Source organism: Juglans regia, chromosome 16 (genome assembly GCF_001411555.2).
Source record: "Juglans regia cultivar Chandler chromosome 16, Walnut 2.0, whole genome shotgun sequence".
Taxonomy (NCBI): domain Eukaryota; kingdom Viridiplantae; phylum Streptophyta; class Magnoliopsida; order Fagales; family Juglandaceae; genus Juglans; species Juglans regia.
The window spans coordinates 14919773-14984250 of NC_049916.1; the positions used below are offsets into that span (position 1 = coordinate 14919773).

A 64478-nucleotide genomic window follows, 5' to 3' on the forward strand; every position below is an offset into this window, starting at 1 on the left:
TTTGGACATGCATTCAATATTACAGGCTCATGAGCGTGCGTTCTATATATTCATGAATACTGTAAAATGATCTCCAACTCTAGTTCTTCTACTTTTTCTCGAAGCATGGAGTTTTCGGCCTCGTATGAAGCCATAATATTAAAATTACTTGGTTTTCTACGTATAATAATAATAATAATAATAATAATTATGCTGGTTTCCTCCAAAAGGAATATGAAACTCAAAAGTTATTTGTTAATTTACTCTCATAATTAATGTTATTCAGACCTATATCATGAATTAATTATCGTAACGAATGCTTGCAAATTAAGAGGGATAATAATTCTCTAACATCCATTTAATTCATTTAAAATATGAATTATTCTGAAAATGCATCTTGTATGTCTTTTTTTTTCCTAATTACAAAATTTATTTTGGAGATCATGTAACATTGCACGCTGAGCGTTCTATTATGATTAATTCACAAATCTCCAACTACATATAGTTCTACTTTTTCTCAAAGCATGAAGTTTTCCTCTTATATATATAATATATATATATATATATATAGAGCCATGTCATCAAACTATTCCGGCCTATTATAGTCCCATCATCCTCTTCTCATGATTTGTGAATTATTAAATGAAAATTAAAAATAAATTTAATTAACTTAAAACATAAAAATAATATATTCAATGAAATTACTACTTTTATTTAGAATATTGATAGTTTTATTAGAAATTATGCTAACAATATTTACATTCTTTTCAAATTTTACTTATAGTATGATATTTCAAGATACTCTAATTAGTTAATTACATAAGATTTCGTTTATTTAATAAATTTAGTAATTAATATAATGTTAATATTATTATATTATTTATATCATAATAAAGTAATACTAGCTACTCATCTTCTCAATTCTCATCATCTTCCCATGTATCATTTTATGATGTGGCATTAGATAATTAGAGACTATTTATTATATATCACTTGTAAACCTATCATGATCTAATGTCACATCATGTGATGTGAAGATGATACTGAGAAAAATGATGTTGAATAGATTTTTTCATCATAATATCATAACGAGTAAAAAGAGAAATAATTATTTGAATGTCAAAATTAAGGGCATGTTTGGACACTATGAGAACTCTTAAAATTTTCAAATTTCTTTATAATTTCATTAACAAACATTTTTCAAATACAAAATAATTTTTAATTTCAAAATTTTATGTTTTCCATTAAATCATTAGTTAATCATTATTCAAATACAAAAATCAATATAATTTTTACAAATTTTAAAACAAAACACAAAGTCAATACGAGTTTTACAAACTTTAAAACAAAAATAAGATTAAAAAAATATATTCAATCAATATTTTTACTTTATAATATTTTTATCTAATTATTTATCTCTCCTTCACAAAATTCAATGAAACATCATCATGCAAACTATTACACTACTATTTATAAAATTATGAGATACTCCAACTGCACAACATACCCGATTGCATCAATAAGCTACAATATTAAAATGAAAAATTCTACTTATCATCTCTTATACCATATAATAATTTATAATTTATTATTTGTGTCATTCTATTTAAATATACATATATTGATATGTAAATATGTATATTTAAAAAAAATAATAATAATATATTATATATTGATATGTAGTATAAAGATGATAAATAGTATTTCTTAAATTTATTAGATGCCTTTTATTATTCAATTATTCGTTCGCAAAGACTCTCAAATCGATGCTCGATCTTCTGCCTCTTTCTTTCTTTGGGTAGGCCAGATTCAACCATTCGATTAATTTCTCCTAACTTTTACCCTTTTATCTTTATCTCTCCCACACTCTCTCAGCTGTTAAGACGCTTTGTATGTTTTTTTTTTCTTTTCTTTCCAATTCTGGATGATATTTTTATATACTTTTTTTCTTGTATTTTGGAAGAGACGGGACAGAGAGAGAGAGAGTCCCGAACCGAAAGGTGGCAGAGGCTAACGTGCGCCATTTATATATTTAAAACTCTGTAAAAACGCTGATCCTTTGTCGTCTCGGCTTTGTCTTCCAGAGAATCCTCGCCCCCCTCCCTCCACTCGCCCACCGCCACCTCAAATTCCCCACTCCACTTCATTCTGAATTTCCAGCTTCTTCTACATGGAGAACGGCTTCTCTTCCCCTCGGAGCGAGTCTTTCCCGGCAGGTCTCCGGGTGCTCGTCGTTGATGACGACCCCACGTGGCTCAAAATTCTCGAGAAGATGCTCAAGAAGTGCGCCTATGAAGGTGCGTCCCCACTTGACTTTGCTACAGTTCACCGTCTGTGTTGCTAAAATATTCTCTGCGTTGCTTTTTATTATGGCACTTCGTAGTTCCTAATAATACTTGTTAGTTACGAGTTGGGTTTGTCCGATCATGTCTTGATTCTAAGCGTAATGGCTTCTGGGTATGTTTCATTGTTTTCACGAGGTATATATATTCTATGTTTCCTTAGGTATTAGAGGAGCATGAGAAAGTTATAGCTTCTGTCTTATGCACAGTCGTTAAGTCTGCGTATCCTTGAACATGACTTAAGGATGCTAGCTTGTATTTTGTTCGTCTATATGTTTGTTTATTTTTTCAAGTGAAGGTTTATTATTGAAATTGTTAGTTCGGTTAATGATAATTAACACTCAAATTGATCAGGGTTGATCTGAAAGATAGTATTGCTTAAGAACATGACCTAATGGCGTAGGTGTTTCAAGATTACTGAGTTGAGGTGAGCTGCATAAACAAGTTTCCGATTTTAACTGCCCTGCCAATCTGGCATTTTTTTACAGGGTAGGTAATTTTTTCTTTTTTAATAGGAAAAATGAAAGATATTTCTTTTAGAGATAAAAAGATGTTAATTCTCCATTAGTTTTGTATACTTATAACACAGGAAAATGTAACTGTTGTCTGTAGTGTTTTTTCTTTTTTTGTTTTTTTTGGGCTGAACCAACTTTCTGAAAGGTGGTGAATAAGGATAACGCTTCTTTGGAGACTGTGATAGGGTACATATATAATTCTTATCTATGTTAGTTGCTGTGCAAAAAACCTTTTCTGGAATCTCTATCATGCCTTTTTTTGGTGGTTTTCAATAAAGAGCTCAATTTGAATATTATAGACCTTCCAGCTTGATCTTGAAACTCACAATTGAGTAAAAGTACCTGATTCGTGAAGCAGGATTGTGAACATTTGCAGTCAGTAAAGTACCACCGTATAACATTACCCACTAAAACACAAAAAGAAAAAAAAACCACCAAGAAAAGATAATCTTCTATATGATATTATTGTGGCGAGGTGTGATGAAGAATCTAATGACATTTTACCTTGTTGGATGGCTAATTGGCACTCAAGTGGCAAAAAGAGTGTTGTTCTGGCAAGTATGCATGTAATGCCCAGCCAAATGAACAATATCTTCTCTTTGACCTCAACCATTAGCATCCGAAACCTTTATCAGACATGATCAGAACTTCCTCACCTGCAAAATCTATAGCTTTATTATATGTTTCACACAACCAATATTGTTACTTATTGTCCTGCCACCAGATCAATTTACCAAATTCTGTCCAGTATCATATTTTCAGTTGCATCCTTTTACCTTATTGGCCAACAATTTATTACTCCATTCCTAAGCATCTCTTCAGTCATTCCCTTCGTTCAAATGGCATTACTTCTTATCTTATCTGCTTTCTTTTATGTATGATAAGAGAAACAAATAGCAAAGGCCTTTATTTGCATGTAACTGGTTGATCTAAAAGAAAGGAGCAGAATTTATTGATCTAAGAAAAGTGCATTTGCTTTATATCTCTTTGTTACATTGTGACTTTTGGTTTGAATGAGTTTAATTGCACAGGATAACACCAGCTTCTATGACTATACTCAGCCAATTGATCAGCTCCAGGATGGCTGCACCAAAAATTTGAAACCATTCTTATGACTTCTGTTTTTTCTCTTCTTTCATTTTTTTTGCAGTGACTACATGTGGTCTGGCAAGAGAAGCTTTGAACTTGCTTCGGGAAAGGAAAGATGGGTATGACATCGTAATCAGCGATGTTAACATGCCTGACATGGATGGTTTCAAACTTCTTGAGCATGTTGGACTAGAGATGGATCTTCCTGTCATCAGTTAGTTATCCTACACTAATACATGAAACATTTTCTAACATGCTAAAATTTATTTTACATTTATTCACATTCATTGGCATCCCTCCTTCTGACGAGTTGCATTTTATGAATCTATACAGTGATGTCTGTTGATGGAGAAACAAGCAGGGTAATGAAAGGAGTTCAGCATGGAGCCTGTGATTATCTCCTCAAGCCGATAAGGATGAAAGAACTCCGGAATATATGGCAGCATGTCTTCAGAAAGAAGATACATGAGATAAGGGACATTGATCATCATGAAAGTTTTGAGGGTATTAGACTATCAATAAATGGATCAGAATTTTCGGATGATTGTATCATGTTTAGTGGAGAAGATCTGACATCTTTTAAGAAAAGAAAAGATTTTCAGAACAAATATGATGAGAGAGACTATGGCGATCATTCTTCTACGAAGAAACATAGAGTGGTGTGGTCTGTTGATCTTCATCAGAAGTTTGTCAAAGCTGTAAATCAGATTGGTTTTGATAGTAAGTATGATATAAACTTCCATTTCTAGAGTTACTTTTTTGCAACATGTGAATTAAAAAAACTAAAGAAATATTAAGTTGTTATTGTTTAGTTTTCTTTATGTGATCCTCAATCATGCAGCTGGTATCTTTATCTTCTTTTCCATGAAGCCATGACATATGTTGTCTGTTTGGCAGAAGTAGGTCCCAAAAAGATACTCGATTTGATGAATGTGCCATGGCTGACTAGAGAAAATGTTGCTAGTCACTTGCAGGTAGATGCCTCACTCTTTAGGTCTTCATCCTATGAATGGCTAAATCTAGTAGGGCTTTTACAAAACTTCTCCTTATGGAATAGTTGCCAAGGAATTGCTACACACGCGTGCACACACACACACACGTGGATCCATAATGTTGTATATAACTGTAAGCTTTTTAGCACTTCTATTCAATATATCTTCTTTTGTTGGTATTTACACGAAAGAAATAAAGGTCACCTCTCTCTTTGAGATTAACATTCAAAATATTCTGGTCCTTCTAAGTTTGCATATGCTTTAATTTTGAGTGAATTTCTATTCAGTTTCACCACAACTGCATTTTTAAGGCCCTCTGTTAATGATTTCACTTGAACCTTAGAAATCTTCCCACCTTTTTAGCATATCAAAATGTACAGAAACCACAGCCAAGTTATTGAATCAAACAAAAATTTAGAAAGAAAGTGTTGTGTACTGATCAAGTCATTATGAATCAGTTTGAACATCAAGGGAAGTCTCATATGGTAATATATATATATATATATATTCTTTTGCAGAAGTACCGCCTCTACTTGATTAGACTGCAGAAGGAAAATGATCTGAAAGCTTCTTTTGGTGGTATAAAGCATTCAGATGTTCCTTCAAAGGATACTTCTGGAGGTTTTGGCCTGCAGAGTTCAATCCACACGAACCAAAATGATGTTGCCAATGACAGGGACCAGTTTTCAGGCAGTAACTTCTATGGTCAGGACCTGGATGCCAAAAACAATGAAGGTGATCAAGAGGAAATTGTTTCAGAGCCCAGGCCAGATTCCAAGAAACCGTTGACTGCAGATGTTCCTGATCCTCAGGACACAAGGAGCTCACAGATGAGCTTTGATCATTCTTCTGCATCACTGGGATCTGATGTAAACTATACAGAGTTTGATTGTAGCATCCCAAAACAGTACCCTTGGAGTGAATGTCCGGAAGTTCAATCCAAACAGGAACATAAACTTCTTCTTCAGTTAGAGGGTGGCTTTAGCCAGCAGCCACCAGGTGTTCCACAGCATTACATTGAAATTGATCAACTACAATCAGGCAGAGATACAAGTAGCCCTATAAAAAATGAACCTGTGCTTGTCGAGTACAAGAGCCATCATGAGAGCCATATCAGTCCAAAGGAAACTGCAATTGACAATTTTTCTGTTCAATCCAAGAGCCTTATCGCATATCATCAATCTTTTGAGCCCAGTTCAACTGCAATAAAGAGCATGAAACCACAGGCTGTCGATCTGAGCTGCATTACAGACTTAGAATCTTGCCAACGAAACCTGATATCACCAAGTGACTTGACTTTTCCACCATTCAATGAGGACCTGACGGTTTGCTGGCTACAAGGTGATTTCCTAAATAAGAATTTTGGACTCCCAAATATGGAGTTTGCTGACTACAGCGACCCCGGCTTTATCGCCGACATTCCTGTCCACTTGTATGACACACTAACTTCTGACTACGAGTGTCCCTATGACCCAACAGAATATCCTATAGTTGATCAAGGTCTATTTATATTATAACCTTGCCATCTTGCTTGAAGAGAGGATCCTTTCTTCTTAGGCAACCAAAATTAAGTGGATTATTTCCAAGTACTTTATGGATCAGGAAATAGTTCTCCTGATCAGTTTCGACCTGGATGTTATAATTTTGTATTATAGGACTGTTGCCGAACTTTTACCATATTAAGTTTGCTTGTTGAAGTTTGGTCCTTAACTTGGGACGTGCATTAGGACTGTATTTATGGATGTTAATTTAAGATAAAACATGCAAGCCAATGAGTACGTAGATGGGGCACTATATATGAGCAAAACGTCCTTTATCTTTGCAACTTCTGTGATCAGAACAAAATAATTTCATCTGTAGAATAAAAGATAATCATCCGGCCCTCGCAGACCGCTGATTTTTTTTTCCTCGGCAATTGCATGCTATTATATTGACATAAAATAAAAAGTAACCCTTGGTAAGAAGTACAACTTGTTTGATATATTGACATAGCTAGATTAATCTGGTTGGTTTACTTACATGTCACTTTTGAAAGGATTTTCCTTGGTTATTTTTGGGTAAAAAATGTAGCATGTCATCTATGTTAAATTTCACATTGTATTAGATCAGCAGAGCTCTTGAGCTTAAACTCTAACGTTACTGTTAACATCGTGTTTCGAACACCTTTGGGCCAAGTTCCGACAAATCAGGTCTTAAAAAACAGGTCCTGCAAAAGGTAGAAAAGACTGTGATTTTGAGAGGACAACCTAGGGGCCGGGTAACCTCCGATGTCAAAGTTAGTAAATTTTATTGGAGGGTAGCAAATAAGTAAAAGAGTCTAGGGATCAGAGAGATATTCTCGTATCTGGGATATGCTATTTATACTATAAGTTTGAGAAGCAGATAGCGCATGCTCCCATGAAGTCTGCATCCCTCGTACTGTTCCTTGTATCAAAGTCTTTAAATGTGGCGTGGCTTTGCGACAGCTTCATTAATGTGGCATGTTTCCTGGGTGGTGGAGCCATTAATGCGGCATGGTTATCCGACCTCCTTCTCTCAGTCTGTCTCCCCTCTAGGTCGTTCATGCCTTCTTTGTCAGTAGATCAATGGCTCCTTGTATATTACCCCTGTTGTGCGGGCGAGCACTTGAGGACTGGACACTACTTGAGGGGTCCTCAAATTGACAAGTCTCATCCCCTATAACACCATCCCTCCTGCAGGTCGTGTTCAAAGGAGCTTTCTCGTGGGCTGGATTAGGGGCTCTCTACTCCGGGTCGGGCTTTTGATCTTACTTCCCTTCAATTCACAGGCCTCTTGGGCTTAGTGGGGGGAAATCCCCTTACAGTTACCATGATAATTCTCACTGGACGAGTATGGTGAGAATTCTTTCATATCCGATCTCGTCTTACTACTAAGGCCAGGATCCTTATTATGTTGTTCTGAAGTCTGGGAGGCCCCCACTGATTGGCGTTTCTGATGGGGTTCCTATCTTCCTTGATGGGCTCACATTTTCATAATGTCTTTTCAAGTTCATTAATGAAGAGGGGTCAGGTGGCTTTTCGTGTTTGTGTCGCTTTGTAAACTACATTCCTAGAATTCGAAACGGCGAGTACCCCTATTGCCATGGTGTGTGAGAGTCTAACCATCACCCTTTTCTTATATAACGTGAGAGAGGGACTTACTTCCCGCCTACTGCACTGTGATTGTCCCCACTACTTTGGTTCTCTCGATTTTTCTTCTCTTCAACCAATCTTCTTTGCTACTTCGTGCGCTGGCAGTTATGGCCTCCGAAAGATTTGTTCAACCCAATGTTTTTGGTAGGGGCTCTGCTGATACTGGGTCTTTGTTTTTGGGTAGCGGATGGCGCTCACTATCACCAAATCAACGCTAGCCTCCTTAGCTCTCACCTACCAAGTACCAGAGACTGCCTCCTTTAAAGTTCCTGGCCTTGATGAGGGCCGTCAATGCAGAGAGTCATTCTACTAGGGTGGCTCTATACGCTTCCATGTTTGCATGCAGCTTGAAAATACCATTCCCTTGCCCTGTTCATGACCTTCTAGACCGCCTTGGATTGGCTCTTTCCCAACTGCACCCGAATGATGCGGACCTTACTGATCGTGAGTTTCTTCTCACCCACAGGGTGCTACGGCAAAAGGGGAGGGAATGTATGCAGTTTGAAAGCAATACACGCTCTGGTCACCCTGGAGTCATGGTACTGTAAAGTGAAAGACCGGTCTCCCAAATTCTTCTTTGTATTTGGCCACGGTTGGGAATTTTCGGTAGGCCAGGTGAATAGCAGGGAGTTCCCAATACGGAAAGACTACGAAAAAAATCCTGGAAGACAAAGTTGTGCGTTCGTCAGCCATCCCTTACGAAGTGCGGCGTATTGCGAGTGTATGAGAATGGGTGCAAAACAAACCTGGCAGCGTTTTCTTTGAAACCCTCATTTCCTAGGAAGTCTAAGGAGCTCTCTGCCTCCTCTGAGACACCTTCCGATGACAGGTTGGTCGTCGCGCGGCCCCAAGTTGCTCCATCTCGAAAGAGTTCTTTGAACCTTCCTCCACCGGACAAGGAGAAGAAAATCCGCCGGGAGAGTGCCCGGGCCGAGGATAAGCCTCCCCTCGGGGCTCGAAACCCCTTATTGCGGGGGTTGGCTATCTTGGAGGCTAGCTATCCCATTGCTATTGCGATTCCAATGCAGGTGTCGACGAGTGAACTAGTGAGCAGTCTTCTCACAATGCCTTTACCAGTGGTCACTGTTGAGGCATCCGGGGGGAAGTTTTTTTGCGTCCACCACTCCTGACAAGGGACAACATTCTTGTTCATGGATCTCACCTCTTTCTTCGACTCGTTTGGCCATCAGCAGTCATTCTCTCAAGGCTGCTGATGAGGGGGTGGCAACTACTTCTAGCAACAGTGCAGAGGTAAAAGACCATATAGTAGGTAGGTCCCCTTCAAACGTTACAATCTGTGGGGGTTCAAAGAGTCCTGCTGCAAGTCTCTTAGCCGGTGAAGGTCTGAGGAGTCTAATCATTGACCCACTTGTCCTGGTTGAGTTTTCTGAGGAAGTTGGTTCTGCGGGTGTTATAGTCGGCGAGGATCGGCATGATGAACCATCCACCCAGGCTGAGTATCCAATAGAGGGTGATTCTCTTCCAGATATTGCATTCAACCTTAATCCAAGGGGTTTGAGCGGGGATCCGCTTGTTCCCCCTGAAGTCTCCCCTTCTTTGTCCCAACAGGCCATGGAGGGGAGCCGAAAGGAGGCCATTGATCAGGTCATCGAGTGTTTTTCTGGCTTTTTCCATGAGGTTTGACCGTTTCTTTCCCATCTTCTTCTTCTTCTTCTTTTCTTTTTAGCCTTTCCTTGTTGTTGCCAGGGTACTTCCCAGCTTGCAGCTTTCATCGTGGATGACCAGGAGGCAGCCGCTTAGAAGGACTTGGATCGTGCTCATGGTGAAATGGAGGAGAGGGAACTGTTGAAGCGTGAGTTGGAGAGGACGTGACTCAACTTGGTGGACGAGTGCGAAAGAGCAAAGACTGGAGTGTCGTAGGAGGAGTGTCGTAGGAGGAAACATAAGCAAAAGTTGTAGTTGGAGAAGGTCCAATTGAAGCAGCTTAACCAAAGCCTGCAGGACTACCTATTCCGAGCGCAGGGGGAGAAGGAGCAGTTGGACAAGTTGAACCAAAGTCTTCAGGACATCACCCTCTCCCTACAAAGGCAGCTGAAGTGGTTCTCATGATGAAGCATGGGGACGCGGGGTCGTCAAGGGCGGCAGGTCAATGCGAGCATTCTTTTTGGAGAGTCTAGAGCTGCGTTCGAGATCTTTCACCAAGTACCTTCAGTGGTTTGTGCTTGCCGATATTTCCACCAGTGATGTAGCCTTTCAAACCAGTCACGACCTAGGAAGGAAAGAGATGCCAGATGCTTTCCCCGGTCTAGTTATTCTTGTGCCAACCGTTGTCCCCAGCGTTGAGATTTAAAGACTTTCTTGTTCTGTTACCCCTTTTTTATTTTTGCCCATATGTATCCGCACTCTGTCACCCAGCGACTTGTATATACATATATATTGACCAGTATACATACCTTGTTTTTATGTCTATTTTTTGCCTGTTTTTGCTTTGGTGGCCGGCCTGAGAAATTATGGTGAAGGGGTTCGTAGGGCTTCTACCCACCCTGCTGGTTGGTCACGCTACGCTTGCTTATCCTTTTTGGTCAGTCATTCTCAGGGCACGACCATCGCTTTTAATCACGTTGTACTTTGTTGTTTTGGATGGCCATGCCCGACCTTGCTTTCTTCATTATATTATGCTATTTAGGCAGCCACGACCCGTGGTTGGGTTCAAAGACTCTCAACCCACCCTGCTGGCATCCAGTTTAACCCTTCTAACCTTGCTAGCCACTTAGCCTTTTGTTCGTATCTTTAATACTGGCTTCCTTCCTTTGCATTTCCCGCTACGCTCTGTGCAAGTCTCATTGTCCTAGAAGTGGCCGCAGATTGTTCGGCTGATCTGTCCTATCGACTATTCGACATCCCTTCCTGGAAGATGTTTCATCCCCTATGCAGACTTATAGGCCCTCGGGCTGCGTATTGGCTCAAGGCCTAGTGGGCTATAAGCAGTGGGGAAGATCCCTTACAATTACCCTGCCAATTCCTCTCGGATGTGTCTGAGGGGAATTCTCTCTACATTCCTTAACCCGTTGCTTTTATAGATCTCATGGCCTCTTCACTGTGTTCCAAGCGACCATCCATTTTACACACACGTGGCAACTGCGGCATTAGTTATGTTTTTGTGTTGAATGGTGCCCCTTCGATTTTTGCGTCATGATTTTGTGTTGTGCAACCATTGACTCCGCACATCGTACCAGCAAATATACTCTATAGCGGTTGCAATAATCGAGGGATTCTGGTTCTCTAGGGGGACACGTGGTAATATGTGGAGTTATGGTGCCTCGGGAGGTCAAACGTCAACCCCGCCTATATAAGGACTCTCTTCCACATTGGGAAACCCATTATACTCACTGTCTTTTCTCCTTCATTTTGTGACTCTTGCTCTGCTGCTTGAGTCCTCAGTTCCCTTGTCTTTCTTCGTTTTTCTTCCGAAGTTCCTTTGCATTTTCTTCTATCTTTCATAGCTTCGAAGAAATCTTCACACCCTAGTGGACGACAGGTCCTCTAGTGCTGCTTAGGCTACTACTGGCCGAGGCGGTTCCACCCTGGACGATTTTGTAGGGTGGAACTGCCAATCCTTTGTTGTTGGGGTCCCGGATCCCTTGTTCTCATTCTTGCACTTTTGCTTATTGTGCCTCACTCGTTCTGGCTCTTTTGCTTATCGTGCCTCACTCGTTCTCGTCCTTTTGCTTATAGAGCTTGACTTCGAAGCCATTCTTCACAAACGACGGGTGGTTTCAGGCATCTCCTTGGCGATGGTCATTGTCATGCGACTCAATTAGTTGTCTCATTACATCCCTGGAGATCTCTGCTTGCTACTTGCACAGAAGCATAATTTGATCTGGCTTGGTTGCAGTAGTGAATGGCCTTTGTCAGGTAAGCGGTTCTCAATGCAGAAATCAACTCTGAGATTTTCTGATTCTTGGCAATATCTTCGTCGTCATTGGGGATTTTCAGCTTATCCTATTTCAGATGGGTTCGAGAACAGTGCGATCTTCTAGTCCTTTTAGATTATCCCTGGCCGTTTTATGGTCTAGGTCTACGGTCTGACATTGGAACTTGTTGCGACTTGTTCTCTATAGCTTTGGAGCTTTATGATGTAATTTGTTCCTTATAGCTCTGCGGCTTTATGATGTAATTTATTCCTTGTAGCTCTCAATAATCAATAAAATCGTTTTTCGTTGATTCTACTTGGCTATATGATTTCTATACTTCTCTCTCTATATCTCTTTCTTCTAGGTTCTTCCATTTGCATCGTTCCGCTGTTATAGTCCTCGCGTGCTGTTGTTGCCCTTGCTTGTATCTTTTGTTTCAGTATTTGTGGAATTTACAACCTCGACCTACTTCTTGCTCCTTGGTGCTTGTGTAGCCTTCTGTGGGACCCCACTTCCTTTCTGGAGATCCTTCTTACTTCGGGCAGTCATGCGACTAAAACCCGCACTCCATTAGGGAGAGGTTAGGCTACCTCAAATTAGCCCTCCCCTTTTGGTTCCCTAAGGAGGCTACTTCTTCGAGCAGCCACTGGGGCAGTCCACTATTCCGCTATGATAGGAGTCGGGATAAATTCTTCGAGCCTCCTCAAAGGCAGGACCCGCTCTCCTCTGCAGAAGGGATAAGGCAGCCTTTAGGTCGGCCTTTCCCTATTGGTTCCAGCAAGAAGGTAAGTCGTTCAGGTAATCTATTACTAGACCCGTTCCCGCTTGTTGACATCATAGAGGAATGTAACATTTTGGGCTAGACTGGTGTTGGACCCACTCTTCGCTTGTACTCGAGGTCAGAGCAAGGGCCAAACCCCCTCCCCTCCGCAGAGGGGACAAGGTAACATTTTATGCCTACCTTTCCCCATTATATCCCGTGAGGAGGTAAGTTATTCGGGCGGTTTGTTACTGTACCTGCTCCCACCTGTTGACACTTACGAGGAAGGTATAGTTTCTAATTTCGGGTAGCTGAGGACTACCCGCTCTCCATCGCGGGATGGACAAGGCAACTTTAAGGCCTACATTTCCCTGCGGTATCCTGCGGGGAGGTAAGTTCTGACAGCGATATAGTTGACCGCTCTTTGCTGTGATAGGAGCCGGGGTATGCTGTTCGAGTTGTCGGGGGGCATAATCTACTCTCCATTGTGGGAAGGGGGTGGAACAGCCTTCGGCCTAATTCCTCCCTCTGTCACACGGGAGGTAAGTTATTCGGTCAATTTGAAAGTGGACCCACTCCCGCTCATTGATATCACATGAAATGTAAGTGTTGGGTCAGGCTGGTGTTGATCTCATTCTTAATTGTGGCGAAAGTTGGGGTAATTTATTCGAGGGGCCATGAGGCTGATCCCGTTATCCTCTACAGGAGGGATAAGGCCACCTTTAGGCCGAGCTTTCCCTATAATGTACCGCGGGGAGGTAATTTTGGGCAGTTTGTGACTGGGCTTGCACCTGCCTATTGACGTCCACAAGGAAGGTAAGCTTTCATCTTTGGGCCGCCGAGGTTGACCAGCACTCCGCCATGGGAGGGATAAGGCAACCTTTAGCCCTGCCTTTCCTTATGGTGCCCTGCCGGGAGGTAATCTGTCGATGACCTTGGTGCTGTAGATTTCGTTAGTCACGCACTTTTTTTGCTAGCACTCTATTGGTAATATGAAAGCTTGGAGTAGATGTTTTGTATTGTCTTGAAAAGTAGCATTTTCATTAAATAAAAAGAAAGTACATGCTGGATAAAGAGGTGTTACTTAATTAAGGAAAAAGGAATCTCAAGCCGGTGAGGTCGTCATCCTTCCTTCTTTCCAAAGCCATGCACTGCCCCTTCCCCCCTTAGGACTGGCAGGGTGAGCTGTAGACGGAGGTCTGCCTCAGCTTCTTCGGTGGCACTCTGCCTATTCTGTTCTGTTAATGTCGTTTGAGACGGGCCCTCCATCCTTCTATTTTAGCTCCTGAACGTAGCATTCTCTTGCTAAGACCTTATCTCCTCGGACTTCCCCCACTCCCTGGGGAGTTAGGAACTCCATTTTGAGGTGATAGGTCGATATCACGCCCCTTAAGCTATTGAGGGTGGGCCTCCCAATGATGGAGTTATACGACGATGGAGTTTTCACTACCAGGAAGTCAACTATAACAGGGGTTGTGCAGGGACTACTCCCCACAAGGACGGATAGCGTGATGGTTTCCATAAGCTAGATAACGCTTCCAGAGAAACCTTTCAAGGGCATGGGGGTGGGCTGCAGCCCGGTGGCATCAATACCCAATCTAGTGAAGTCTCCCCAGAACAGGATGTCCGCGAAGCTCTCGTTATCAATGAGGATTTTATGGGTGGTGAAGTTGGCGACATGCATAGTGACTACCAGCATGTCATCGTGGGGGTACATGACCCCTTCTTCATTGGCCTCAGTGAATGAGATTGCTAGGGTAGGGTCACCCCTCTGTTGTTTGGTGGGATGATACTCAGCCAAGTACACCTCATGGTATCGAGCCCGTCTGGCGTGTGCTTTCCTACTCGATGAGATAATACTACCCTCGCCCGCGAATCCTCTAACTATGGTTCAAATTTCTTCAAAAGGGGGCTCCGGCAAGGTCGACCTATTCCAATCGCCTCGGTCTCAAATCCTTTCTGTCGATCTTCCCCTTTTCTCTTGCTCCTACCTCTGGGCCAAGGAGTGGAGTCACTTATGCTGTTCTGCGTTTTCCCTCATCCCTTGTGGGGAGAATCAGTCTTTAATATTGTGTGAGGTGGACCGATGGTACTTGTAGTAGCGACACATTGTCCCCCGGTCGTCTTTCTTTTGAATAGAGAACGTGGGCCGGTCGTACTGTGGTCCAGATCCCTTTGCCAAGACTTCCTCCCGCTGCTTCTCTTGGGAGCCATTCTCCCTTTTTTCATAAGGCTTGGCCTTGGTTGGGACCTTTGCTGCCTTCTCTATGGGCTCCATTTTCTTCCTCGTGACTCCATCAGTGCCCGGAGAGCGTCTTCTGCATTGATGAAGTTGTCAGCCTGGCCCATGAACTCTTGTAATGTGGCAAGAGTCCTTCTGGCCAGCTCCACCATAAACTAGGATCGTGGCCAGACCCCTCCCAGGAGCGCCGCCAAGGTTATCTTCTTGTCTTGGTCGTCGATGGTCAAGACGAGGCTTTTGTCCTCTGTTGAACCGAGATAGGTAGGAGTTCAGGCTTTTGTCCTCTGTTTGTTTGATGGTGAGGAGGTACGCAGTCAGATGCCGCCTCCTTCAACTACACATGAACTAGGTTAGGAACAGCCAGGCTAGTTCACCGAAGTTGTCCACCTATCTAGGTGTTAGTGACTCGAACCATGCACGTGCTGACCTTTTCAGGGTTAGCGGAAATGCCCTACAAGCTACTTCCCTGAGGAAGCTATGCAGGGTTATGTGAGCCCTGAAAGTTTCTAGGTACTTAAGAGGGTCCCTTCCTCCATCATACATCTCCATAGTGGGGATTCTAAACTTTGGTGGCAAAGGCACCGCCATTACTTCTTCAGTATAGGGTAGGCCCATGCTCGTGAGCAACTGGTCCACCGTTGACGACGTGCCTACCTTCCTTTCTATCTCCTTGTATTTTCCTTTGAGGCTGTAGAGCTCGTCCTGCATGTTCTTCAGCTCCTCTTCCTTATTAAGTCCCACTTGCATGTTTCGAGATTCTACGCGCTTAGTGTTGCTGGATGCTGCTCCGCCATCTGCCTATTGGGGTTTTCTGAGCTCCTCGTTCTCCTTGCCGAGTGTCTGTATTTCGCTGGTCAGTTTTGTTACCCACTCCTCCATGGTTTGCAACCATATTACCATAGCATCTCCCATGTCTTTCCAGAGTTGTTCGAAATGGGTTGTCACAGGCATGAGAAAGACACGCAAGATCTATTACGATCCCACAGACGGTGACACTGTTAACATCGTGTTTCGCACACCTTTGGGCCAAGCTCCGGCAACTCAGGTCTTCGAAAATGGGCCCGGAAACGGTATAAAAGATTGCGGCTTTGAGAGGGCCGCCTAGGGGTTGGGTAAGCTCCGATGCCAAAGTTAGTAAATATTCTTAGAAGGTAGCAAATAAGTAAGGGAGTTTAGGGATAAAAGAGATATTCTCGTACGTGGGATCTATTATTTATACTACAAGTCTGAGGAGCAGATAGTGCCTGCTCCCATGAAGTCTGTGTCCCCCGTATTGTTCCTTGTATCAGAGTCGTCAAATGTAGCGTCGCTTTGTGACGGCTTCATTAATGTGGCGTGTTGCCCGGGTGGTGGAGTCATTAATGCGGCATGGTTATCCAACCTCATTCTCTCAGTCTGTCTCCCCTCTGGGCCGTTCATGCCTTCACTGTCAGTAGATCAATGGCTCCCCCCGTATATCACGTTTGTTGTGCGGGCGGGCACTTGAGGACTAGACACTACTCGAGAGGCCTCAAATTGACGAGTCCCATCCCTTGTAGCACCATCCCTCTTGCAAATAGTGTTCAGAGGAGCTTTCCTGTGGGCTGGATTAGGGCTCTCTACTCTGGGCCGGATTTTTTTTATCTTGCTTCCCTTCCATTCACAAGCCTCCTTGGGGTTAGTGGGGGAAAATCCCCTTACAGCTACATTTCACCCAATTTTATTAGATATTTCATGTATTCGGCCAATTTGTTAAGGGAAGTGATGCACACCCAAACTGATACGAGGAATGTAGATCTAGATTTTACGTTTATTGTACTGAACTACCTTAAGAAAAGCTTAATCTTCATTGGATTGCGACAATATCAATTATTTTTTTCCAAAGTCTTCTATTTATGTTCACTTTTGTCTTCTTAAGAAATATTTCATTTCAAGTTTTGGAAGTGGCTATGATTTTGATTTTGCTCAATGTTTTGGCAGGATTCATGTTTACTGACGCAGTTAATTTTCATGCAATAATATGGATTTTTCCTTTTTGAAAAAATCTTCATCATTTAAAATTTTGTATCTATTTAGCCCGGCATGGGAGCTTCACTTATTAATTTTGAATTTTTATCATTAGTGAATATATTTTAGAGTTTTTCTCTATTTCATTGTTTGCATCTTTTCTCAATTCACAATCTCTAGTTTTTGTTGATTAACTAGCCGTTAAGATAATCATCCTTATTTTGTCCGGTGTCAGTTGGCATCGGAGCTTAAGCTTTCATGGCAAGTGGCATAGGCCGTGGTCGGAGTGGGTAGGTTTCAACTGAGGAAACTCGTCACCGTGATCATAACTTATAGGATGTGATGATTGCAGATTTGTAAAAGCACATAGCGGAATTAACCCAACATCTAGAGGTGCAAAACTTGGAGGGTCAGATATATGATCATGATTCTGAGTCCCGATTTGAAATCGCATATCACAATCGTTCTCTATTTCAGGAGTACAATGTTTGGGAGGAACAACATGAAGACCTAGGTTCGTAGTTGATATGCTGGAATTTCTTGGTTCTTTGCAAGCTGAAGGTTTAATTGATTTTTTGCATAAGGTTGAGTGGATTTATTACTAAGGAAGATGAGTTTGTAGGGAACGTCCTTCCATACAGTGGAACTCTACACCTTTCTTGTAACGCCTGTCCTTGTGATGAGACTTTAGAAAATAATTTTAACAAATGAGACGGGAGCTACTAAACCTTTTAAAAATTTTTCCTTCCCTCCTAAGATATAAAAGATTCTACAATTAAAATATAAAACTTACATTTATAAATCTAAGAGAGTTTTGTAGTTGAATTCATTGAATTAAAATACAAGTCCTTTTATGAAATATGATTATATACATTACATAAAATGCGTAGGCTTCTGTCACATTTTCCTTGGGCAGTGCCATCTTGACGCTTTGTCCTCATTTCATTCCTGGGTTGGGCACAAATACAAACAAAATGAGTAGTAAGCATTACTTCATACTATAAAAATATATTAACATAAGTTTCATTCATGCATTTCACATTCATATACATACTTACATACTTTACATAAAACATTTTCTTTTCTTTGGATTGACACAATATCAGTTATTGTTTTCCTCAAATATTCTATTTACGTTCACTTTTGTCTTCTTAGAAAATATCTCGTTCCAAGTTTTGGAAGTGATTATGATTTCAATTGTTTCCAAGTTTTTGGCAGGATTCTTGTTTACTTACGTAGTTAGTTTTCATACAATAATATGGATTTTTCCTTCATGGGAAATTCTTCATTATAATGCCCTCTACCGGGGTGGGCCGGGGAATTACTTCTTGTTACTTAAACTCACATTCCAACAATATATTTATAGACTCAAAATTCTCAATGACATGTTAAAATTATTGTTTCAAATCAACTATTTCAATATAATCAATCCAAGATACCACAAAGTCTCTTAATAAATGTCAACCTCCCAAAATGCTAGGTCATTAGAACACGAAAAAATTACTAAATAAAATTCTGCAATAATCATAGCAACCTTTTATGCTTAATCCACCATGCTCAAATCATCTCACCCATTCTCCCTAATCTTGATCATAAGCTAAAATATTCAAATTATCTAAAAAATATTACGGAGATAAGGGGTGAGTTATCAATAACTCAGTAAGTAGAGAACATATACTAGTATGTAAACATAAGCATTTATAGAGTTCACAATGTAAAAAACTATTTTTGGTCTTAGAATGTAGAATAAAAAATGTTATCAGAATATCATAGTGATAGTTCAAAATATTCATATTCAAAAGTTCTTTGGAATAGCATAATTGAACATCCTCACATCAAAATAGAATTCCATGTTTAACCCTCATGATAGGGTTGTACAAATCCCGACGACCAATCGAGCAGAAACAAAATGTGAAATCTTTCCCTTTTTATTCTCAGAGTCCTGACTGTGCACATAGGAAAGACCACGCAAAAAATCACTTTGTTTCCAAAGTAGGTGTACCAAAAATAGAAAAGTTGGTACAAACCATATAATAGAGGTCATAGTTTTACACGCACAGTAAGGTTAAAGCAGAGTAAAAACATAACCAGATACAAAATCAGAATGTCATGCCAAAGGGTGCCACATCATATCAAAATAGAGTACTGACCATAATCATATCATCTTCGCATAATCAAAACAGATTCAGAACATCTTCACATAATCATGCACAAATTTTCAAATTTCATATTCACTCTTTTTGCCAGTTAAAAAATATAATGCCAAAAACTTGCTCATGTCTACACCAGTCATGGCAAAAATACTTTTATCTTTTATACAAATTTCATGTGTAATGCAGAACAAATAATTGATATTGTTTCAATTTTCTTTTCATAACAAAACATGCATATATTTCCAAAATCAAACTTTAGTCCATTTCTTTTATACAAAGTCTAGCTTAGAAACATTGCTTAACTGTGTGGCGCCCCCGACCCTATGTACGGGAACACGGGAATCAAGACACCTAGATGATGACAACACGGTCACGCATCCCAACGATAGTGCTAAGTGTGTGTACATGCAACATTGTACAATAAACAACGCAGCGGATATTTTAAGTCAACTAAATCGAGTGATCCCATATCACTCCTCGGGTGGAGCCGAATCCTCAAACTCACCCTCAGCTTCATCTGCATCGAAATCTGCTTTACCATAAAATGGTACCACAGGTAAGTATAATCCAAACAACCCTCGAGAATAAAAATGCATTAATGCAACCAACATGCATGGATATGAGGAAGTATGCATTATTATCAAAATAACATTTTTCCTGAAAATGAACATTTACCAATGCATGCCAAAATTCCATTTGGCCTAAAGATAATAATCCGTCATTTTCCCAAAAAATGACCCACACAAAATCCTTTTATCCAACACACGCTATTTTTCTAGAAAATAGCCCAATAATCCATTTATCCAAGAACTCGCAATTTTTCCAGAAAATGGCACATTAACCAATTTTAACGTATGCACCATTATCTCCCCTAGGGACCATCCGCACACCTTGGCTCCCTTCGCCACACCACGGGTAACGACCTTGCGTGTGACTTGGTAACGAGCAAAGCCCAGTTCCGCGCCCAGCGCGTTCATTGCCAAGTATCCTCTAGCTCCCGCCAGTAGAGGGGCCACAGAGTCGGCACAAGAGCGTTACCCGTCCAATCCCGTTGTCGCCCAGCGACAACCTAGGGGACGTCACTCAGTATATTTCGTTTCTGAGTGACCAGAGGAGCTACACCTAGATAATGCCCCATCTCGGCTTGGGGTTGTGATACACACGCACCCAAAATCCTTTCTCACATGAAAATCTAGTTTTCAATAAACACATGAACATGAATGCAATTACACGAAAACCCAGTTTTCATTTACAAACATGATCATGTGTGCAAATATGCAATGTACATAAAACGACACAATATCCAAGAACCAACAAATCACAACACACAACAACTCCATTCTCTAATCCATCCGACCCCCTTACTCGTCGGACTCAGTCCGGCATAACCAATCAGTTCACAGTAAAATGAGTTAGTGCTAAAATACATTTAAATCACGAAATTTATTTGGAAAAATACTTACAGTGCTATAATATATTTTTCGAAGGATCATGGAGGTGCAAGAGGTGGCGGCACAACAACAAGACAGTGCAAAATGCATTGGCCATGGGTCTCAAAAACCCACTTTTGAACAGGGACAAACCAAAACTCGAGATTACTAGGGAAGGACTTAGGGACGTCAGTGAAGCTAGTGGTGGTGGTGGTTGGTCGTGGGTGGTGGCGTGGGAGGTGTTTGGAGGCCAAAATGCACAAAATCAAAATGTGGATGGTGGAGCTTCACTGGTGGCAGATCGGTGCTGGGGATGGGTGGTTTAGGTTGCTGGGTGGTCAAGAAAGATGTGGTGAAAAGATGGTGGCCAGAGGTGGTGCGACGGCAGCACAGGAACACAAAGAAGGCCGTGTCTTGATGCCATATGTGGAGGAGAATGGTGGCGCGAGAGGGGCTAGAAATTGGAGGGTGAGGTCGTCGGCCAGAGAGAAAGAGAATGGGAGGGGCGATGTCAACCACGGTGGCTCACAGCGACAGTGGTTGGAGGATGACGCACGGATGGGAGAAGGGAGACGCTGCGCATGGGAGAGAAGAGAGAGAGAAGAGAAAGAAAATGGGGGGAAAAGAAAAGTTGAAGAAAAGAAAAAAAGAAAAAAAGAAAAAGGGAAAAAGAAAAAGTGAGGGAAAGAATGAGGTCCAATCCTCACATCTTGGGTCACAAAAATGATCCAACGAAAAAGATTTCAAAATAGCAAGTTAAATAAAATAATTTAGTCATAGTGATTAAATGAAAATAAAATAATTAAATCCAGCAACACAGTAATTTTAAAACCCACAAACAAGTAATTTAAATTAAAGAACAATTTAAATGTAAAACAATATTTAATATTAAGAAAGCATATCAATATAATTTTCACAAATTAAAAATCATAAAAATAAACCAATTAAAACTCCGATAAACTTAAAACAAGAGAATCAGTTTTTGAATTAATAAAAATAATCATTCAATTACAAATACGCTAAAATACTGGGTGTTACATCCTCCCCCCCTTAAGATACATACTGCAGGGTCAATCAAACAAATACGGATGTTGCACCCTCATGTCGGCTTCTCTCTCCCAAGAGAAATCTTGAGCCAACGGATCGCCCCATAACACTTTCACCAAAGGTATCGTCCTAGACCTTAGCCTTTGCTCTTTCCAATCCGCGATCTGCGTCGGGGCAACTTCATAAGTAAGGTTAGACTGAAGTTGAATGCGTTCAAGGTTAACAAAGCATGGCTCTTGCTGTCCAAAACTTTTCTTCAATGATGACACATGGAACACATCATGAACTTCCCCAAAATAGTCCAACAATGCAACTCTATAAGCAGCAAGCCCAACCTTCTCTACAATTTGAAAAGGGCTAACATACCTCGAACTAAGCTTTCCCTTCTTACCAAAGCGCTTAATGCCTTTCATAGGAGAGACTTTGAGGTAAACCCAATCATCTCCCTCAAAGGATAAGTCTCTTCTCCTTGTATCCGCATAACTCTTTTGGCGACTTTGAGCTTCCGCCATTTTTGTCCTTATAAACCGAACTTGATATTTCATTTCTTGAATTAACTCCGGCCCAATTAATTTACTCTCGCCAACTTCATTCCAACACAAAGATGATCTACACTTCCTTCCATACAAAGCTTCATACGGGCCATATGATTTGAGGCATGAAAACTGTTATTATAAGCAAACTCTATTAGCAGTAGATGATTTTCCCAGCTCTCCTGAAATTCCATGACACAAGCTCGCAACATATCCTCAAGAGTTTGAATGGTGCGCACTGATTGACCGTCAGTTTGAGGGTGATATGCAGTACTACACTTCAACTTAGTGCCTAAAGCTGCCTGCAAACTTTCAAAAAATGGGAAGTGAACTGTGGGTCCCGATCTGACACAATATTATAAATAACACTAAGGGATTAAAGGGTTCTCACCTACAACATAATTGTACCTCTAGCCATTAGGAGACACTCAAAAGTAAAGTTGTTAAGGTGATCGTTCTTTCATAGTCAGGTCAGATTCTTTATCAAATTGAGATTGAGGGAGGTACGTGTTTTAACTATTATTATTTTATTATCGTAGATCATAGAAAATCAAAGATCCAATTATTAATGTTCATGTTGAATATTTAACATGTGGTATCGGAACTGCATGTTACAGATATTTTATGATCCCGATAAAATATAATAAGAAAATGTCTATTTGATTTTATACATGCCTCCCGTGTGTTTCTCTCAATTTGTATTTTATTATGGTCTGACTAAAAAGTTGAAAACCAGTATCTTTCTTTTAGTTTGAAATAGAAACTCACTGTTTGGAAATTTTATTATCGCTGAAGATAAATTAATGCTTCGGTTCTTCATATGAAAAATTCTTATTTTGACGTTCATGTATATACGTGGAATTACTTTTGTTTATGCTTGTGTTTTATTTTCCCCGATTTTTTTGTGCTGGAAAAAAAGTGGAAAGTTTTACCCTTTTTTCGTTGGTCTTCACACAGTAGTGAGAAGGTTGTAGTAAGTGGGGTCTGGAAGGGGTGGTGCAAGGTGCAAGGTGGTCGGAGTACCATTGCTGGTACCCTGGGATGGAAAGCTGTCATAGATGCCATGTAGAATGCCTTTTGGATGGTGGCCTGATCTGTGAGATGGGTTTCGAAAAAGAAACAAAAAAAAGGGAGAGAAGTAAGAAAGGAGGTGCATGTCGACGGTGGGAGGAGGCTGGGGAAGGCATGCCGGCTTCTCTCAATGGCAACGTCCACAGTTGTACTAGACTGAAGGAAGATTAGAAACAAAACATGGGGCGGCTTTGGTTGGGGATGAAGAAGAAAGAAGAAGTAGGGTAGGGTTTCTTATAATTCGTTGGGACCTAGGGCCCATACTAGGCCGTGTGCTTTGGCCTAGTCCAAGGAAATTAAAACAAATGGACAATGGCCTAGCACAATGGATTGTGGCCTAACCCGAGAATAAAAAATAATAAAAAAAAAAACTAAGGAAAGGGTTGTACAGTCGGGCTTGTACAATAGGCCCAACTCACGCCTGTTCATTACACTGAACTGGTTTTCGGCCTGGGTTCTTGGATTGGTTCGGTCCAGGCTCATGCCGGCCAGATTATTATATTATATAATTATTTTAATATTATTTATTAAAAAATAATCTAAAAAATAATTCTTTATTTCTCTTCTCTTTGAAAGCATGTACTTTATTGTTTAATAAATGTATGAATTATTTAAAGTTAAATTATGGTTATTAGTTATAAAATTCTTAATTATTATTTCTTATGAATTTTACTCTATGGTAGGCCATATGAATTATTTGCACTTGAATTATGGCTATATGTCATAAAATTCTTAATTATTAATTTATATGAACTTTATTGCATGCTAAGCCAAATAAATGTATGTATTATTTGGACTTGAATTATGGATATTAGTTATTAAATTCTCAATTATTGGATTTATGATTTTTATTGTATGGCTGACCATGCATATATAATTGTTTATCCCATATGGGGCAAATGGTTTGCCCCAAAATTAAGGAAACGATTAGTTACCCAAAGGTACATGACTTTTCTTAATTTTGATGAAACAACCATTAAACTTCATAGTAAATAAGAGTATAATGTAGTGAATAATTTGTGTGTCAAGATCTACTCTCAAAGGAGGATCTTGATGACACTATTAGTTCAACCATTAAAGTAAAGTTGGAGTGAATAATTTGTGTGTCAAGATCTACTCCCAATCAGGACTTTGATGACACTACTAGTTCATCCATTAAAGTAAAGTTGGAGTGAACAATTTGCGTGTCTAGATCTACTCCCAAAGGAGGATTTTGATGAAATCAATTATTATTGAGAATAGTGGTAAGGGTCAGAAAGGAATAATGGTTAAGAATATGAAATTAATTATTACATATCAAACTTTGAACTTTAGGAATGGAAATGATGAAATCTTCTTGTTTTGTACATAATGGTTTACTCCATATGCATTATTATTTCATTAAAGTAATGAGATATGTAGCATGGTTGTTAGATTGATTTTGTTAATTTGTATTGAAAAAAAATTGTATCTTTTGGGAAAGAAAGGAAATGATGGTGATGAAAATGTAAGAATTGTATCAATTGAATTTCGAAAGAAACAATGAAACATGAAGGTTTAGGTGCCCTAAGCATAAGGCCTGATTCGTAGGGAAGGGTAAACTTTTTTCTATATAAGTTTTGAATTAAATTTTATAAATGCTTATACTTATTTCTTGAGGTTAAACTTGAGTACGAATGTTCATGTTTCAAAATTTCATTTATGTTGGTTCCATTTTTCCTTCCAATAATATTTTTATTTATCATGCCTTCATAATAATGTTTTTATTAAAAGTTTTTCACTCATGAGACATGTACTAGAACCAAAGGAAAAATGATTTATAAAAAAAACTTTTACAATTTGTGGTAGAGAACTTGAAACATAATTTGCGGCATAGAAGTTTGGAGAATATCTCCAAGAAAAGTTGTAGAGGTTAGTAAATAAAATATTTTTCGCATTTAGATTTTATAATTTAAAGACATGCGTTTATTAGTACTAAAGGAAAGTAGATCAAACATATCAAGAAAAGATGCCACATGGAAAAGAGAGTTTCTTGAGATAATGCATATAAACAGATGTAAACCTTTTTCTCCATAATGTTTGATAGATAAAAGTATCTTATTACCTTCATAAATGATTTTCTTGGTATGGAAGTATATATATGCTATATGAGAAGTCTCAAGCCTTTTGCAATTCTTAAGGTACTTCTCATGGGGAGGAAATGCAGTTAGGTAGAAATGTGAAAATTATCGAATTGGATTGAAGTAGTGAGTGCCAGTAAAAGTATTATGAGTCAAGCCATAAACTCGACCTATTTTGTTAACTGCTTGAAAAGATGTGTAGTAAAATTATTAAAAACAATGGTATATATCTTAAATTGTGTTCCTAGTAAATAGTCTCAAAGAGTTGTTCTGAATTGTGGAGTGATAGGATACATGATTTAAGGTATATACATGTATGAACCGTTCATCTAAAGTAAGACTTCACAACTCAAATGAAACGAAGTTGGATCGTATAACAGTTAATGGGTACATTATTGATTACTCAGGGAGATTCAAATCATTTAGGTTGTATTATTTCTATTTATAGTTTGAATTTTGAGGAAAATGATTGTCAAATTGCTTAAGGTTGGCAAAATTAGTGGGAGCATAGAAACTAGAGATGTGATTGTCGTGAAGTGCATTCTTGTACTTCGAAAATGCTTGCAGTTTTTTTTTTTTTTTCTGATTATCTCAATGATAACATGGAACAACAAGCAAATAAAAAAAACACCGCTGAAGAATTGGCCATGGAGACATCAGGTACGCTCATGTAATCTTCTTGATTTGCTATTTAGTTCTATTACGTGGTGTATTTTCGAAATTTGAATTTGACATAAAAATAAATAAAAGTTCACATGTGTTTTCACAAGTTATAGAAAGAAATGATTCTGTAAAAGATCGATGCATAAAAGGTTGACTGAAATTCATGATTCAATGTAAAGCTTATAATTTTGTCTAATTGTATGAAAAGTTCAAAAAGTCTAATGTAAATGGGTCTTGGCGACAAAAATCCTTTAAAGGCAATGTCAAATGATATAAAGTCAAACTTGTAATCAAGGATTTTACTTAGAAATGAGCATTGATCAGAAAGAGAGATTTTCAAATGAACGTGAAAGGATTCATTCAGGATCACTATAACATTAATAACTCATTACGATTTAGAGTTATATCAAATGAATGTGAAAATAATTGTAGAGTGAAGGTTTGAAATCTATAAGAAACGAATAAAAATACTAAGTAGAAAAGGTGAAATATTTTTGAAAAATGGTATATGAACTTTGATAATACCAATACTGTTTTGGGATTTAAGAAAAATATTTATTGTTAATGTATATACCAGAAGCTTAGTGAGAGTATATTTGTATTTATGGTCATCCATGTATATGACATTTTGGCAAGTATAGGTATTGGGATTGAATTTTAATACCAAGATGAAAACTATTAAGATTGTCTCAGTATATTTGCATAGAGTTTTAAAAGACTTTGCATGTAAAATTATTGGTCAATAGATGCTTTAAAAATAAAATGTGACATGCTCAATATTTTATAGTGTTCTCAAATTGGTTAGGTTACTAAACAAATTTTGTATTAAATCGGTTACAAAGAATCTAATGATTGCACAAATTTGCTTAAGGCCGACTATCAGTTTTTTCTGTTGGCATCCTTGGTTATTGCCAAAATAGCCCAAAGATGTTTGAACTAAAAGCTATGAAAAGAGTGCAAGATTATTTGCAAGAAATTAAAAACTATATTGTTGCCTTTAGAAGAACTGATACGTTTTAGGTAACTGGATATTCAGACTCTATTTTGTATGATTGAGTTAATGATAGAAAATACAGTTATGGTTATGTATTTTGCATTCGAGTAGAGTTATTTCATGAAAAAATACGAAAAAAATCTCTTACTGCTTCATGTGTAATAGAGGCTGAGTTTGTTGTGTGATTTGGGGCCACAATATATTGTATATGACTGAGAAAACTTATCTTAGAACTTGAAATTGTCGACTTTATAGTCAAGCCGCTAAGAAAGTATTGCAAGAATTCTTCAAAATATTTTTCTCCTAATGATGAGTATTTAATGAAATTTTAAATACCTAAGTGTTAAGGAGAAAGTACATAAATAAATAATGTCCACATTAATACTACATTAATTATTAAACTTTAAAGAACAAGTTGAATAGATGGGTCTTATGCTTATATCCATGATGTGAACATGTTAAAGAAATTATTGATATGATGAGTATTTTGTTATTGGACATTAAGAGACATCTATTATGGTTGTTTCTATTGTCTTGTCTTTCCACTTTATATGTATATTGAATGGTGTGAAAGAATGATGACAACATAATGTCTGCAGTGGAGATGGATTGGAACCCAAGGCATTACAGTATTCGCTCTAAATGTCTCAATTAAAGATTGTGTTAAATTAAGTTATTAGTAATGTGGCACAGAAGGAAATTTGTTGATTATATAACAGAGGACCGCCATGACTCGCATTGGTAGCTTACATTGATATTACAAACTCATGTAATGTATTTTGAGCTATGAAAGTTTTCTAGAAATGAACATGCGTTGTATGGCTAATTTCCTATAATAAACCCATGAACAGAAAATGTTATTTTATGGGCGTATGGGTCAAGTGGGAGAATGTAAGAGTTTTATTAAAACAATTTGTCCCACACACCCATATCCTAATGGGTTTAGACTAGCTCAAATATTATCACTTAATTAATGAGTAACAGTGGGACAATAATATCTATAGATTTACTTATAGTAGGACACGAATGTCTCTAGATTTCATGATGGCCAAAAGTCTATAAATAGCACTGAGGGGTTAAGGGTTCTCACTTATGACATAATTGTGCCTCTAGCCATCGGGAGACACTCGGAGATAAAGTTGTCAGGGTGATCCTACTCGCATAATCAAGTTAGATTCTATATCAAACTGAGATGGAGGGAGGTACGTGTTTTAATTGTTATTATCTTATTATCGTGGATCATAGAAAACCGAAAATCAAATTATTAATGTTCATGTTAAAATATTTAACAAGTGGTGGTGGCCAAGCAGCTGAGATAACCCATAGGTGGGTAGAAATGTGATATCGAAGGGGAGACAGTGTGTGTGTAGCGACAGCACCTTAGAGCATTGGCAATGGCCTCCGAGTCTAAAATTTAGCTAGAATCTTAACTTTTGGCTATAGTATTAACTTTTGACTAAATGAGTCTACATTGGACTAACTATCTTAAAGTTAAAATAATAAAATAATATTATATATATTTTTTTGATTTTTTTTTACAACTACAATTCATATATTTCCTAGATCTTCATGCTTTGTAAAACTAATATATCTACTCAATCAATATTCGCAATCAGTAGAATAAATAATGTGCATGCCATGCATGTTTAACCATTCAAAGAGAGAGGGAAGTGATGAAATAATAAAATATTGCTTTCCATTGTGAATAGTAGCTAGCCATGTTTGGAGAGGACTTAAAATTTAATGTAGCTCAAGTCTTAAGTTTTAGACTTTTGGCTAGTCCAATGTGGAAGCTTTTTCTCACATCTATCTAAAATTTAGACTTGCATTGACATTTGGCTAGTCCATTACCAATACTCTTACGATGTTCCTACAACACTTGAACTGTGGCAACCGTAGGGTGGAGACTTGCGCAGTATTTTTGGTGGAGTTGGGTGGCTAAGGGGGCTTGTGGGGTTGCTGTACATTTTTTTTTTCTACCGTTCTTAGGGGAGAAAGAGCTGTACACTATTTCAGTGTAAGGAAACCAAGGGAATGTGGAAGCTTGCGGGGTTTGGGCTTGGAGGAACTGGGGCTTCCATGGTTGTTGGAGGGTGGCATCTAGTGGGTTGCCTGGTGAGGAACTCACTCGGATCCCGCATACACGACGACTTGGTTTGCTTTTGGCGTGGTGTAACCCATGCATGGTTGACTGTGGCTTCAAGTAGTGGTTTGGTCTCTTAAGGTAACGTCTAGGGAGGGGTTGGTTTTAGTTTCACGGTGGCTTCATCGTTGGTATGGGAAAACACAATGAAGCAACTCCATTTTGGTTGAGTGAGAACAAAAGGGAGGCTATGGCTTGGTGGTGGATCCGACACGTAGGGTGGCGAAATTCTTGTTTGGCATTGCACGGGGGCTGAGCAGGATTTTGCGATGTGATTGCTAAAGTAGGAGACGTGGGCTGATGGACTTCACATAGGGAGGTGGTTTCGTGAGATGGAGCCTAGTAGTATTAGTACTCCTAGGTTGAGGGTGCTGGTGGCCGTAAAATGTAACCTTTAGTGTATGAGTGTACATTTATATACTACTCTGCCGAAAACCCCAGCTAAACAACGAAGGTTGGAATTTCATGTGCTGCCATGAACCTAGTAGAAGGAGACGTGCGTGGTGAGGAGTTTATAACTAAACTGGACCTTGGGTCTTGCAATTTAGAGCAAAGGATTTGGGCCTTGGGGCAATTGGGAAGGTTCATTTCTAGAATTTTGGGCCCAAGTCTTGGCTAGTGAATTGTCTTAACAAATGAGTTGGGCTAGTTAGAGCAATCCAAATAGTCTCTTTGGTTTGTCCGTATTTTCATGGATTGAGTATTTAATAAATACTAATAGGCCTTGACTCAACTCTAAAATAACCCAACTCGTCCCATAAATTTTCCGGGCCAATTAACAAATAAATAGATTCCACTTGGTCCATAAAATATCAAATAATTTAAACCTAATTATTAAGCCCAATAAAAAAATCCATATTTCGTCAAAATAAATTTTGGGCCTATAGCCTATTTCAAAATTTCTCGTTAAATCTCAAGTAGACTCCCCATACATATTAACCTAATTTTTTAGTTTTTTATAGAACTTGTGCATGCTTGGCTTGGACTTGGTGTTGGACATGAGTGTTACATTTATAATTTTGAATTTTGCAGCTATTTAGCTGACCCGACTCGTAGTACTCTTCACTTACCAGTTTTGAATTTTATCTTTAGTGATTATATTTCAATGTTTTTCTCTGTTTCATTGTTTGCATCTTTTCTAAATCTCAATCCCTAGTTTTTGTTGATTAACTTGACTTTAGGATAACCATTTTTATTCTATCCGGCGTCAGGAAGTCTGGCCCATACATGATGAATGTTAGTATTAATATATAATAAATAATTAAATCTACATATTAAATTTTTAGGATAAATGATATTTTATAATACAAAGGGCCGGTGCTATCGAAAGCAATCATATCTCATAAAGCTTTAAATATCAAAGAAACATAAGAAATATCAATTGCACACGGATGGGTTTTCAGCACAATACAGACAACAAAATGTATATTCCTCTTTATTCATGTGGATCGTTCAAGACAAATCGTTTAGAAAATTTTATGATATTTTGTTTTTGACCGCATTGTTTGTTACACTGAAGTCTTGTGTTGCACGACATCCTTTGTTGCTAGCAGATTGGCCTTATTATGGTTAAGCAAATCCCACGTCAAAATCATTGTTGCTGTGTTCCTCAGAATTAGGACCATCTCCAGCAAGAAGCTGCAATGATAGGCTTTGACTTCCACCCAAGAACCAAGCAGCCCTTCTCCTCCATAATTGTGTAACCCTCACAGGCATTAATCTTTCCTAGCCATTGTTTGGTCTGCGATATCATCTTAACAGGCATCGCCTGGAAGCCAGCCCGGCTCATCCTCCGCCGCCATTGGTCGATCTTTTCATGTCGCTCCACCCTGGCCGGTCCCTCGCAGCTTACTATGTTCTTTATCTCTTCAGCAAAAAAGAACTGCTCCATCTTTGCTCGCCTTGTGTCATATTTGGGCAGCATTGTATCTAAGGAATCAAAGATGGCTGAGTAGTAATGCAATGCCTCCATGAATCTACCTAGAAAGAATGGCCCATTATGGCTTGATTCTTGCTCAACTAGCACTAGGAGCTTTGGTGACAGCTCGTGTAATGTCTGTAAAACTGAATTCAAAGCTCCACGGCTCTCTTTCACTACACGATGCAACTGCAGGATGCTATTGATGACAATAATCTCCCCATCAAGGATTTTGAAATGTTCAGTTTTCAGGTTTTCCAAGTTGCTTTCCAGCACTAAAAATTCAAAGTTCAATCCCAAGCTCCTGGCATAGAGCTCTAATTCGTACCCGATTGCTTGGAGGCGTTCAGCACAGTCTCCGACACCAGTTATTCTAAGGCGGCTAATTGGTTTGCCGGCACGGTTGGCTAGGCTTTCTATCAGCCTCCGCCATTGGTGACCTTGGGGCAAGCCTAGGCTCATACCCAAGTCAACCACATGAACAAAGCCCTCCCCCTCAAAGGCTTCCATTATCAATGCATTGGCTACAAAGTGACCGAATTGTATTTGTGGACAAATCTCATAAACAAGGTGTAAGGCCTCATCCTTCTCCGAAGTAGCAGCCATTGTTTTTGCCGAGGGGCCTATAACTCCGACAGCTCCGAGGGGTTGAACCAGTGCGAGCCGGTCAGAAAGACCCTGGACAAAGCAGGAAGCAACTCGCTGGAATGAAGTCCCGAAGACAAGGGCATTAGCTCTTAGCTCGGATAGTAGTGTAGAAGCATGTGCTTTGTCACGACAAGCCACAGCTTCAGCACAAGCAAGGAGTTGATGGACGAGTTTCACCTCATCACCATTTCCATCTTCCTTGACCTCGTGCTCTTGGCCACCTTCCATCATCACCGTAGTCGCTTCCTCCATGGCCTGAATTGCTAAGTATCTTTGATTGTAAGTCCATATGTGATCCCGAAATTGCAGTCTATCCCAGCTATTATTAGTACCCAGAAAGCTATAACCACTATTATTACTATTACTTCCAATCGTTTCATCACCACTCTGTGCCTGCTTTAGCCTCTTAGGACTTCTTGTTTCACTCGGATGAAATGGCAGCCACGAATAACTGCTTGCCAATCTGAAAGGAGAAGGGACTGGATAGCAGTTTCTGGTGGAAGAGTTGAGATTATCAACAATCATCCCATTACTTTTCTCACCAGCCGAGAACACAGAAGGAATATGGAAAGGATGTGTCATTATTTTGCCTTCTAATGCATCAAAATTAAACTTTCTGCAATGGAACTCCAAAGTCTAAACACCCATTACCGTATTTATGGTGTCTTTAGGTGGAAACTACAATGCTCTTAAACATCTCAATTTAACATACGAATTATAGCAATAAAAAAATAGAGTTGAAAGCTGTCCTTGCTCCCCTGATCAGACATAGGGCAATGTCAACATAGTGCAATCGGAGTATATCTCCAGTCACTTCATGGGATCCAAGGACATAGGAGTTGGTATTTTTTTTCCTCTGGCCCTCATATTCCATCCAGTAAATAAAATGATTTATCCTTGATGAGCTAGCCACAATTCATCCCATTTTTCATGAGTCTGTAACATGTAAATTAGTACGTATCTTAGTATATATTTATTATTGAAGTGTTCTACCTAGTACGGACACAGTAATTAATCAAATGGCCATGCTTTGGCCGTCCATCCGGCTGGTGTTGTCTAGGGGTATATGTAGGTTTACGTACAGGTTAATCATGAATCCATGTACATATATAGTACTGTTTAATTTAGATAATCTGTGTACAGAATATATATAGCATCTGATACCCATATTTCCCTTTAGTATTAATATTAGACAATCTAAGCATTGGCTCGGTGGCGATCGATGTATATACTTTATACACCATATATTCGACAATCTAAGCATTAGCTCGGTGGCGATGTATATACTACATGTAATAACCGGGCTTAGGCCCAGCCCTTATTTTGGTCAGGAGGCACGAAGCTCAGCCCACAAGCATCTGTGTTAGTCTAACGGCGTCGTTTGGAGAGGGAATTATTTTCCTTTCTGCCGTGCACTGTTCTTCTTCCTCGTTGAGTCCCCTTTTGCGTCCGCGAGTTCCCCATTTCTCTCGTGCAACTGCTTCCCACGCCCACGCCCCACGATTTTATCTGCTGCGGTTCCACACGAGTGTCTTTCTCATCACTTTTCCGAATTAATCAGATCCTCTCTTGCGCGTTTTGGTGTTTTCACCTTGGCTGGTATTTTCTGGGCTGGTGTTTTCAGATTTTTTTTCCGTGGGTCTCAACTTTCTGGTTCTCCGAAGGTGAGCCATCGTCTCTCTTTCGTTCTACGTTTGTTTTTTTTTTTCTTCTTCTCGGGCTTAACCGTCCGCAACTCAAGCTTTTGGAACTGCAATTTATTTACTTATTTTTCTTTTCACTGCAGTGTCGTTCGGTCTCTTGAACAAGGTTTGGTATTTTCTTTTTCCTTCAATCCGGATTTATCACTTTCTATTTCCTGTTTTACTGGTTTTAATCGCACGGCTTATCTCCTTTTGGTGCTGCTGGGTTTGTTCACACGCACACACTCAGATTCTCAAACTTTCCTTGTGCAGGCCACTTTCTCTTTCACTAGGGATTTATGTGAACATTTTGGACGTGAATTTGCAGTGACCCATTCGAAGTGGTTTGGAGTTTTGGGAATTTTTCCTCTTGGGGTATGTTCCCCGAAGCTTTTGGTAGCTTTTGAATGATAGGTTGGACTGTGAAATGTAATGGAGTTACTGTTTTAGTGGTGGTTGAGTGTGGTGGAGATTTTATATTAAGGAGTATGATTTTTGGATGGATTTGTGAGACTGTTTTGGACTATTATTTGAGACTTTTTGATATAAAATGATGGCTGTTTTGGGTTATAAATGCGAATGATTTGAAGAGAAGGTTGTTCGGGTTTAATTGTTAGATAGTTATGGAGTTGTGAAGGGACTGTTTTGAATTATTATTCATTAAATAGCAGACTACTAGATTGGTTATTAAATGTTGGATATATGTTCTTTTTGTTTAGGTGGTGTTACTATTAGAGTTCCGGCTCAAGGTGTTGATAATACGAAGAAGTCAGGTAAGCGGGGTTTATATACTAGTTTTGCATAAAATAAATGAAAGGAGGTTGACTTTGAGAATAAATGTGTTTATTTTTGAAAGAGATGATCTGAAAACAACCTCAAATGTTTATTCTGCATATGCATAAATTCTATATAAGGAAAATGTTTTTCTGTCATGACTAGTGTAGACATGAGCAAGTTTTGTGTACTTTATTTCTGAACTATGTAAAAGAGCGAATATGAAAATCTGGAAGTTTTGTTATGAACAAATGAGAATATTTTGTTTATGTTTATCTCGAACATGTGAAATGATCTGAAGCCTTTCAATGTTTTGTTTTGATATGAGGTATCATCTGAGAATCTTGGCATGATGTTCTGATTCTGTATATGATTGTAACCGGATTTTCGATGAAATCCGTTCTGTTTCTGTTAAGGCCCAGCCACGGGTATAATGGTGGTTTATAACCCTACCACGGGGGTGAAACATGGAAAATGGCCCAGCCACGGGTATAATGGTGGTTTATAACCCTACCACGGGGGTGAAACATGGAAAATGGCCCAGCCACGGGTATAATGGTGGTTTATAACCCTACCACGGGGGTGAAACATGGAATATGGCCCAGCCACGGGTATAATGGTGGTTTATAACCCTACCACGGGGGTTAAACATGGTATTGTCCCGATGTGATGCTAAGAGATGATTTAATTATAATGTTTCAGTTTGGGAATGCCAACGAAAGTTCTTTTTGGAATAAGTTTATTTTCTGAAAACTTCGCTCTAATGTTTTGTAAAAGTTTTGTTTCTGCATTCTGAAAGTAAATGTTTTGTTCGGCTTATCAAATGTTATAAATGCTCATGTTTACATGCTGGTATATGCTCCTTGCTTGCTGAGTTGTTGATAACTCACCCCGTTAATCTTCATAATATTTCAGATGACATCGATGGTTCAGCTGAGGATCAGTATTAGAGTCTATGGAGAAGATTAGCACTGATTTGTGGTTGGGTATCTCATGTTACTAGTGTTGGTGTTAGAGACTAATTATTTTCTTAAGTTGCATCAATGGATTTAGACGGTTTATGGAGATTTATGTTAATGTTTTATTATTTCTAGTTGTTATTTGAGACAAGAAGAAGAGTTGATTTTATTTGGGTTATTTGGATTGAATATTGGATAAATGAACTTATTTGATGTGTTTAATTGAAGTATTTACGTTCGATTTGAGTTTTGGGAAAGTGGATATATTATTGATTTTGGGAGTACTCTAGCCTTGTTAGAGCTGATTATCAGGTTTTATGAGTTAACTCTCCAGACCCTCGGGGTCGGGGCGTTACACTACATATATAGTAAATCCAGAAGCTACCGCACAGTATTCCAAAAGGAATGCAAAAAACACACACATACAGACATTGAGAGAGATCAGAGATCGGAGAGAGAATTAATTCAATCAGACAGACCTATACATTAGCAAAAAATCCATTAGAATTCAATACAATATACATGCACTTTGAAAATGGGATCTTATTTTCATCTGGACATTAATAATTCGCTGGAAAAAGAAACTAAGAACACCGATCGAAGCTGATCATCAAAGGAGATTAGGTACGTACGTAGGTAAACTATCAAGTACTCTAATATATATGGTAAAACGTTATGTCAGGAGATTTTTTTTTTTTTTAAAAAAAACAAAAGAGTTACGGCCACATGTCCAAGAGTGACCATTCCCATATTTATTAAGAACAAACCTTCACTTATGGCCGTTGAATACCTTGGTTAAAAAATAAAGCATATATAAAAAATACACAACAAGCAATATTATATAATATGCCACAAAAAAACCAAACCTCCCAAGAAAAGACAAACAACTAGACTAAAACAATAAGACCAACAACTCAAAGACCTCTCAAATAAGGCAATGACAATTTATCCGTGCGAAGTAATCCTTTCAGATGTTTTGTGTGATACTCCGTATTTACGTGTATTTTTTTTATTAACTATTACATTCTTATGATTATGGACTTGTTTTAAATTTTAGATGATTTACGTGATATTATTTTATGACTTTTAACTGTGAAATTTAAATTCAATGTGTTTTATTGTTATTAATTATTGTTCATTATATAAAATGAACTTTATTTTAAATTAATTTATTGTTGGCTTTTATTATTATTTTATGTAAGCTATTCACTGCGTTTAAATTATTTTATTTAACATGCTGTTTTGAAATAATTTTCGTTGGATCATTTGTGTGAACCAAGATGTGAGGATTCTACCTCATTTCTTTCCCTCCATTTTTCTTTTCCTCTTTTTGTTTTCTTCTCATTTTCTTTTTCCCCCCATTTCTTTTTCTCCTCTCTCTCTCTCTCTCCTCTCTCCTCGTGCGTTTTCCTTCCTTTCCTAGCCCGCCGCCGTGAGCCTCCGTCTGGCGACACCACCCAGCCCACTGCCTTCCCCACTGGTCGGCGACCCCACCCTCCAATCTCAGCTCCTCCTGCTCCACCGTTTGCTCCCACATGCAACACTAAGCCAAGGCATTCTTTGTGCTCGCGCGCCGCTGTTGCGCCACCGTCGGCCACCATTTCTTCACCACTACAACCTCGACCTCCTAGCAACTCAATGCACCCAACCCCAGCTCCGATTCGCCACCGGTGAAGCACATTCATCAACATTGCCGTTTTGGGCTTTGTGGTCTTCGACTACCCTCTACACCGCCACCCACAGCCAACCACCACCACCACTAGCTTCATCGACATCCCTAAGCCCTTCCCTATCAATCTCGGGTTTTCGTTTGTACCCGTTCAAAAGTGAGTTTTTGAGACCCACGGCCTAGTGCATTTTGCACTGTTCCGTTGCTGTGTCGCCAGCTCTTGCACCTCCGTGATCCTTCGAGAAGTATGTTATAGTACTGTAAGTATTTTTCCAAAGAACTTTTGAGATTTATATGTATCTTTGTACTAACTCATATTTATTGTGAACTGGTTGGTTGTACCGGACTAAGTTCGAGGAGTAAGGGGGTCGGTTGGATTGGGTTATGAAGTTGTTTGTGTGATTGGTTTATGATGTGAGATTTGTTAGCTGTTTTTGGTTTAAATATTGGTGTTTTGAGTTTGACATTGGTTATGGTGGATATTGATGATTTTAGAAAGTGATGATATATTTTGAGATTATGAGGGTTTTAAGTTTTGAGGAATTAAAATAGGTTATTTTAGAAGTTTAGGCTTAAATATCGAAATACGTGATTGATTGGAAACTTATGAAAATTACGTGATTACTTTTTATAGGTGATGATTTATAGTCGACTCGACATTTTTTTTGAGAAAAATTCTGAAGAGCTAAGTCGTCCAGGTAAGTAGGGTTCCTATGCTAGATTTGCATAAAAAGAAATGAATTGAGGTTGGTTTGTAAAAAAATGTGCATGTTGTTTTAAAAAGAAAAGGTGAAAAACAACCTCAGTATATGTTTTGCATTCACTCATGAGATATGTATGAAAGATAAAAGAAATGTTTTTGACATAAATAGTGTAGACATGAGTAATATTTGACATGTTTATGAAATATGCAAAAGAGCGAATATGATATCATTGAGATTTTTATGCATGTGATATGAAATGATTTGGATCTGTTTTTGATCAAATGGAAATGATATGAATATATTTCGCACGTGTTTTGATATGATATGGATATGATAAAATTTTGGCATACTTATCTGTCCTGAATCTGATTCAGAATATAGTTATGATATGATGATACTGGTTCACTTGATATGGTTGGTACCAACGTGATATGATATGATATGAGTGCACCCACTTTGGAAACAAAGTGGTCTTTTTACGTATTCTTTCCTGTGTGCATATTCGGGACTCCGAGATTAAAAAAGGGGAAGTTCACCATATGACACTGCCTGGTTTGGTCACCGGGGATAGCACAACCCTACCACTGGGGTTAAACGTGGTATATGATATGATAAAATATGATATGATAAAATATGATATGATAAGATGAAGATGTTCAGTTATGTTATGCCAAAGCGTTTTTGAATATGAAACGGATCTTTAAATATGAATAGTTGATTTTGAGTATGAAAAGATTGAAAAGTCGCTCTGATTTTCTGATAACACGTTTTTATGAGATCTGCATATAAAAATAAAATATTTTGTTTCTACATGCTGAACTTTCTGAAAAGGCTCATGTTTACATACTAGTATATGTTCTCTGCTTATTGAGTTGTTGATAACTCACCCCTTATCTCCACAATATTTTTCAGATGATTTGAATGTTCCAGTTGAGGATCAAGGATATGGAGCATGGGTGAGAGGAGTTAAGAATGATGGTTTAAGCATAGAAGGTTTATATGGGTATTGAGGATTTTCATTCAGTAAGCTTGTTGTGCTCTGATGATGTGATTTGTTGGGAGGTTGATGTTTATATTAAGACTTTGTATTGTCTTAGAATAGTTATTCTGGAGTAATTGATATAAATAAATGAGTATTTTGTGCGATAGAGAAAAAAAATTAGAGTATGTACTATGTGGATGGAAAATGATTTTTAAGTGACATGAGTTAACTCTCCGGGCCCTCGGGGACGGGGCCTTACATTTTGGAACTCTCAATAAAGAGCGCCAAACATAGGTCGAACCTTGAGCTCCCATTTTAGCTAAAAAATCAGCCGGCACATTTCCTTCTCGATAAATATGATTTATACCGAAATCTCCACCTTCAATCAAATCCATAGCCTCCTCCCAAAAGTCTTCTAAATACCACACTCCACAACGCTTCTTCTGAACCCAGGATACACAAACCAAAGAATCAGATTCAATATCCACAAGAATCAAGCCCAAAGAACGACAATATTTCAGCCCAATTAATAATGCCTTCAACTCAATAAGATTATTAGAACCCACCCCAAGATAACAAGAAAAGGGAAGCACTATATCACCATTCGAATCCCGAATTACCCCTCTTGCGCCTAAGCTCCCTGGGTTGCCAAGGCTGCAACCATCAATATTTAATTTGAATATACCATATCTAGGCTTCACCCAATAAACCAATTTAACCAACGTCAATTTAATCGAACTAACTGGAATGTTCAATTCTCTCAACCTTTCCTCATTGGCAAAAGCAAGGTTGGTAAATTTAGGCAAGCTACTTTCCATTTTCCTTATCCACACACAAATAGACCTCCAAAGCACTTCCACCGAGATGCATTTATCTTCCATCCTTACATTACACTTGCGTTGCCACAACTTCCAAATAATAATAGAAGGAAGCAAGCCCAAAATACAACCCACCTGGGACTTGGTAGATGCACTTCGAAACCAAAGTAACACCAACTCAGACCAACGTTTATTTGGGTTATAAGGCACACCCAAAATAACCGAAAACCTCTTCCAAATCCTAGCAACAATGTCACCTACAACAAGAACATGATTTAAATCCTCATATCTTCCCTGCACACAACAATTACACTTAGAAGTAATACGAATATCAACTCTCCTCAATCTATCATCCACACTTAAACCATTATGAAAAGTCTTCCACATTAGTATGGAAATTTTTTTTGGTATAGCTTCATGCCACACCCATTTAGCCCAAGGCACAGCTAGTGTAGTGACCTGAATACATTGCCAAGCCCTTTTGGTGGAGAAGCAGCCATCTTTATTATGAAGCCAAACACCTTTATGTCAGGAGATTAACTTTGATGCAGATATTAATTTGCTGATGTCGCTAGAGATCACATATATAATAGATTAGCTTTGCCATTCAATGGACCGCCCGCCAAATGTGGGAAGAACTCAACCTTAATTAATTATCCAATTCCGTAAGGACTCCCTAGCTTACTATGTATGGGAGTGACTCCTATATATAAGCCTCTTCAGAGCAGGGATGAATCCATGATTATAACGTTGAGGGACTAAATGTTTTAGTGTTAGAATAAATTACTATTGCATTGGAGATTTTTTTAAAGGCCTTTATATATAATTAGTATTGTCCATCAATTTTTTATTATTTCTTTCTTTTTACAATAAAAATTTATGTAAGGGCCACTGAGCATCCATCCCATGCACATTGTCTAAGAGATTTTTTTTTTTCCCTTTATAGTGGCTCTAATTACAACACTGAGTAGCCTTTTCATAATATAAATCCAGATGTAGCTTAGGACTTCTTAATGGGGCTGTTAGATGTAGGCCTGGTGCAACATAACTTAAAAAAAAATATATAAGAAAACATGAATGCAGTCTGAAAGTTAAATAGAAAATATAATTTTTTTTTATAGGAAACATAAACTTCATCAATAATAAGAAGAATACAGACATTTATCAAACTAAACAGCTTGAAAAAGAAAGTTTGGAATACAATCCCACCACATCTCAATGCTCTCAACATTCCAAGTACTATGGGCAAGCCTATGGGCTGCCATATTACCCTCCTATGGACATGATTAAAAGATCATTCACCAAAACATTTCTTAAGATTTTGGATCTCTCTAAGTAGTACTCCAAGAATGGAGTCTTCTATAATGTTCTATTGTAAAGCTTCTACAAGCATCAAACAATCACTCTCCACTATTAGCTTTGAGATACCCAAACTTGCACACAATTGTAGCCCTTTGAAAATGGCTAAAAGCTCAATAGCCTTTGGATCCTCGACTTCATGTTCAACCTTATTTGCTGCCATAACCACATTTCCCTTGTCATCTCTTAGAATCACACCTATCCTTGCCTTATGAAGATCACAAAACGTAGCTCCATCTGTATTAAGCTTCAGCGTATCAATTGGAGGTGGTTTGCAATTGAAATGATGTTTAAGTTGAACATGTGGTTTCAACTTAACTTCCTTGTGACTACACATAAGAACCAAAACATTTCTTGCAACCTGTCTTGGACTCAAACAGACCTTCTCATACTCCATCTTATTCCTTCTATACCAAAATCCCCAAGCCAAAGTAAAAAATAAGGCCAACTTTTCCTTCTCCTTCCCTCAATGATTTGCAAAAGCTACATTAAAGACTTTAAGACTTGCATTGATGTCCAGATCAGGAAAAAATTCTCGCCATAACCCTCTAATTTGGCTATAGCTGATAAGTGCATGATGCAGATCTTCAACTTGATGAGAGCAGAAAATGCACCTCACCTCTGATATCACCTGTTTCTTCAACAAATTCTCTTTAGTTGGAAGCCCTTATTTACATGCACGCCAGACAAATATTTTTATTTTATTAGGAACTAGCATCTTCCACAAATGCTTCCACAAAATCTGTTGTCTGTTAACATTAGAAGATTCTGCTGTGAGGGTCCTCATATGATTTGTGATAAAACTGTAATAGCTTCTGACAGTAAACCTTCCACTTTTTCATGAGTCCAAACCCATTTATCTGTAATGTCACTAGGATTTATCACCACTTTCATAATGTCTGCTTCTACATTTGGATTGAAGAGAGATTTAATTTTTCCATTATTCCACCATCTTGTAGATTCATCAATGATAGAAGCCATTGATTCTTCTTTGTTTTCCTCTCTAATAAAGACTCCTTCCCTCTCCAAAGACTTATGACATGGAACCCACTGATCAAGCCACAATTTAGCAGATTTCCCATCCCTAATCCACCATCTACACCCTGCTTTGAGCCACTTCTTAGTTTCCCAAATTCCCTTCCATATGTATGAAGGACAAGTACCCAATTCAACTTCTAAAAAGTTGTTTTTGAGAAATACCTTGCCTTGAAAAGCCTGTGTAGCAATGAACTGTCATTTTATAAAAGTCTCCAACCTTGCTTAGGAAGTAAAGCGAAGTTAAAAGTCTTCGGATCTTTGAATTCCAACCCCCCTCTAGATTTTCTCTCACACATTCTGCTCCAGTTGATCCAATGAATTCTTTTCTCATCATCCTTTTGGCCTCAAAAGAACTTAGACATCAAGCCTTCCAACTTAGAACACAAACTAGTAGGTAGTAGAAAACAGCTCATTGAATACGTTGGAATGGAGAGTGCAATAGCCTTTTAATAACACCTCCTTACCACCTTGAGGCAACATTTTTTCTTTCCAACATTGAAGCTTCGGCCACACCTCTTGCTTTATAGATTGAAAAGCTCTAGCGTTGGACTTACCAATGACTAGAAGAAGCCCAAGATATTTCTCATACTGTTAGATCTCACTATTTCCCCACAACTACATAAAATCCACCCTAGCTTCCCTACCCACACCACTACTAAAAACATAGTTGTTTTCTCCTTATTTATTCTCTGACCTGAGACCTCATAATTTTCAAACACAGCCTGCACCCTCCTGTTCTCCTCCACCTCAGCCTTACAAAATATAACACCATCATCTGCAAATAGCAGATGATTAATGTTAAGAGCTCCCTTACATATTTTAATACCTGAAATCTTGTTTCTCAAACCTGCTGCCATCAATAGTGTTGTCACCCCTTCAGTACAAATTAGAAATAGATAAGGGGACAGAGGGTCCCCTTGTCTCAATCTCCTACTTGGTCTAGTAGGCCCCTTTGGTTCCCCACTGATCAAGACAGAAAAACAAACAAAACTAACACAATACATGATCAAATTAATCAAAGCCTGCTGAAGCCCCATAACTTCCATCACAGTTTGGATAAAACCCCACTCAACTCTATCATATGCCTTACTCATATCCAAGTTCAAAGACATGTATCCCCTCGTCCTTTTTTTCTTATGTTTGAGATAATGCACCAACTCATAAGCAATTAGAACATTATTTATGATTAAACGACCAGGGACAAAAGCACTTTGACTCTCACTAATAATACAAGGTAGCACAGCTTTCAATCTATTAGAAATAACTTTTGCAATCAGCTTATAAGCCACATTACACAAACCAATGAGCCTATAATCTGTACTGTTGCATGGGACTTCTTGGGAATGAGAGTAATATGTGTATGATTAAGAGAAGATGACAATTCACCTGAATTCAAAGCTTTCAACACTGTTGAAATGACTGATCTGCCCACGACATGTCAATACCTTTGGAAAAAAAGATCTAGTAAACATACACATAATAGTGATAAAGAGCAATGTATAAATCTCTTGTAATATTTTTATGAGGAAATGATTGATTAAAAAATAGAAATTAAAAATATTTGGATTACTTTTTGCATAGAGTACTAGTTATATATGTCTTACTGATTGAAGTCCTAATTCAATTTCATTTTGGAGGCAGTTGTGTTTTGGTCATGTGGTCACTTACAAACTAAACTAATGGGATAGATCAATGAAGGAAAAAAAAAATAGCTGGACTCAAAATGATCATGGGAACTAATTAATTAGATTTAATTAATATCAAAACCGGCACGGACACAACATTTTATAACTCTACAATATTCAATAAAAGTTTAAAAATAATATCTTATTATATATATGTGGTTATACCACTTTTATATATATTCTATATTATTCTTTAGAATAAAAATTTGTGTATTGATGCATTCCGATGATTCTAACTCAATGCATGATGACTAAAACAATCTAAGGTAAGTGATAACTAATTCATATATTTGAGTGATCAAAGAGATCAGTGCTCTCCTATAATATTAGTTCTTCAAGGAACCCAAAATTCTCACTGTTGAAAATCTAAGAAGAAGCCACCACTAGGGTTTTTGAAGAATTATCCATGCGAGGGTTGATCTGGAAGTTGCTAGGGTTGGAGGCATGCATGTGGTTCACTTGTCTCATACAAAGAGAGTTCGTGACGAGGGTTTTAAGTGGCGGCACTTGTATATAGTACAACTAATTAATTATTGTACTGGATTGTTTTTCCATGAGTAGGCTAGTCACTACAACAAAATGACTATTTTGGAATGAAAAGTTTCATCCCAAAAAACTACTGTTTCGTTCTAAAGTAATTTTTGGAATGAAAAAAAGCGTTCCAAATTCGTCCCAATATTACTGTCTTGGAAGATTTTTTGGGACGAAATTAGAGAAAATCGTTCGAATGGAAAATGTTTTTTAGGAAGATTTTATTTCGTCCGAGAAATATGATCAAACAGTCAAATTTACTGGTTCGAACATCTAAAATTGTTTGAACGGATTGGAGTATTTGCTCGATTCAATAAATTCAGTTCGAACGAGAGTTAATTCAAACATGACAATTTACGTTTGAGCTTTCTATAATGTTTGTACATAGTTGAATGTTCAAACTAAAAATTCCCACTTATGCAAATTTTCTAAAAGACTTGTGTACTATCAAGAGGAAATTGAGTGTGAAAAAGAATTTTTATCTCACTGAGCAGGTTTGTGAAATTATACAAAGCAATACCCCACCCAAATACAAGGACCCAGGTTCACCCACTATTGCTTGCATAATTGGAAAATCTAAGATTGGTCATGCATTGCTAGATTTAGGGTCTAGTGTGAACTTGCTACCTTACAATGTTTATGAAAAGCTTGGCCTAGGTTGTGACGCCCCCAAATTCCGCTTGGGATCGGACGGATATTTGAAGCGTCAAGACATACAACACAAGGTTACATGCCCCCGTTCATGACATATAAGATGCAATATTCATAACATGCATCTAGCATTATGCAATATTCGCAACGGATAATTTTTTTCTTTAGCAATACTATGCACCAAACCGAAATATCCCAAATACATAAAACATACATCATACATAATGACGTACTAAACAATTGAGATCACAACACTAGTCCAAAGTGGTTGTGATCAAAAGAGTGTTGGAGATTGAACACCACAAATACAAGTAGTAATGAGGTAACTACTATACTACCATCTACGTCACACCATCGCTTAGTCGATCATTTCCAGTTGGCCGATTCCTGATTATTCTTCAGATCCTGTAACAAGATCTACCATTCAGGGGGAATGGTAGTTGGGACTACCACAGTGAGATTTGATTACAAATTTCAGCAAGTTAACAGGAAATTTTGACACAGGTTAATGATGCATGCATGGAAGTAAAAACATGAATGCATAATCAAATCATAAGTAATCATAGCATAACTTGACGTACAACATAACATAACTGACATAAGTTAAACTGAAACTGAAACTTAGCATGAACGTGACTTGAAACATAACATGGACTTGAAACATACCATGAACGTGAACTTGAAACATGAAACATAACATGAATGTGAACTTGAAACATAACATGGACTTGAAACATAACATGAACGTAAACATGTATAATTTGATTATGAACTTGAACATAACTTCAACCTGAGCATGACATAACATAAATGTGAACTTGAAACATAACGTGAACGTGAATATAACATAACATGAACTTGAAACATATTCTTGTCTCATGGGATTACCAATATTGCATGAACGTAAACTTGAACATAACATAACGTGAAACATGACTTGAACTTGGAATCTTATTCAATAGACTTAATCATTAAAGTGACCATATGGGTGCTACACAGGTCCCCTTGAGCCGTGTGTCCCTACCGATTACCGCACCAAATTACAGGTTTCTATACCAGCTGTGAGTGCGTTAATATGTACTCCACAGTTGTTGTGGCCCCACGTATTCTACACGTCACAATTGCTATGTCTCACGTAGTATATACTCCACAGTTGTTGTGGCCCATACTTGATGCTCCACAGTTGTTATGGCCCCATGACTTATTTGTTTGTGCCACACTTGCTGTGGACACACGTAACATAATGTGTCGCACCATCGGTGTTAGTGCCTGGAGCGCTTCGGTGACCAGCTAATTAGGCCCCATTCGCAACTTGTTGACTGTACTTCGTTAACCCAGGGAATTTCACACCTATTTAAACACTCTAGCGTGAACAAAGGAGTTTCACCAGGATATTACTCCATCCTAGCGCTTAGGGTCGTGATTAACATAAATAACTTAACTAGCATACATGACATTTCGTAACGTGACATAACATGAACGTGACAGAAAAGACAGAAGTTCGAACGTAGCATAACGTGACATGAACGTAAACTGACAGACATGACATACTTCGAGACATAAATGTAACAGAGAACATTTCATAACATGGCATACATGTAACATGCAACATTTCGTAACATGGCATACCATATAACAGATAGTATTTCTTAACATGGTGTAACATGTGACAGTACATATTACGTGACATGAAATACATGTAACAGATGGCATACTTAACATGACATACTTGCAATGTATAGTAATACGTGACAGAATATTTTATGTAACAGATGAATAATTCATGACATAATAAATTATTTGTAACAAACAAATATGTAATGACTTGGCATGACACATAGGATAACATGCATACATACAATTTAGTTCCCTTACTGATCACTCATACACATTAAACTGATAGTAAGTTAAAAGCTAACTTACCTCGATCTTCGCGCTTCGAGACAATACTCAAGTGCGATCACGAGAAACTGAAAGTAGTGATTTCTAAAAATTAGAACTTAATCACTAACAATTAGAAATATGGAGAAATATCAACTTAAGAATAAAATTACCATTTTACCCTCTACATGTGGGAAAATGACCATTTTACCCCTAACTTAAGAATTTTGCATCATAACTCCAAAAATCACCAAAATTTACATACCTTATGTAAATTTTGTCCTAAGCTCAAATATCAATTCAGAAAAATTTAAAACTAAACACAACCATTAAAACTCTATATGGCTGAAACTTACAAGGCTATTTCCTTTGATTTTTGTTGTAATTCTTTCAAATCTCAAGACTTATGATTAAACCAAAATTTTTCTTCTACTACACTCATAACATATTCTTAAGAATAATCATGTTTTGAATCATGAACAAAAGTCATCAAAATCACTAAAACCATACTTGAACTTTTTGGTTTTTCTTCTAAGTTTGAAACAGAATTTTGTTTCTAACTTGTTTTGATCAACCTCTTGATCCATGACTTATAAAGAAGTGATCTTCAAACCAAAACATCACATGTTTAAAAAGGTGTCCTAAAACATATCCAAGCTTCAAACTCAAGATCACATGGTTAAACATCACCCAAAACATAAATTTAGCCAAGAACATCATCACTTTGGCCTAACCAAATATCTCAATGCATAAAATTTCATATCTTCGAAACTAACATCAAATATCTTCAAAATAACATTCTAAAATGTATATAAGATGCTTAGGATCTTCCAATAAAAATATCAAAGCCATTGGAATAAGATTAAACCATAAAAGATTTAAACTTTCTCAAAACAGAAACTGTTTTTCCTCTTCCAGTTTCTAAGTTTCTAGACCTAAGAAAATATTTCACCAACACTTTTAATCATGCGACAAATCCTCAACCAATAATCATATACACATGTTGACAGTACTCCATAAAAATTTCGGACCAAGATCTATTCATTAGCTTGGTCAAAAACTCCAAAATATAACACACTCTCCAGTTTATCACCTAGAATGACCTTTCTGGGGTATAAACCGAATTTTACCAATCAAATGATCTCCAAATGGAACGAGTAAGTTATCCACATAAACTAGACTCCAAAAGAAACAACTTTCATGAAGGAAAATTTGAGAGAAAACACTTACAAAAGCTTCGAAACAGGCATTCAAAAGAGGTAAGAAAAACTGCCCGAGAGTGTCTTTCGTGTTCTATGGAGGAAAAGTGTAAATGAGAGTTGCTTTTCGTGGGAAATGGACTGGAGAGCCTCTTACACAGGTTATGGAAAGTGATATGACTGAAGGAAAGGTTGAGTGTTGGCCTTTTCTTCTCATAAAAATCAGTCCAAGATCTTTTCTCAAAGTGGAGTGTAAGAGTGAAAGAGTGAGGTGGCCTTTTAGCTTTGTATTTCAAGAACCTTCTAGGCCCTTCTTGTAAAGATCTGACCAGCCAAGTGGGGGTACAAAACTTATCCATGAAGCAATGTTAATGTGGTCAATTTTGTGGGGCTTAGTGGGCCTAAACCGAATGGGCCTAAATTTTGGGGTTTAAAGAGGGTTTGGGTTGCTATCAAGCCCAAAACCAATATCACTTGCCCCAATCAATTTTTGAAGGTTAGCAAGGTTGGATAATGATGTTCTAACACAAATTTGAAGGATTAATAGCATGTGGAAATGATTTAATCAAGTGATTAAACATAATGCTAAAAATCGGATTAGAAAATGTTTGGAGGCCAACTTTAGGGTTTTGGGGAAACCGTTTAGGGTTCCGATTTCAACAATACTTTTGGGCTTTCAATTGGATGTCCACCATTTAGGGTTTTACTAGGATGGAAACCCACTTTGGTCTGGCACAATTTGGTTGAGCAGATGAAACAAAGTTTTGCTTAAGTAGCATGATTTCACAGCTTGATTCCTTCAAATCCATCAAACGCTCCTCATGGTGCCAAGTGTATAATATTATTCACTAAAGTGTGGCTAAGATCTTGCCAAGTGTCCATATAAACGTTCTCTAATTTAATTTGGACATTCCAGACTGAGATTTTGAAACACTGCAATTGGTGCGCTTACCGAGGTTACTATTCACTCCGAAAAAGTAAATCATAAACTTAATACTAAAAATTCCTAAATATTCATATTAACCTACAGTGAAAATCTTTTACCAAAATTCAACCTCGAACTGCCCCTAAAAATAATTTCACAATTTCCAACAGACGTTTCGTCCGAAATTATGAAAATAGGCTATTGCGCCATAAAATCTTAAATAATCCACTGAGTCTAATGGCGTAGACCATAATGCGTTCTGACACTTCTAACCACCTCAAATAAATAAAACTCAAATTTCTAGCATCATAGTGAGAGATAACACTGACTATGTTGATAGACTAAAACTTATGCGATTGATCGATTCGTAAAAACTTATTGGGCTTTTACGAGATTCCTAAAGTCAATAGAAATTACACCAATGAATTTCTAACGGGCTGTTACATAGGTCAGTTGAAACCTACTTCGATTACCTTATAGTTAGCTGATCGGTCAATCAAAATACCTAGAGGGGAGGTGGAAGATGTTTTAGTTTAGGTTGATAAGTTTTAATACCCAGTTGACTTTGTTGTTCTTGACATGCAACTTTCAACAAATTATGTGTTTCAAGCACCTGTAATTTATGGCATGAATAATATCCGGAAATGCTCCAAGAACTGCTGAGGCCTTCTTGAGAACTCTTCTTGAGTTTTATCTGGAAAGGTGCAAGAGTACGTGAGGCTGCATGGCAGCTGGAGAGGGTGGCACCGGTCGGCCTTCCTTTGCCGATCTGGTGAGTGCAGTCCCTCAACCTATTCCGGAGATGGTTCTTGCACCCAGGATTCCAAAGGTGCTGGATGGTGAGGTGTATTTTCAGTTTACCAAAGAAGAAATAGCAAGGTCAGCGGAACCTTTCCGATTTTCTGTTGTTCTCAAGTTCTTGAAGAATCGTCCGTCATTGGATACGGTGAGGGTTTTCATTCACAATCGATGGGGACTTACAGCCGCTCCAGTAGTTTCTGCTATGAGGAGACCGAGAAATGTGTTTGTTCGTATGTCTAATGATGTGGATTTTACTAAAGCATTATCACGGGAGGTTTGTGAAATAAATGGGATATTCTACCGTGTCTTTAGATGGTCTCCTGAGTTCAATGAGGATGCCGAACCCTCAAGGGTTCCGGTGTGGATTTCTTTGCCGGGGCTTCCTCCAAACTTTTATCAAGAATCCTTCTTGAAGATGTTGATGGCACCGATTGGAACGTTCATTAGACGTGATAATCCGACGAGGTGCGCTACTAGAACGGATGGAGCACGGCTTTGTGTGGAAGTGGATGCTGCAAAACCTCCTTTGTCGCATTTCTGGATTGGAGTGCCTGAAATTTCCTCTAGCCGAAAGCAAGAAATATTGTATGAAACACTTCCGGCTTTTTGTTCGTCATGCAAGATGCAGGGTCATGATGTTCGAACTTGTAATCCCGGAAAAGCTGGTAAGAAAGGGGGGAGAAAAGAGAGTATGAAAGGTTTGTTGGATGATCAAGAGGTAGCTCCGAATGAAGATAAGGTTGAAACTCCTTTGCTGGTTCTTGAAGATAAAGAAACAGAGGATGTGGTGGTGGAAAAGGAGACGGAAGCAGTAGATGGAGTACAGGTGCAATTGGATGCCGAGAAGGAAGTGTTGTCAATGCAGGTGGCAGACCAATTGGTGCAGGTGGATTCTGAGGAGAAGGAAAAACTGGAGCAGATTGGAGAAGAAAATCATACGGTGATCACTAACGGGGTGCAGTTGAAGTCTTATGTTGGAACAGAGGATGCAACAGATCTAATGCTACACATTGGGGTCGCAGATGGTGTAGGGATGGTCACGGATGCTGATTATGTGATGTCTAATATGGATGTAAATCAGAGTTTCCATGCGGATAATAATGGAATGACAATGGAGCAGAAGCAACCAGTGGGGGAGGCAGATAGTGCTGAGGACGTTAATGAAGAAGTTGATGAAGAAACCATGTTGGAAGAGAGTTGTTCTTCTGAACCAGAACCGGAACAGCATCCAGAGGTTTTTTCACAAACTAAAGATTATTTTACTGAATCTGAGCTGAATGATGGTAAGAAAAGGTATAATAAAAAAAAGTTTATTAAAATGCGTAGTTCTTCTCGGGTTCTTGCCCGAAATAAAATTGCTAAATGATTGATTCTATTTTGGTTTGGAATCTTAGAGGGGTGGGAACATCTAGAACTAGGCTAAAGGCGTTGGTGAGAAGTTATAAACCGAAAATTGTGGCTCTTCTTGAACCGTTTCAAAATTTAGAGGGTGCTCGTAAGGTGGCTCGAAGTCTAAATTTTGATATGGTTATTTCTAATGAGGTGGAAGGGGGGAAAATTTGGCTTTTGTGGGATAGTATGTATAAGGTGCAAGTTGAAAAGTTGGGTATGCAATATATTTCTGTTATTGTTGAGAATGGTGCGGAAAAATTTTTGATTCATGTGATTTATGCTAAATGTTCTTGGGTGGAGAGGCGTTATCTTTGGCAAGAGGTAAATAGTAATCATGTGGGTGGAGAGCCTTGCCTCTTTGTGGGGGATTTTAATATTATTAGGAATGATTTAGAAAGGAGGAGAGGAAGACCTCGGCCAATGGTGGCTATGGATGATTTTAATGATTGGATTCATCAAAGGGGTCTTATGGAAATGGCTTCGAAAGGGAGTTGTTTCTCTTGGTGTAATGGCCAGTCAGGTTTGGCCCGTTCGTGGGCTTGACTTGATCGTGCTCTTATGGACAATTCTTTTAGCAGTTTGTTCCCGAATATTATTTGTTCTTACTTGCCTAGATCTACTTCTGACCATGCTCCCATGTTCATTGAGTTTAAGAAAGATTCCTTTGCATATGGGCCATCTCCATTTCGGTTTCAACAAATGTGGGTGGACCATCCTGGTTTTCTGGATTGTGTTAGAAATGCTTGGAATATACGGATGGATTGTTCTCCGCTTTTGTGTTTAAGTAAGAAATTAAAACACACCAAGGTGGTATTTCGGGAGTGGAATAAAAGAGTTTTTGGTCACACAAGAGAGCGTATTGATGCCCTTGAAAAACAGGTTGAGGAGATTGAGTTTCAGCTTCAATCAAATTGGGAGGTTAGTTTGGAGAGAGAGCTTAATGAAGCTGTCTCTAATCTAGCTAGATGGAGGTCTCGGGAAGAGATGAGATTAGCTCAATTGGCCAAGCTTAAATGGAAGTTGGAGGGAGATAGCAATTCAAAATTTTTTCATGCTTGTCTTATTAATAAAAGAAGGAAGAGAGTGCTGGAGATGAGATCAAATGGTATGAATTATGAGAATCCGGAGAGTATTCATCAAGGGGCGGTGGAATTTTTTCAAAATGCACTTCGTGAAGAGCCGCCCATAGAGCAAGCTAGATTAGAAGGCCTTATTGAGACGATCATACTAGAGGAGGAGAATGAGTCTTTGATTAGGCCGCCTACTTTAGAGGAAGTGTTTGAGGCAGTTTCATCTATCCCAAATCAAAGTACTCCGGGGCCAGATGGGTTTGGAGCGGGTTTTATAAAAGTTGTTGGGAAGTGGTTAAGGTTGATGTTTGGAAGGCAGTAGTGGAATTCTTTATGACCAAGGATCTTCCAAGATTCTTCACGGCCTCATATTTGGTTCTTATACCAAAGATGGAGTCTCCCACTGGTTTTGATAAGTTTCGTCCTATTAGTCTTTGTTCTGTTTTTTATAAAATTTGCTCTAAGATTATTGTTATTCGTTTATCTGGTTTTTTACCTCGTTTGATTTCTTTGGAGCAAGGAGCTTTTATTCCTGGACGGAGTATTTTTGAAAATATTAGTCTCACTCAAGAGTTGGTGCAGTCTATCAATAAAAAAATTCATGGGGGTAATATTTTGTTAAAAGTTGATATGGCGAAAGCTTATGATAGGGTGGATTGGGGTTTTTTGATAATGGTGATGCAAAGGTTTGGTTTCTCTTCTCAATTTTGTGAGTTGATATATTCTTGTATTTCTAACCCTTGGTATTCTGTCATGATGAATGGAACGGTTAAGGGTTTTTTCCCGGGTGGTCGTGGGCTTCGTCAAGGTGATCCTCTATCTCCTTATTTGTTTATCATTCAACAAGAGGTCCTTTCCCGTTTGATTCATAGGAGTATGCAAGATAATCAATTTGGTTTATTTTCTCAAGCCCGTGGTACTCCTATTATATCTCATTTGATGTATGCTGATGATGTTATGGTTTTTTCTAATGGTAGTCAAAGATCGGTGCAGGTTCTTCAAAAAATTTTGAGTCAATATGAGAGGTGGTCTGGACAAAGTATTAATATTCAGAAATCTGCCTTGTATTGTTCTAATAAAATTCCAAGCTGGCGTAAGCATAGGATCTTAAGGCAGACGGGTTTTATGGAAGGATCTTTTCCTTTCAAATATCTAGGTGTGCCAATTATTCAAGGGCGTTTGAAACAGGCTCATTTAGAGGATATGGTGAATAAAGTGAGGCATAAGATTAGTGGCTGGAAAATGAGGCTTCTTTCTTCGGGAGGAAAACTTGTTCTATTGAGGCATGTTTTAACTAGTATGAATATCCATCTACTTGCTGTTTTACAGGTACCTCAAGTTGTTATTGCTAAAATCCATAGATTGATGAGTTCCTTTTTTTGGGGAGAAGCTGAGGGACGGAATAAAAGGAAATGGTGGGCTTGGAATAAGATGTGTAAGCCGGTGGAAGAAGGAGGAATTGGGTTAAGAAATCTTGAGGATGTTCAGAAAGCCTTGCATATGCGCTTCGCTTGGAATCTCCTTCAAGGTAATTCTTTATGGGCTAATTTTTTCAAAACCAAATATGTTGGTAACCGGCCATGGTATCTTATAGAAAATAATAAAGGATCTCGATTTTGGAGAATGGTTGCGAATTGTATTCCGTTGATGTTAAATAATTTGAAATGGAAAATTAGAGAGGGTGATATTTTTTTCTGGTATGATAAATGGAGAGATAATGGTCCATTAATTAATGATATGAATATTATGGGTTCTCCTTTTTTGAAAATTAAAGATTGTAGATTGTCGGATAGTTGGGATGTGGAGTTATTGGAGGAGTTAGTAGGGCATGATAGGGTGGAGGAGATAATAACGGATTTAGCTGGTTTTAAGAATGGAAAGGATGTTCTAGTTTGGACTTCAACGGATACAGGTATTTTCTCTACAAAATCGGCTTGGAATTGTATTCGTATTAGAGGGAATTCTATGGTTTGGCATGCTTGGATTTGGCATAAGAATCTTCCTTTAAAAATGTCTATTCATTTTTGGAGGACTTGGTTTATGGCCTTGAGTGTGGATGACAGATTACGCCGTATTGGTATTCCTTTGGTTTCTAAATGTAATTGCTGTAGTCATGGTCATATTGAAGATATTAATCATGTGTTTTTTGAAGGAGAATTTCCATTCAGAGTGTGGTCTTTTTTTGGTAATCTTATTGGAATTCCTCTTGGTAGAACTTGGAGGCAGAATGTTGATATTTGGTTTAGGAGGGCTAGATCTTCCTCACAGGTGGGTTTTATTGTTGGCATTATTCCCATTATTATTACTTGGCGATTATGGAGAAGAAGGTGTCTGGCTCGAATGGAAGGTATTGTGGAATCGCATAATTCTGTTGTTCATTCTATTTGTGTGTGGTTAGGTTCCATTTCACAGGCGGCTAAGCAAATTAATAATTTCTCTTCGCGGGATGCTATGATTTTGGATGCTTTGCGGATACTTCCGGTGGTGCCGAAAATTCCAAGTTGTAAAGTGGTGAGGTGGGATAAACCCCCGTTGGGGTGGTTTAAATTGAATACGGATGGTAGTAGTATGGGTAATCCGGGTTCTTGTGGGATTGGTGGGGTTATTAGGGATGCTTCTGGTGGTATGGTTCAGGCTTTTGCTTCTTATGTTGGGCTTGGTTCTAATAATAAGGCAGAGCTTTTGGCACTTCTTTATGGGTTGAGAAGATGTAAATCGCTGAATATATCAAATGTGATAGTTGAAATGGATTCTATGATAGTTATTTCTTGGTGGAATAGAGGGCGATGTGGAGTTTGGTATCTGGAGGATTTTTGGGAGGAAATTGTTGAATTAGCTTGCACGGTTCGTTGTCGGTTTCAACATGTATATCGTGAAGGTAATAGGGCTGCAGATTGGTTAGCAAAGGCAGGGGCTTTAGGTTCTGAGTGGGTTTTGTCGAGTAGTGATAATTTGCCTCGGGTTCTTAGAGGTTTGATCCGTTTGGATTCTCTGGGATTTCCGTCCTTGAGATGTTAGTCTTTTGTATAAGCTTGGTGTTATTTTGTAAGTCTTGGTTTGGTGTGGTGGTTTTGTTTTTAAGTATGGTTTTTTATTTTGTTATAGTTTAGTTTTTGTTTTTGGATCTGTTTTCCATGATCCTTTCTTGTAACCACGGTTTTCCTCCGCCATAAGTGAGGGCTTTATTAATAAAATTTGGGAGGGGTCACTATTGGACATGTGACTTCCTACTCTTTTCTTAAAAAAAAAAAAAAAAAAAAGCACCTGTAATTTTGGGAAGACGATTTTTTGCTACCATAAATGCTCTAATAAATTGTATAAGTGGTGCTTTAAAATTAAGTTTGAGAAATATGACTTTGGAACTAAATATTCTCAACTTGTGCAGACAGCCCCAAGTAGTGGAAGAAGTACATGAAGTAAACCTGTTACAAAGCATTTTTTTAGAAACTTTTCCACTGTCCTGCCAGTCTACTGATTCATTAATTGATTTAGAGGATGATTTTGACAAAATTGACACATCTAATGACTTTTCCGCTACTTCATTTATAGGGACCCAAGCTAAATTGCATTGGAAGCTTAAGTTTGAGCAACTACCCCTTGTGACAACAACACTAAAACCTCCAAAAGAGAAATTCCCAACCTTGGACCTCAAGCCTCTACCACAAGAGTTGAAGTATGCCTTTTTGGGACCTCACAACACCTTTCCTATGGTAATTTCTTCCCATTTAACTAGTAAGCAAGAAGGAAAATTGTTAAAAGTCCTAACAAAGCATAAGAAGGCCATTGGGTGGACATTAGCTGACATAAAAGGTATAGACCCTTTAGTGTGCACCTATAAAATTTATTAGGAAGAGGATGCAAGATGCTCTAGAGAGATGCAAAGGAGATCGAACCCTACAATAAAGGAAGTAGTAAAAAATGAGGTGCTAAAATTACTAGATGTGGGTATCATTTATCCCATCTCAGATAGCAAATGGGTTAGTCCCATTCAAGTGGTACCAAAGAAAGTTGGACTAACTGTGATAAAAATTGAAAACAATGAGTAAGTTCCTACAAGAGTGACCACAGGCTGGAGAATGTGCATTGATTATAGAAAACTTAATGTAGCCACACGAAAGGACCACTTTCCATTGTCATTTCTTGACCAAGTTCAAGAAAAAGTCATTCGTCATGCCTTCTATTGATTTTTAGATGGTTTTTTAGCTACTATTAACTTGAGATATCATGTGAAGATCAAGAAAATACCATTTTTACTTGTCCTTTTGGAACTTTTGCATTTAGGAGAATGTCATTTGGGTTGTGTAATGCCCCACCCATCTTTCAAAGATGCATGCTCAGTATTTTTTGTGATTTGATTGAGGAAAGTTTAGAATTGTTCATGGACGATTTTTCTATGTTTGGTAGTTCCTTTGAGAATTGCTTAACTAACTTGCAAGCTGTCTTAACCAAGTGTGAAGAATAGAATGTGTTGCTTAGCTGAGAAAAATGTCATTTTATGGTTCAGCAGGGTATAGTTCTTGGTCATGTTGTTTCTTCTAAAGGCATTGAAGTCGATAAATCCAAAACTGACCTGATGTCTAAGATTCCTAATCCCGAAATAGTGAAAGATATTAGGTCATTCTTAGGGCATGTTGATTTTTATAGGAGATTCATAAAGAAATTTCTATTTCTAAACACTTATTATGTCAATTGCTCATGCATGACACTATTTTTGAAGGGACCTCAAAGCACAAAGATGCATTTGATCAGTCAAAATCCTGCTCACTACAGTCCCTATCATGCGACCCCCTGACTGGTCCCTCCCTTTCGAAATCAGGTGTGATGCTAGTGATTTTGCCATAAGAGCTGTGCTTGGATAGCAAAGAGATAAGTCTCCTTATGTCATTTATTTTGCTAGCAAAACCTTAAATGGATCCCAAAAGAACTACTCTACCACAAAAAAAGAATTGCTTGCAATTGTTTTTGCTTTTGATAAATTTCGAGCTTATATTCTTGGTTCTCCTACGGTTATTTTCATAGACCATGCAACCCTAGAATATTTGTTGACCAAGAAGGATGCCAATCCAAGGTTGATCAGATGGATATAACTCCTCTAAAAGTTTAATATCACCATTAAAGACAAAAAGGGGGTGGAGAATGTAGTTGTTGACCACCTCTCTAGGCTCACATTTATAGAAATTGAACCATCCATACCCATATCTGACTCTTTCCTTGATGAGCATGCACTTTTAGTTGGCTCAGTTCCTTGGTTTGCTGACATTGTGAATTTTTTGGTGACAGGCAAAACACCCCCTCATTGGACTGCTCAGGATTTAAAAAGATTTAGAACATAGGTTAAGTATTTCTTTTATGATGACCCATATTTGTTTAAGTATTTTTCTGATCAAGTCATCCATAAATGTGTTCCAAATGTTGATATATCCTCTGTTCTTGCTGCCTGCCACACTGAAGCTTGTGGTGGGCACTTTTCTGCCAAGAAAATAGTTGCTAAAATCCTACAATATGGGTTGTATTGGCCCAACATGTTAAAAGATGCTTAAAACTTCTATAGAATGTGTGAACTATGTCAGAAATTAGGTGGAATCACTAAGAGAAATATGATGCCACTGCAACCTATTTTAGTACTAATTTTTTACTATTGGGGGCTTGATTTCATGGGACTATTTCCATCATGTTTTGGGTATTTGTACATTCTAGTTGTAGTGGACTATATTTCTAAGTGGGTTGAAACTAATCCGTGCAAAAGGAATGAACACCAAGTAGTGCTCAAGTTCCTAAAAGAAAACATTGTGGCTAGGTTTGGCATGCCTAGGGCTATCATTATTGACAATGGAACTCAATTATGTAATAAGCCTTTTGCTGCCCTCTTTAAAAAGTATGGGATTCATCATAAAGTGTTTACTCCTTACTATCCCTAAACAAATGGCTAGGCTGAGTTAGCTAACATGGAAATTAAACAAATCCTTGAAAAAACAATTAATCCCAACATAAAAGATTGGTAACTAAGATTGTCTGATGCTTTGTGGTCTTATGGAACTACTTATAAAACCATCCTTGGCATGCCTGTAATGCCCCATATCCGGGTGGGTTGGAGAATTACTACATGTCACTTCTAAACATGTCTCTCAACACATCTAAAAATCTCCAGAGACTTCATAAGCAAAATCAATCTCATATCTTCTAAATAACACATTACAAACTCCACATAGTCTTAACTGCGATAATAGTAAATCAAGGGTGTCCACAATCTTCTGGTAGTGATAACATGTCAAACTGATAAAACCATAGGTCCTACTAAACCAAAACATAATTAAATCTTAACGTAATAAACTGATACATCTTAAGTCTCAATAAATCTAATTATCAAAAAGAACTTCAAACTCTTCTTCTAACATTGGTACCCTTAGGTACTCAACCTTTTATCCATATCTAGTCAAGCTCCAATTTCTATTCCTGACCCCTAGCTGGGTCATCAATATCATCTGAAAAATAATGTAGATAAGGGGTGAGTTATCAACAACTTAGTAAGCAGGAAAACCTATACTAGTGTGTAAATATAAGCCCTTTTTAGAAAGTTTGGTATGTAAAAGCAAAACATTTTATTTTCCTGTATGCATATCTCAAAACGTATTATCAGAAAAATCAGAGCGACATTTCAATATTTTCATATTAAACCATTTTCATATTCAAGAACACTTTGGCATAACATAACTGACTATCTTCATCTTATTATATCATATCGTATCATATCATATACCATGTGTAACCCCCGTGGTAGGGTTGTGCTATCTCCAGTGGCCATACCAGACAATATCATATTGTGAAAACTTCCCCCTTTTCAAAAAGTATTTTTCTCTTTCATATAGATTTTCATGAGTAAATGCAAAACACATATACTGAAGTTGTTTTCACATTTTCTTTTAAAAACATATCATGCACATTTTACTAACCAACCTCAGTTCATTTTTTTTTTTTTGTACAAATCTAGCATAGGAACCACGCTTACCTGACTCTTGCAGCGTATTATCTAAGCCTTAAAAATGACCTCTATCAATCTCGTCACCTATTCATAAAATAAGATATATAAACTAAGTGTTAAAAGACAATTGACACAACTTCTATCTAAATAAATAAAACCATAATCCCAAACCATATTATAGCAAAAACAACTCACTATGACAACCATATAGTAATCTGGACAGCCCGCATTTCAACCCAAAGTACCATATACTAATCTCAAAATTGTCCAATACACCTACTAAAAATCAACGTCAAACGCAAGAAATCAAAATATCAACCCCACTTCAATGGCCCCTAACTCCAAGCAATCATCACAAACCAACCAAAACAACAACAATGCAACTCCAAATAATTTACACTCCACTCCATCAGTCGTACAAAACCTGAATAGTATATAAAAAGAAAAAGTCACTACACAACCCCGAGAACCCATTAAAAACACTACATGTCCCACTCAAATAAATCCAAACTCAGAACATTCCAACACATGATGTTTGCTTATACAAAGAAAATGCCCAAAGAACAACCCACGGACTACACTAAATGAAAACATGACCCAGAAATTCCATTGGAGTGAAATGAATTAACAGAGGTGAATGCATATGTACGAGCGAGAGAAACAAAGAAAGAGTGGGTTACCGGCAAAAAAAAAAAAAATGTCACCAGTGGTGGCTTCGATGGTTACAAGGCTTCAGGGATTAACGAACAAGCAGCACAACAATTACACAACAAACCAAAAGGAAAACTGCACTGGAGAGAAAGAGAGAGTGCCGACAATGAGGGCCCTGAGTTTCGGAATTAAGGTATAAAATGAGAGAGAGAGAGAGAGAGAGAGAGATACCTGAAGACGAAACGCAGCGCAAGAGTGAGAGAAGAGCCGAGTCTGAAAGGAGAACACCAACTACAGAACAAGAGAGACGCGGGAGAAAGAAACACAGTGATCTACTGTGACGCCCCCAAATTCCGCTTGGGATCGGACGAACATTTGAAGCGTCGAGACATGCAACACAAGGTTACCTGCCCCCGTTCATGACATATAAGATGCAATATTCCTAACATGCATCTAGCATTATGCAATATTCGCAGCGGATAATTTTTTTCTTCAGCAATACTATGCACCAAACCGAAATATCCCAAATACTTAAAACATACTTCATACATAATGACATACTAAACAACTGAGATCACAATATTAATCCGAAAAGGTTGTGATCAAAAGAGTGATGGAGATTGAACTCCACAAATACAAGTAGTAATCTGAGGTAACTACTGTACGAACACCTACATCGCATCGTCGCTTAGGTGACCGTTTCCAGTTGGTCGATTCCCGATTCTCCTTCAGATCCTGTAAAAGATCTACCATTCGGGGGAATGGTAGTTGGGACTACCACAGTGAGATTTGATTACAAATCTCAGCAAGTTAACAGGAAACTTCCACACAAGTTAATGATGCATGCATGGCAGTAAAAGCATGAATGCATAATCAAATCATAAGTAATCATAGCATAACTTGACATACAACATAACATAACTGGCATAACTTAAACTGAAACTGAAGCTTAGCATGAACGTGACTTGAAACATAACATGAATGTGAGCTTGGAACATAACATGGACTTGAAACATAGCATGAACGTGAACATGCATAATTTGAACTTGAACTTGAGCATGACATAACATAAATGTGAACTTGGAACATAACGTAAACGTGAACATAACATAACATGAACTTGGAACATAACGTGAACGTGAACATAACATAACATGAACTTGAAACATATTCTTGTCTCATGGGATTACCATGATTGCGTGAACGTAAACTTGAACATAACATAACGTGAAACATGACTTGAACTTAGAATCTTATTCAATAGACTTAATCATTAACGTGACCATATGGGTGCTACACAGGTCCCCTTGAGCCGTGTGTCCCTGCCGATTACCGCATCACATCACAGGTTTCTATACCAGCTGTGAGTGCGTTAATACGTACTCCACAGTTGTTGTGGCCCCACGTATTCTACGTGTCACAATTGCTGTGTCTCACGTAGTGTATGCTCCACAGTTGTTGTGGCCCCATACTTCATGCTCCACAGTTGTTGTGGCCCCATGACTTATTTGTTTGTGCCACACTTGCTGTGGACACACGTAACATAATGTGTGGCACCATCGGCGTTAGTGCCTGGCGCGCTCCGGTGACCAGCTAATTAGGCCCCATTCGCAACCTGTTGACTGTACTTCGTCAACCCAGGGAATTTCACACCTATTTAGACACTCCAACGTGAACAAAGGAGTTTCACTAGGATATTACCCCATCCTAGCGCTTAGGGTCGTGATTGACATGAATAACTTAACTGGCATACATGACATTTCGTAACGTGACGTAACATGAACGTGACATAAAAGACAGAAGTCCTGACGTAGCATAACGTGACATGAACGTAAAATGACAGACATGACATACTTCGAGACATAAATGTAACAGAGAACATTTCATAACGTGGCATACATGTAACATACAACATTTCGTAACATGGCATACCATATAACAGACAACATTTCTTAACATGGCGTAACATGTGACAGTGAATATTACGTGACATGAAATACATGTAACAGATGGCATACTTAACATGACATACTTGCAGTGTATAGCAATGTATAGCAATACGTGACATAATATCTTGTGTAACAGATGAATAATTCATGACAGAATAAATTCTGTGTAACAGATAAATATGTAATGACTTGGCATGGCACATATGATAACATGCATACATACACTTTAGTTCCCTTACTTATCACTCATACACATTAAACTGATAGTAAGTTAAAAGCTAACTTACCTCGATCTTCGCGCTTCGAGACAAAACTCAAGTGCGATCACGAGAAACTGAAAGTAGTGATTTCTAAAAATTAGAACTTAATCACTAACAATTAGGAATATGGAAAAATATCAACTTAGAGTAAAATTACCATTTTACCCTCTACATGTGGGAAAATGACCATTTTACCCCTAACTTAAGGATTTTGCATCCTAACTCCAAAAATCACCAAAATTTACATACCTTATGTAAATTTTGTCCTAAGCTCAAATATCAATTCAGAAAAATTTAAAACTAAACACAACCATCAAAACTCTATATGGCCGAAACTTACAAGGCTATTTCCTTTGATTTTGTTGTAATTCTTTCAAATCTCAAAACTCATGATTAAACCAAAATTTTTCTTCTACTACACTCATAACATATTCTTAAGAATAATCATGTTTTGAATCATGAACAAAAGTCATCAAAATCACTAAAACCATACTTGAACTTTTTGGTTTCTCTTCTAAGTTCAAAACAGAATTTTGTTTCTAACTTGTTTTGATCAACCTCTTGATCCATGACTTATAAAGAAGTGATCTTCAAACCAAAACATCACATGGTTCAAAAAGGTGTCCTAAAACAGATCCAAGCTTCAAACTCAAGATCACATGGGTAAACATCAACCAAAACATAAATTTAGCCAAGAACATCATCACTTTGGCCTAACCGAATATCTCCTTGCATAAAATTTCATATGTTCGAAACTAACTTCAAATATCTTCAAAATAAATTCTAACATGTATATAAGATGCTTAGGATCTTCCAATAAAAATATCAAAGCCATTGGAATAAGATTAAACCATAAAAGATTTAAACTTTCTCAAAACAGAAACTGTTTTTCCTCTTCCAGTTTCTAAGTTTCTAGACCTAAGAAAATATTTCACCAAAACTTTTAATCATGCGACAAATCCTCAACCAATAATCATATACACATGTTAACAGTACTCCATAAAAATTTCGGACCAAGATCTATTCATTAGCTTGGTCAAAAACTCCAAAATATAACACACTCTCCAGTTTATCGCCCAGAATGACCTTTCCGGGGTCTAAACAACTTTTGACCAATCAAATGATATCCAAATGGAACGAATAAGTTATCCACGTAAACTAGACTCCAAAAGAAAGAACTTTCATGAAGGAATATTGGCGAGAAAACACTTACAAAATCTTCGAAATAGGCGTTCAAAAGAGGTATGAAAAACTGTCCGAGAGTGTCTTTTGTGTTCTATGAAGGAAAAGTGTAAAGGAGAGCTGCTTTTCGTGGGAAGTGGACTGAAGAGCTTCTTACACAAGCTATGTAAAGTGATAGGACTGAATGAATGGTTGAGTGTTGGCCTTTTCTTCTCATAAAAATCAGACCAAGATCTTTTCTCAAGGTGGAGTGTGAGAGTGAAAGAGTGAGGTGGCCCTTTTGCTTTGTCTTTCTAGAACCTTCTAGGACCTTCTTGTACAGATCTGGCCAGCCAAGTGGGGGTACAAAACTTAGCCATGAAGCAATCCTATGGTGACCAAATTCGTGGGCCTTAAAGGGCCTAAACCGAATGGGCCTAAAATTTGGGTTTAAAGAGGGTTTGGGCTGCTATCAAGCCCAAATCCAATATCACTTGGTCCAATCAATTTTTCAAGGTTAACAAGGTTGGATAATGATGTTCTAACACAAATTTAAAGGATTAATAGCATGTGGAAGTGATTTAATCAAGTGATTAAACACAATACTAGAAATCGGATTAGAAAGGGTTTAGAGGCCAACTTTAGAGTTTTGGGGAAACCGTTTAGGGTTTCGATTTCAACAAAGCTTTTGGGCTTTCAATTGGATTCCCACCATTTAGGGTTTCACTAGGATTGAAAACCTCTTTGGTCTGGCACAATTTGGTTGAGCAGATGAAACAAGGTTTTGCTTAAGTGGCATAATCTCACACCTTGATTCCTTCAAATCCAACAAACATCCCTCATGGTGCCAAGTGTCTAATATTATTCACTAAGTGTGGCTAAGATCTTGCCAAGTGTCCAAATAAAATTTCTCTAATCTAATTTGGACATTCCACACTGTGATTTTGAAACACTGCAATTGGTGCGCTTACCGAGGTTACTATTCACTCCGAAAAAGTGAATCATAAACTTAACACTAAAAATTCCTAAATATTCATATTAACCTACAGTGAAAATATTATACCGAAATTCAACCTCGATGTGCCCCTAAAAATAATTTCACAATTCTCAACAGACGTTTCGTCCGGAATTATGAAAATAGGTTATTGTGCCATAAAATCCTAAATAATCCACCGAGTCTAATGGCGTAGACCATAATGCATTCTGACACTTCTAACCACCTCAAATAAATAAAACTTATATTTCTAGCAGCATAGTGAGTGATAACACTGACTATGTTGACAGACTAAAACCTATGCAATAGGCCGATTCGTAAAAACTTATGGGGTTTTCACGAGAGTCCTAAAGTCAAAAGAAATTCCGCCAATGAATTTCTAGCGGGCTGTTACATCCTCCCCTCCTAAAAAAAAAGATTTCGTCCTCGAAATCGACGTAAGTACAAACATAAAATACGCTCAGAAGGAAAAGTTGCTTACCAACGTATTGCCCATCACTGGATGCCTCAACACGCCCAAGGAGCAGGTTTCGTTCTTCTTTAGGTATCGCCTTCTTCTCGTAGTCAACACTATTCTAATCTATAACCATCACATGGTTATACAAAATAACTATCACTATAACATTAGGGTATAACAATCCCAAATGTTACTGCCTAATCTTAATGACTTCTAGGCTGACCTTTTAGGATACTGAATCCTTGCTTAAAAGAAATCTCTATTCAAAGAATTATC

General features: G+C 38.2%; 3 protein-coding genes and 1 long non-coding RNA gene across 4 annotated transcripts; 3 read left to right on the forward strand and 1 right to left on the reverse strand.

The window, feature by feature from the left end:
• The first annotated feature begins 1944 nt into the window (after positions 1-1944).
• LOC118344846 (two-component response regulator ARR11-like) lies at positions 1945-6699 on the forward strand. Its single transcript, XM_035686350.1, has 5 exons — positions 1945-2276; positions 3987-4139; positions 4259-4645; positions 4823-4899; positions 5436-6699. The coding sequence occupies exons 1-5, from the start codon at positions 2150-2152 to the stop codon at positions 6432-6434; spliced, it is 1743 nt and encodes a 580-aa protein (XP_035542243.1). The 5' UTR covers positions 1945-2149; the 3' UTR covers positions 6435-6699.
• A 23981-nt stretch (positions 6700-30680) lies between these two features.
• LOC108989561 (GRAS family protein RAD1-like) lies at positions 30681-32213 on the reverse strand. Its single transcript, XM_018963206.2, has one exon. The coding sequence runs from the start codon at positions 32211-32213 to the stop codon at positions 30681-30683; it is 1533 nt and encodes a 510-aa protein (XP_018818751.2).
• A 1041-nt stretch (positions 32214-33254) lies between these two features.
• LOC109016337 lies at positions 33255-34069 on the forward strand. The gene is made up of 3 exons (XR_004798625.1): positions 33255-33295; positions 33418-33440; positions 34033-34069. It is a non-coding gene; the product is annotated as an uncharacterized LOC109016337 (long non-coding RNA).
• A 20250-nt stretch (positions 34070-54319) lies between these two features.
• On the forward strand, positions 54320-54769 carry LOC118344808. Its single transcript, XM_035686207.1, has 2 exons — positions 54320-54461; positions 54513-54769. The coding sequence occupies exons 1-2, from the start codon at positions 54320-54322 to the stop codon at positions 54767-54769; spliced, it is 399 nt and encodes a 132-aa protein (XP_035542100.1).
• The last annotated feature ends 9709 nt before the right edge of the window (positions 54770-64478 follow it).

Excerpts from the sequence above, each read along its gene's own strand:
- LOC118344846 (XM_035686350.1), top strand. The coding sequence starts at position 2,150 with ATGGAGAACGGCTTCTCTTCCCCTCGGAGCGAGTCTTTCCCGGCAGGT. Across the intron at positions 2,277-3,986 it reads CAAGAAGTGCGCCTATGAAG|TGACTACATGTGGTCTGGCA; the intron begins GTGCGTCCCCAC and ends TTTTTTTTGCAG. Across the intron at positions 4,900-5,435 it reads ATGTTGCTAGTCACTTGCAG|AAGTACCGCCTCTACTTGAT; the intron begins GTAGATGCCTCA and ends ATTCTTTTGCAG.
- LOC108989561 (XM_018963206.2), bottom strand. The coding sequence starts at position 32,213 with ATGACACATCCTTTCCATATTCCTTCTGTGTTCTCGGCTGGTGAGAAA.
- LOC118344808 (XM_035686207.1), top strand. The coding sequence starts at position 54,320 with ATGGGTAATCCGGGTTCTTGTGGGATTGGTGGGGTTATTAGGGATGCT. Across the intron at positions 54,462-54,512 it reads TCTTTATGGGTTGAGAAGAT|TTATTTCTTGGTGGAATAGA; the intron begins GTAAATCGCTGA and ends ATTCTATGATAG.